The following is a 72,089-nucleotide window of genomic DNA, read 5'->3' as shown; positions in this document are numbered from 1 at the left end:
TATATATATATATATATATATATATATATATATATATATATATATATATATATATATGTGTGTGTGTGTGTGTGTTTTGTGACATATCAGGACACAAATTTGTATAATGACATGGGTATGACATAGATATTACAAGGAGAGGGTGACTTATAAGGACCTTACCACATAAATCATACAGAATGAGTTTTTTTTTTGAGAAAGTAATGGGTATTTTTCAGTGTAGGGTTGGTGTAGAGCAATAGAAAATATGGTTTGTATAGTATAAAAACCATTACACCTATGGAATGTCCCCACAATTCACAAAAACAAACGTGTGTGTGTGTGTTGAGATCACATGACCAGCCAAATACTACAAAATTTATATCAACACACACCTGTAAAAAAATAGAATGCAGAGATAAGATGCCTTCATTTATATAAATTAGACAGAATATATCTAAAAGCAGCACATAACATTTTATATTAGGTCATTTAATATAATACATTTTAAATAAAATACATAAAATAATAAAAATATAAATTTTATCTATTTTATCTACATACAGTAAATATGTGCAAAATATATATAAATGTATACAATATATTGAAATCAAATAAAATATATATATATATATATATATATATATATATATATATATATATATATAAATAATGTACATATAAATATATATAAATGTATATAATATATTGAAATCAAATAAATGATATATATATATATATATATATATATATATAGTGCATTGTATTCTAGTGTCTAGTGTTGTATCTATTTGCATGTGTTTTCTTCAGTTGGAACACATTTCTATATTTGGTTGTATTGTGAGTATTTGCAGCACATGTTGTCAAACCAATGAAGATGTTTTCTTAATTTGCTGATGTTTTTTTTTCTGTTTGCATGTGTTTTCTTCAGTTGCAACACTTTTCTATATTTGGTTGTATTCAAGTCAAGTCAAGTCACCTTTATTTATATAGCGCTTTTTACAATGTAGATTGTGTCAAAGCAGCTTTACATTGATAACTGGTAAATTATTTTGGCTGCACAGCAGCTCTTAAAGAATAGTGTCAATGCAGACAGATCAAAGCACTTTGTGAGCATTTGCAGCATGTTTCTGTATTTGGTTGCATTGTGAGGATTTGCAGCACGTTTCTGTATTTGGTTGTGTTGTGAATATTTACAGTGCGTTTCTGTATTTGCTTCCATTGTGAGGATTTGCAGCGCGTTTCTGTATTTGGTTGCGTTGTGAGTATTTGCAGCACGTTTCTGTATTTGGTTGCATTGTGAGGATTTGCAGCACGTTTCTGTATTTGGTTGCATTGTGAGTATCTGCAGCACGTTTCTTTATTTGGTTGCATTCTGAGTATTTACAGCTCGTTTCTGTATTTGGTTGCGTTGTGAGTATCTGCAGCGCGTTTCTGAATTTGGTTGCGTTGTGAGTATTTGCAGCACGTTTCTGTATTTGGTTGCATTGTGAGTATTTGCAGCGCGTTTCTGAATTTGGTTGCATTGTGAGAATTTGCAGTGCGTATCTGAATTTGGTTGCGTTGTGAGTATTTACAGCGCGTTTCTGAATTTGGTTGCATTGTGAGTATTTGCAGCACGTTTCTGTATTTGGTTGCATTCTGAGTATTTACAGCTTGTTTCTGTATTTGGTTGCGTTGTGAGTATTTGCAGCGCGTTTCTGAATTTGGTTGCGTTGTGAGTATTTGCAGCACGTTTCTGTATTTGGTTGCGTTGTGAGAATTTGCAGCACATTTCTGTTTGTGGTCGCACTGTGAGTATTTACAGCACACTTCTGTATTTGGTTGCATTGTGAGTATTTGCAGCAGGTTTCTGTATTTGGTTGCGTTGTAAGTATTTTCAACCCGTTTCTCTGTTTCGTTGCATGTGAGTATTTGCAGCATGTTTCTATTTGCATGTGTTTTCTTTAGATGCAGCGCGTTGAGCTCGCTCAGCCACCGTAAATATATCTAAAATCAGCACATTTAATTTTATATTAGCTGATATACACAGATGCTGCACAGTTTATGTAGAAGACACCACATTTAGTTCTTTTCCTTAGGCTGTAGGGGCCCATACTGCAAAATCTTTTATTTTACATTATGAAGAATGTACTGTGGCATTCTAACAGAATAACTGCTGTTATGATTAGCCAAGATGTGACAGTCTAACCAGAAGCATGGCTTGAATTGCAGCTAATCATCAAGAAATCAGAAAATAAAAAAAAGAGTGATTACTTGGTAAAGTGTCTTGCCTAGAGACACTAATTAGACAATAATTTCATTATTTAATTAAACTCAGAGCCTCCTTTCATCTCTTTTTTGGTGCTTATAGGCACACAGATGTACTCATTACTGCGCCATTTTTAATGATCATTTGTTGGACATGGGATCATCGATAAAAGGGTAGAGCACCATTTAAAGCAAAGTTACCAGACCAGAGCCAGAAAAAAAGCTGTAAAATCAGAGGACATATTTCTGATGTTTCTGTATTTGGTTGTATTTGGTTGTGAGTATTTGCAGCAAGTTTCTGTATTTGCTTGTGTTGTGAGTATTTACAGCACACTTTTGTATTTGGTTGCGTTGTGAGTATTTGCAGCACGTTTCTGTATTTAGTTGCATTGTGAGTATTTGCAGTGTGTTTCTGTATTTGGTTGCGTTGTGAATATTTGCAGCACATTACTGTATTTGGTTGCATTGTGAGTATTTGCAGCATGTTTCTGTATTTGGTTGCATTTTGAGTATTTGCAGCATGTTTCTGTATTTGGTTGCATTGTGAGTATCTGCAGCACATTTCTGTATTTAGTTGCATTGTGAGTATTTGCATCACATTTCTGTATTTGGTTGCATTGTGAGTATTTTCAGCACGTTTCTGTATTTGGTTGCGCTGTGAGTATTTGCAGCAAGTTACTGTATTTGGTTGCGTTGTGAGTATTTTCAGCGCGTTTCTCTATTTGGTTGCGCTGTGAGTATTTGCAGCAAGTTACTGTATTTGGTTGCGTTGTGAGTATTTTCAGCAAGTTTCTGTATTTGGTTGTGTTGTGAGTATTTTCAGCTTGTTTCTCTATTTGGTTGCATGTGAGTATTTGCAGCATGTTTATTTGCATGTGTTTTCTTTAGTTGCAGCACGTTGAGCTCTCTCAGCCACCGTAAATATATCTAAAATCAGCACATTTAATTTTATATTAGCTGATATACACAGATGCTGCACAGTTTATGTAGAAGAAGACACCACATTTAGTTCTTTTCCTTAGGCTGCAGGAGCCCATACTGCAAAATCTTTTATTTTAGATTACTAAGAATCTACTGTGGCATATAACAGAATAACTGCTGTTATGATTAGCCAAGATGTGACAGTCTAACCAGAAGCATGGCTTGAATTGGAGCTAATCATCAAGAAATCAGAAAATAAAAAAAGAGTGATTCCTTGGTAAAGTGTCATGCCTAAAGACAATTCATTATTTAATTAAACTCAGAGCCTCCTTCCATCTCTCCTTTGGTGCTTATAGGCACACAGATGTCCTCATTACTGCGTCATTTTTAATTATCATTTGTTGGACATGGGATCATCAATAAAATGCTAGAGCACCATTTAATGCAAGGTTACCAGACCAGAGCCAGGAAGAAGCTGTAAAATCAGAGGCCATAGTTCTGATGTTTCTGCTTTAATTACAGCCCGTTGAAATGCACAGAGTAAACAGGGAATGATGCGACACTATGAGTAAACAAGTAGACGTTTGTAACTTCAAAAGAGCTCTGATCATGCTGGATGCTCCAATCCTCATCGGCTTGCTTATGTTGTCAGAAGCCAAAATATGTTCAAGACAAAAGAAGATGAAAAAAGGAAACAATCCAAGACGCCAAATTCCAACCAGCAACAGATAAGCTAACAATATTATTCAGACAGGCTCATCAGATAAAATGTTTGCTTATTACATCTGTGCCAGAAGCATGGAGAGCATTTTAAAAAACACGTCAAAAATGAATGAGAGAATATAAGAACATTGTGGGTGTTATGAGAGCTTTAGCTTGGCCCCATTTAAAGATGTTTCTTTGCCATAGAAAACCACACAGCACAAGTTAAAATGATGCTCCACAACCTTGTTTAATGTGCCTTTTCCCTGTGTTGATTCATATGGGTGTGAGGGTGGATATAGATTCAGCAGCTTAAAAGAAGCAGACCCGCATGCAGGCATTTCCTCCTTCAGGGGTTACACTGTTTTAAGATGTGGCTGTCTTGGAAGTACTGAGTATGTACTACAATGTATGTTTAATAGGTTGAGATATCTACAGACGCCAGAGCAGAGAATGTACGAACATATGGTTGTTCACAAAAGGGATTTTGGATTATCTCTCTTTGGATGTGAGTACTCTAGTGCCGGTGAAATGACTTGCAAACAAAAAGGCACATAAATGCATTATGCCTTCTGGGCTGTCAGCCTTGAAAAGAGACAAATAGAGTTCTCATCAATGCAATCATTTGCTTGCTCTTACTGCTGTTTGAATGTAATTAAGGGGCAATAATGGAGACAAACTGTTCTGTGAGATGCCCATAGCTTTACTGACAGTCAAACTATTGTTTATGGGGATCTTTTATTCCAGATCCGTGGGGGCAAAGTCATTGCAGGTTAAAAGATTGTTGTCCATGCACACAATGCTGTTTATCAATTCAAAAGAAGTCTGACACAACATATGCTCAGGGTAAAGCTACTGAAGCAGAGAATTCATCATAGAAAGGGCACATCGCCTGTCTCCTCTCAGCAGCTAGTCTGGGATTTAGATAGACCGAATACACTTGGCTGGTGAGAAACAATAGAGTATGCTTGACACTGGTCATAGTTCAGACTTTAAGCGGATTCGAGCGCAGGACACCATGTGAATGCAAAAGCAGAGCGTGCCAAATGTCTGATATCTTCTGATGGAGTCTTGCAAATTTGGTCGGATGAGTTTCTGGGGCAGAACTGCCTTCTCTCTAATGAGCATTTGCTAAATGAAGGCTCATTAATCTCTCCTCAAACAACAATGTAATTTTTTTTGCTTCCTTACTAGAGTTAACTCGGAGTTAAGTTGGCAGATTCTTCTCAATCTTGGCTCTGCTCCTGATCTGTTGTTATTAATTGTTTATTTGGGATTCATGCCACTATTCAATAAGTCTTAAATCCCTCCCAGAGTCTTCACGGAGCACGCCTCTATAGCCAAAAGTAAACAAGATTAAGAGACAAATCCATTTTTTGAACATGACAGAATGCATTTGTATCCATAAGAAACTAAAAAAAGGAGAAAACTTTACATTTCCAATAGAGATTTTATTGTTATTTAAGGTCCCTTGGATATAAAAATAAACCAATTGATAATTTTTAAGGGCAAAGTGGTACTTCAAGCTTATGGAAGCACATGTGTAGCAATATTCAATTTAAAATGTAATATGCAAAATGGCAATGCAATATGTAAAATAGCAATGCATTTCTGTATTTAAATTTACATTTTCCATACTAAATGTGCAATGTTTGGAGCAAAATTATCATTCAAATTCAATACTACGTTTGCTGTTTCCTACACTAGTTTTAAAATATAATTTAAACATATATTTTAACACTTTATAAGTTGCAAAATTAAAATGAAAATGTATTACAGAAATGATTATATATGTTTAAAATGTTCAAGCAAAAATTGCAAAAAATCAAGCAAAAAAATACCATTTAATACCAAAAATACCATTCTGTATTACAGAAATTATTATATATGTTTAAAATGTTCAAGCAAAAATTGCAAAAAATCAAGCAAAAAATACCATTTAATAAATTTTATTTTTTTTAAATTGCAATTTGCACTCACAGTTAAAGGGTTAGTTCACCCAAAAAATGAAAAATATGTCATTAATGACTCACCCTCATGTCGTTCCAAACCCGTAAGACCTCCGTTCATCTTCTGAACACAGTTTAAGATATTTTAGATTTAGTCCGAGAGCTTTCTGTCCCTCCATTGAAAATGTATGTACGGTATACTGTCCATGTCCAGAAAGGTAATAAAAACATCATCAAAGTAGTCCATGTGACATCAGTGGGTTAGTTAGAATTTTTTGAAGCATCGAAAATACATTTTGGTCCAAAAATAACAAAAACTACGACTTTAATCAGCATTGTATTCTCTTCCGGAATCCTTTCCATTGAATTGATTCCATTGAATCCTTTCATCTGTCGGCGTTGGTAATGCACTTGTACGTCGCCGTGGTTGTTTTTGGCTATTAGGACATCCGCGACATGCACACTTACGCACCATAAAAAATATAACAATACCAAAATACAAACAATGTAGTTTGCTTGAATACAGCATGTGTCTCCCTCAGACTGTAAATGAAGCTCTGGAGCACCAGATAAAACGTCAGCAGCGTCTTACATCAGCAGCGTCACTGTGGAGTCGTGAACCACACTCCAGAGCAGAAGGGGGCGGTAATGCACCAATAAGCTGGATGCCAACCGCCGTAAAACAGGAAAGAAGAAGAAGAAGAAGCAGAGTCATGAACGCAGATTGACAACAGACTGACAAGAGAATACAATGCTGAATAAAGTCGTAGTTTTTGTTATTTTTGGACCAAAATGTATTTTCGATGCTTCAACAAATTCTAACTGACCCTCTGATGTCACATGGACTACTTTGATGATGTTTTTATTACCTTTCTGGACATGGACAGTATACATTTTCATTGGAGGGACAAAAAGCTCTCTGACTAAATCTAAAATATCTTAAACTGTGTTCCGAAGATGAACGGAGGTCTTACGGGTTTGGAATGACATGAGGGCGAGTCATTAATGACATAATTTTCATTTTTGGGTGAACTAACCCTTTAAGACACTTGCGAATGCATTTTCATTAAATGTCCCGCAATGAATGTAGCAAAATTCAAGGTGGATTTGAAAATGCATTCTGAGCCGATTATGTCTCCGCCCCGCCCTGTCAATCACTGCAAACATGGCGGCAGCAGAGCTAAGAAGAGCGAGGCATAAATTGGCAGATGAAGCTGAGCAAGAACGGAGAAATGTCAGTAATTATGCGCGTCCGTCAGTCATAGAACCAGTACGTTATTAGAAGCATAGATATTTATGGTTAGGACAACTTGTAGAGAACGCCTGGCGCTCGTGCACCTTATCGTGAGGTGAGCGCGCTCGCCTGTCTGTAACAGTGCTGAAACAGACGCGTCGAATGAGTGGTGCTTTACAACAGGTTACTTACTTCATAGAAATAATCTTTGACAAGATGTCCGAGATTATTGCTTGCTCTATCAGTATGGTTGTATATTTTTCTCTTTTTATCGTTCTGATTATTGTTTATGCATAATTTATAGGCCTATTCAACCCGATCTCATGGCAAATTCATACGTATTTTACGAGGTGGCTAATTCATATCGAATTCATACGATCTCACTCGTACGAATTCATACGTTTTTTTGCTAAATCGTACATATTTTATGAGTTGACAAATTCGTATGAATTCATACGAATGCCCTACCCCAAACCCCGCCCCTAAACCTACCTGTCACTGGGCTTTAGACAAATCGTTCGAATTCATACGAGTGAGGTCGTATGAATACATACGAATTGGTCGTGAGATGGCGTTGGCCTATTAATAAAACGATGTGTAGTCAATATGGATGCTAATGAGTGTTATTTATAGCCTAAAAATAGTAATAATAGTAATAATAATAATAATAGTAATATTAATAATTTTGTTCCCAAAAAATAACTCTGTCTAAACCCATCTTTCACATCTTAGAAAGCACTTTGGTCTGATGTGAACAGGTGCTGGTGGTGTGACGGTGTGGAGGATATTTTCTTGGCACACATTGGGCCCTTTAGTACCAATGGACCATATGCACAGAGCATTCTTGAGAACTTCCGCAATAATATAAACCAGCTGGAAAACTTCCTGTGAAATGTCACTTGTTGGTGTGTTGGTATCTTTAAGGTCCTGAGGTAGTTTTAACAACATCAATAGTGTAATACATTTAATGAAAATGTAATCGCAAGTGTCTTAACTGTGAGTGCAAATTGCAATTAAAAAAAATAACATTTAAATGGTCATTTTGCTACAATTTTTGCTTGAACATTTTAAACATATATAATAATTTCTGTAATACATTTTCATTTTAATTTTCAGTTTATGAATTTTTCATAAACTTATAAAGTGTTAAAATCTATGTTTAAATTATATTTTAAAACTAGTGTAGGAAACAGCAAATGTAAATTATATTATTGAATTTGAATTGATCATTTGGTTTGAATCAGATTCACTTAGACAAGGAATCGCTTAGAGTTCACAACTGACTCCTTCAATAAACAGTGAGTGAGTTTCCAGTTATGTTTAGTTCGAAATGAACAAGAAACCACCAGTGACTTTGATGCGTACCTTAGGTTTGTGAGACTTCTATGAGTTTATTTCCTCACTGTTTATTAATGTCACCACATTATTAAAAATACATATTTATATTTATAGTTTTGCTCAAATGTAAAGAGTGGCATGTTGGATTCATAACCAACAAAACCAGAGTGAAATTTATGACACAAATACAATCAGGATCACTAGAGTGACAACATTACATTGTAACAAAATTAGCCAAACACAGCTCAGGATATATTTTTATAATAGCACCTGTGTGGGAAATAAAGTTATTTTGGGAAGCTCAGTATGTACAACAAAACTGGGCTCTGACACTGACCTGCAGCTGTCTAAATATGTCAGATGCCCTTCTTTCTTTCTTTCTTTCTTTCTTTCTTTCTTTCTTTCTTTCTTTCTTTCTTTCTTTCTTTCTTTCTTTCTTTCTTTCTTTCTAATATCACTGTTTTGCTGGGTTGTGTTGTTGTGTATTTGCTAGTCCACATATTTCAGCTGCCCACCTCTCTGATGACACAGGTAGAAAAAGATTAGTTCCCATTTACTAAGTCCCTCCAATCTGACTTTGATGAATGACCAGTACTTACCCAATCCTTATTGGTTCAAATTGAATGTAATCAAGATGAATGTTTCTTGTGGGTCCAATTATGTTCATGGTCTCTTGCTGGTTAAAATCCTCTTGCTTTACCACAGAAAAAAAATCAATAAGTTATTTATTGTTTTTATACACTTTCCAGAAGATGTAAGGATCTACAGTACAGACGCCCCCTCAAAAATATCCCTTATTCAGGCCTCTGATCAAATCACGCCTCTGCATAATGATTCAGCATTCCACTTCATTAGGTACTGCTAAAAGCATAATGGCCTGGGAAAAAACCCAATCTCAAAATGGATGACTAAGCTCAAAATCACATATTAGACTGTAAAATCCTGTAAACATCTGGTAATATAGCACAATACTGTACATTTCAAAGCCTTTTTAATCTCTAATAGGCCCATAGATAGGCTTAAACTTCCCTTCCCTATTTATTTGTTTCTCCTTTTTATTCTTCCCATCTCATAGTACATACATCCAGAAACTGACATTTAATGGACAGAAATGAAATGAATCTCAACGATTTTTGCTATATGTTGGCAAACTCACTTGTCGCATTTATGCTGCAGGTCATTATTCCAGTCTTCAGTGTCACATGATCTTCAGAAATCATTCTAAATGCTGATCTGGTGCTCAAGAAACATTTCATATTATTATCAATGTTGAAAGCAGTTGTGGTGCTTTATATTTTTACATTTGATAAACTGAAAATTATGTCCGAAAAATAATAATGTCCGAAAATTTATTCCTAACCATGTCCCTACCTCTAAACCTAACCCTACCCTTAACTTATCCCTAAAATCAGATGGAAATGATAGGTAAATGACACTGATGTAGAAGCACCTAACTCTGGCTGTAAGCCTAAACTCTGTAAATTTGTCCCTCAAATCTGATTGGTTGATTGGAATGTTGTTCCTGGATCAACTTCTTTGTTGGTCCTGGAACAACTACATTGCACTTGTTGAAATCACATTTACCACGTCAAAGAGGCTCTCCATCAAACATTCATCCATCCGTTTACCTGAACCTGGCCGAACATCGCCACCACATTACGCAAGTACTGCAAATGCTCAGAGAACATCAGATATATCTGAACTTGGAGAAGTGTGAGTTCCATCTTGCCCCCATTCACTTCTTAATGTACATCATTGACGAATTAGGCATCCAGATGGACCAGAAGAAGGTCCAAGCTGTCAAGAATTGGCCATAACCCTCCTCGATCAAGGAACTCCAGTGCTTTCTCGGCTTTGCCATCTTCTATAGAAGATTCATTGCCAACTTCCGTAACACAGCCACACCATTAACCTTCTTACTCTGTCACCGGCCCAAGTCTCTGTCCTGGGAATCATCTGCCACAGACTCCATTTGCCACCGAAGCTTTCCACCAGCTTAAGGAACCCTTCTGTACCGCTCCAGTCCTCACCCATCCGAACCCCAACCTACCATTCACTGTGGAAGTTGACGCTTCCACCAGCAGAGTAGGAGCAGTACTATCTCAGCGGCAGGGTGAACCACCCAGACTCCATCCATGTGCCTTTTCTCCAAGAAACTTTCCCTGGTGGAGCAGAATTACGATATTGGTAATTGCAAGCTCTTGGCAATTAAGTTGGCTCTGAAAGAATGGAGACATTGGCTGGAGGGAGCAAAACATCCATTTGAAGTGATAACTGACCATCACAACCTCGAGTACCTTTGTGAAACTCGCTGACACAATCCCTGTCAGGCCCGCTGGGCCCTTTTCTTCACCCAGTTTGTTTTCACAGTCACCTATCGACCTGGAAACAAGAACCAGAAAGCTGATGCTCTTTCTCACATCCACTCTCCAGAAACATCTCCAAGTCACCCAGAACCCATACTCCCTCCAGCCATCATCTTAAGTCCCATCCAATGATCTTTAGACGATCAAATTAATCCACCCAAATTTAGCCCGCTGTGCCGGGAGGTCCTGAGGGACTCACATATGTACCATCCATCCTGTGTCTTTCCCTCATGGATTCAGTTCACATCTCTTTGGGATCTGGGCATCCAGGCAGCCAGCAAACCCTCTCGCTCCTCCGTAACCGCTATTGGTGGCCCAGTGTGACCCAGGACATCAACCGGTATGTCAAAGGCTGTTCCACCTGTGCCATCTCTAAATCACCATGACACCTACCTGAGGGAAATCTTCTGCCCTTGCCCATACCATGTAGACCCTGGTCCTATCTCGGAATTGATTTTGTCACCGATCCCCTCTATCAGATTCCTTTACCTGTATACACGTAGCTGTAGATCGATTCTCAAAGGCTTGTCGCTTAATCCCCATCAAGGGTCTTTCCTCGCTATGGTAACTGAAGAGGCTTTATTTTCAAATGTTTTTCGCAATTTTGGCCAACCAGAGGACATTGTCTCAGACCGAGGACCCCAATTTGTGGAGGGCTTTTTTTTTTGACTCCTGGAAATTTTTGTAAGCCTATCATCACCCACAGTCCACACCCACCAGCACAACTGGAACTGATAACTGATAAGTCTTACTGACCACACATTTTGGAAACTTAGAGGATATAAAGTGACTATTATTGTTGTTGTTGTTGTTGTGATTTCTATTAGTAGTAATTAATTGTATCAGTGAAACGGCTAGTCATGTGACCTCAACATGGTGAGTCGACCAACTCCATGTAAAATAAATTAAAATTATTATTTTTTTAATTAAACAGTTTTCTAGCAGACTGATATGATCTCATGTCAGTGTCATTTAATCATATTTCTCAAAAATGTTTTATTTATATAACTTTTCTGTTAACAGTGCACCTGTAAAGGATTAAATATTAGCCAGACCAAGAGATACATTTTTTATATAATCATATAAGGAGCTTAACAACCTCTGTGGGCAATGCAGCTGTATTTTGGGAGGCTTAGAGTAAATGTCAGGACAACAGACCTGGCCTCTGACACTGACCTGTGTTGTCAGTGAAGCATGTGACGTTATCTTGCTTTCACTTGTCTGTGTTTCAGTCCAGGGTGGCACTTGGTTGGGAACAGCGGCTTTGAATCAGGCACTCTGCCTCTGCATTCAAATGGAGAGCTTGTCACACACTGGATCCCTGGACTGTGCACGCGGGGACTAATATAACGCCGTGGGGCAGACTGCTGGTGGTGGTTGATAACCAGTCAGACAAATGGCTGATTGTGTCTGTGTGTTATATGCACAGTGAGGCAGGTGGGTGTTAGCAGCGTTCAATAGGCTTGCAATTTTACCCTCTAGCACAAACATTAGACAAGCACATACCCACAAGACATGGCTGGAATGTGGAGATATACACACAAATACACACAGAAACAGATGCATATGTGCACAGCTAGGGAACGTGTTACCTGACATCAAGAGAAAATGGCCATTAAAACTTGTGGGCATGCATTGTCAGCTGTATGGCTAAAGCGCCCGAGCGAGGTTTGGGGAGTGGACAACGTACTGTCATGAATGCTCCAGTCTCTCTCTGGCATGGTGTCAGCACCCATTCCAGGAGCAGTGATGTCTCACTGTCGTCGACAGACCTGCTGCTGCGCTGGGAGGGGGAGACGGGCCATTCAAGCAGGTAGCAGGTAATCAGGAAGACGAGGGTTGAATAGCTGCAGCCAGAGAGGACAGGACGAGAGGAGATAGAAAGCAGAGGAGAAATAATGAGCATCACTGGATTATTTCCTTTGTCATTCACGCAAACAGTCAAACAACATACAATCTACACTCTCTTCAAATGCTTCAGAGGACTTTGAGTGCTGATGGGACAGTAAGAAATGGAAAATGTCCAGTTTTTCCTTGATTTGACCCTTACAATTACTCTTGTTGTTACCAACAGTTATTTAATTATGGAATGAAATACTGCAGTATTTATTAGAAATCATTCATCCATCCATATCATTTAAAAATTCATGCGCCCTCATAATCTTAAATTAAAATAACCTCACAAATAATCTACGCCTATCTCAAGCTGCCTATCACAGCTTCTGTTTCATGCCGGCTTTAAGTAAATTTTTTGAAATTCAATGAAACATCAAACTGTTATTATTTTTAAGCAATCAGACTTACGATTTTTGCTTGGCAGAAGATAAAACGAGCAAAAAAGGAGTCATTTCAGAAGACCGGGATATCATAGGGACTTACACCCCTGACAGCAACATAGTGTCGGGCCAGATCCGGCCCACATCTGGTCCGCGTGTAATCCACATGTACCAGATGTGGGCTGGATTTGGGCCACACTATGTTGCTGTTTGGGACCATGTCTTCATTGGACGTGAGAGGTGCGACGTGACGAGACAAAAGACAATAGGACCCATTATAATCAGTGATGCTGTCCACACTAGATGTGGCACAACACAACAAATCCCCAAGAGTAAACTGATGCCTCTTTCTATTTATGATGTACTCCAAATGACACGATACTTCTGTCAAGGACAAATGGATTTGCAGCAGTTGATTTGTTGCGTCCAGTGTAGACAGTTTCTAGCTACTGCGGAGTGGCGAGATCAGATCATAATCACGATCTCTGGCTCAGATATTACACAGGTTATCAGTCATAGATACATAAACTAACAAACAAAAGAAATAAATAGAAATACAATGAAAGTAGAAGTAAACCAGACACCAAAATATATAGAGTAACATATGACCCTACTGCAGGAGAAAACGCTCACTAATTTACTTTACCATGGGTATAAAATATTTACACGCGTTGCCTGAGGTGTTACAGCAATATGTTGCTCAAAGGTTGACCTCAGGCTAATGTTTGTCACCTTAATTGCCAAGGATAGCTTAATGCACACAATCACACACTCACACAGTTTCTCTTTCTCACAGCATGGAAAAGAATTTCCTTATAGAAAGTACCTTGAATTATTTATATGCTGTTTGAATGCCTTTCTCTCATTGTTTTCGAAACATTGTGAATATCTATTATTAATAATGCTCCCATGTGAGTGATCTGTCTCACTGCAGTTCTGAATTAATGAAACATGAGATGGTCCACAGAATACGCCCACACTCCTTTCCTGTACTGTACTACTGTAGCGTCTCCATGAAAATCGCATACTATCAATAAAACGCTTGCTTGTAATTGATTTATATATATATATATATATTTTTTAAATACAATAAATTATTCTACCCTTTCATTTATTTATTCCAATTTTGATGCCTGATAACAAGACCTACTGGCTCCGATGTTTCTGTCTTCTTCATTTCAAATTCTCTTTCATTGAAACACAGCTCCCCATAGGACATAATTACTCACCAAACACCCAACACCTATTGCTCCAAATGAGCTTGTGCTCTCTCTATATATATGGCAGAATGTTATGATATTCTGATTTGAGAAACGGCTCAGTAACTAGACACATCATTATGAAACATAGTCTACACAACATCTTTTAAATTTCCGTTTGTGATAGAGTCACATAGCAGTATTATTAGATTAAGGACCGAAGGACACATACTGTAAAGTCTAACAAAATAGCAAATTAATTTGATGAGCATTAAATGAGCCAGAGATATATCCCAATGAAACATTTAATAAGTTCTTTCAAAGCCGGACAGAAATGGCACCTACAGTAAGTCTCACAGCGGAAAACGTCTGCGAACGGATACAGATCAAACCAAGTGAGATTAATATTCAAAGCTCCTGTGTTACCAGACAATACGTCTCTCTTTACTAAAATGCAACCTCACTTGGTTTAGAAGCAGGCCGAGGGACATAATCTGGCCTAGTTCCCCTGATTTATGATGAGGTGTCAAACAAACTTTGGTAGACTTCTCCCCAGCTGATTTAAGTATGCAGGACTCCTGTTCCTTATGGATAATTAGCATGGATCCGGGGTTGTCATGATGGTGTCACTGCGTACGAATGTGGGTGTTTCTTTGTATTTGTGTGTGAGTGTGTGTGTGAGTGTGAAATTAGTAATGACCCTGGAGAACGAGCCTCAAGGCCGTGTCAGGGGCAATGCGACTGTCACATCTGGGACAGAAGCCTCAGAGCCTTGAACCGTATCTGTACTGAATGCTTCCAGCCCAAGCACACATCACAAACGCAGGAAGCGTAGTTATCAAAGGAATAACAGTGTTGCAATTAATCATAAATGAAAAAACACATACAAGAGGGAGAACTTCAGTGCTTCTACATAGGCTTTAAACGGATACATAAAAAAGTGTGCTCTTAGCGTAGGTTTAAACTGCTCCCAGCTAAGGTTGAGAACTCTCAGATGCATTTTAGCCAGACTTTCAAACAATCGCACGCTCGTTTGGGAGAGGAAAGAGCCATTTAAAAATACGCCTCCCCTGGCTCCAAACCTATAAGTGATATTATAGAGATGGCAATCATGAAGCAGCTTTCGCTCCAAAGTCCCCAAAAGTGCTGTTACGAAGCGTGGAGGGTAACTCATAGGTCTGACTTTAATGTGAAGCACACTCTCTCTTTGATGGTGCACAGCATCTATTTCCCTGACCGCTCTTTTGGACACATTCAGCCATGCAGAGAGGCTTATAATAAGTTTCTACACTGTGGGCTGGTCAGCACACAAGCTTTGTGTAGTCTGTTGAATCTCTGGTTGGGGGGAACAGACAGAGCCCAGATCTCAGTTTGGTCTTTCAGTGGATCTGAGCTCTGGAAAACTCGGCCGAGGCCGCTGACAAGTCTACATCATTCACTGGATTAAAATGATGAGCCTCGGCTTGTGGGGATTAACAACAGAACATCTATGGGGTTCGAGTAGGTATACTTGGTGAGGACTTTGACCTGAAAATTAAGCAAATAATGCTGACAACTTTCAGGTAACATGCAGCTCAATGCAGCTTTTCCATAACAACATATAATGATTTTGTAAGTCAAAGCAGCAAGCTTTTTTGTGTTTGACTGAACCTAAATTGAGAAAATGGTTTGTGGTCGGTCCAGTGAGTCAAAAGTCCCATTAATTTTAATGGCAGTTGCTCAACCAGCAATAAACAAAGAAAAACAAGTATTGATCTGCAGTGCTCATAGTGCAGCTTCAGATTGCATCATTCATTGTTTTGCCTAAAAAGCAAGTACTGTCCAAACCCAGATTTATTCATAGATCCACTCAAAGATGTATTTAAGTCATTTCTGGTTTGAGGTCCCTTCCCTTTATTACTCACTAATCCTCCACTATTCCCAAGTCAAGGGTTGTACATATTTTGAAAACTAGAGCCTATCAATAATTTTAAGCATCATTTTTGTTCTCAGTGAACCAGAATTAGTAAAGGTTTACTATATTTATTTCAGGCCCTGTTTACACCTGTTATCAAGATGCATTTTGGTCGATCAGATCACAAGTAGAAGAGGGATACTTTTGTCCACTTTCAACCACTTCTGTACTGATTTCTTCGAGGAGAGGGTCTATGGGCGGGTAAATGTATTTTTTTTTAGATCTTTCGATCTAATGGACAAAATAAGCTTGCGCAATTTACACATGAACCCGACCGGAGATGACGGAAAAAATACGGAGAGCAGCAGCTTTCGTTTCTGCTCTGATAGCCGCAAGACCACGCTGAACTCTGTGAGTGTGTGTTAGAAATCAGGAATGGTGAGAGAACATTGTGCTTGGTACATTTTTCTTCTTCAAACCAAACTTGGGTCTTCAGTCAACAAAGTTTAAATACCATCTGGTTAGCGCGCTTCCCATAATGTTTACACATTAGGTCAGTAGGCGGAGAGTATACAGTCTTTTGTGGCTTTTCGAACGGATTCAACCACATGAGTGTCTACACCACGAACGCAATCCGGTTCGAATGCATTTTCGACTCCCTCTGGAAGTGGTCCAAAGTGGACCAGCTCAAAACCTTTTAGACCCCATTTACACCTGTATTTAGACTAGTTCTCTTGTGATCTGATTGACCAAAACGCATCTTAATACCAGGTGTAAACAGAGCCTCAAAAGCATTTGAAGACTTCAGATGCAAAAGCCTCTAAGTGCCATCTGAAATTTTCTTATAAAATGAGCATTTTTATCAAGCTCATATGTTTATGTTCAGTTATTTCACTTTAATGGCAATGAAAATGACCTATTAATTGCCATTAAAGTGAAATTACTGAACCTAAACATACAAGCTTGATAAAAATGCTCATTTTAGAAGAAAATTTCAGACAGCACTTAGAGGACTTTTGCATCTGAAGTCTTCATTTTGGCTGTAGACCAGTGTTATTGGAAATTATACAGATTATTGGAAATTTATACAGATTATTGATAAGACTGAACATCTGTATCTGGGATGAGGGTAAAACAATAAAATCACAATATAAAGTATCAAAAATGCAGGATGAAGGGATATAAAAATGTTTGTTGTTAATAAAATTTGATACTTGAGATGGCCAACACCTACACTCTCAAGAAGAAACAAATAGTGAAAATTGCCCGGAGACACACTGCACGATTTTTGGCTATCACAGATGAAAGATTGCCATTCGTGAAACAATTGTGGCGATTTCTGGTCCTATGTCGTACAGTGAGAGAGGTTCAAAGACAGCCATTTTCCCTGTCTTGCGACCAAAGATAGCCTACGATAGTTTTCTGACAGTGTCAGAAATTCAGCATGATCAACGCACAGTGTGTTTGCTTCTACAACCCATGTCTACTGACCAGCCAATAAAATTACGACTTGAAATCAAAGCGACATGCACACAGCTCTGCACAGCTTTGCTCCAACCCTAATCAAACACACCTGATCCATCTAATCAAGGTCTTCAGGATTACTAGAAACTTAAGCCGAGTTCAGACTGCACGATTTTCAAAGTAGTCGGGTCACTGTTCTTTTCACACTGCATGACTATCTTGGCCAGCATTCAGTCGCTGCTGTGTTCAAACTGCACGATGGATCGGTGACAGAGGGTTTCACACTGCATGACTTTACAATAGGAAGAATCGCCGACAACTCTGTCTGGCACGCAAACTACGTTTCACAACCAAACACGCGCGAGATGTGACAAGGAAACAACGCGATATCACGCGTGCAGGACCGGAGTTATTATTATTATTAAAAACGGTAGTCCGCAAGAAGCTTGCAATACGAGTTGCCTGTGCGCTGATTTGCAGCGAATATAAGAAAAAGAAAAGAAAAAATGGAGGAGGAAATGGTTGGGTAGACTGTGGATTGTGTGTTCTGCAACGAGAGTTGGAGGTAAATACATAACTTTTCAATGTGCTGCTGTTGTGGATGGCCAAGCAAATGTTTGTGTTTTGTTTCCGTTTGATAGAATTGTAATGTTTATGTGAATGAAGCCATGCTGGCTGATGTTGTGGTCTATAACTCCTCCCCGAACTCCCCGCTGCTCTGTATCTTGCTCTCTCATTGGCTGTCGGTCATCGCCGATGTAGTTTTCAGTCAGAACACTTTTCACACAGCAGGAGTTTGAATCGCCGACAGGTCCAGATATTTAGCATGCCAAATATCTCACGGACGTCGGCGACTCGTCGGCGATTCTCTCAGATCGCGTCTTTGCTCATTCACACTGCGTGATTGTCACTCGCGTGAACGAGCACCGATTTGGCTGTGATTTCGGGCATTTGTCGGCGATTTCTCAAAACCTGTCGGCGAGGCAAAATCGGGGCTAAAATCGTGCAGTCTGAACTTGGCTTTACAAGCAGGTGTGACTTGAAGCTAGTTGGAGCTAAACTGTGCAGAGCTGTGGCCCTCCAGGAATTGAGTTTGAGACTACTGTTTTAGGGGTAGAACAGCTTGTCACCCTTAAAGGAACAACTTTGTACTTTATTTGTCCCTAAAAGTCTATAGTACCTTAAACGAACGTATTGCAATTCTAAAGTGGTAATATACACATTTTAGGGGTAAACTTACAAAGTTGCCCAATGGGTACTGCCCTAGTGACAAGCTGTTAGGGCATATTGAAAAAGCCATTTAAACAATGCAAACTGTCATGTTCATCTTTTAAATTGTTAAGAACATCTCTCTCTTTTTCTTTACAGTTCTGACTCTTAACCTGCTTTTTTAAACACATTTCTTCTACTCCACAATATTGCACCATTATGAATGTGAGGAAGAGCATAATTTTTTGTACAAAAGCCTCTATAAGAACGAGAGTAAAACAGGAGTTAAAGTAAGCATTAGCTTAATGAGGCAGTGTGCTTCTCTGAGGAGCGGTACATCATAACACAACAGCTTTCGTATGGGTCTAAGTTCCTTTTTAACAAAGGCAAAAACCAGCACCCTCAGAGAGTGCGGATCTGTGTAAAATCATTAAAAGTGCATTGCGTAGGTATAATCAGTTCTCTATGACTGTCCGATATCCTTTCATCTGTGTGATACTACGCTAAGTTAATTCCTCACTAGTCGCTCATTTTACGGCACCCCATCCCACTCATATCACTCCATGCATTTCCCACCAAGGAAAAATAATCACTACAAGCCATCTCCCTGAAACATAAATCAGAGTAATGCGAAAATAATGCTGTCTAAAACGTAATGTTTAAGAGCGTCTGAGTTCAGCGATTGCACATTTGTAACAACACAGCCAGTGTTAAATTGCCATTTTAAACACTGATTAATCATACAGATTTGCTTTCGGAAATTTAATGTGTCCTTCATCTTGCAGAAAGGACAGGAAAACATTCTGTGGCCGCTCATGATGGGTGAATTAAGCCTCTCTCTGCAGGGCAAGGTGGCATGCCCAATGAACCATTACAAAGTCATTATTACATCTATAAATGATTGATCTTTAAAGACGCACTGCACAGAACACCTTAACAATTAACCCACCAGCTATTAAAATTTTGGCAGAGCTGTGAGTTTCCAAATAAATCACACGATTTTACATCTTCTGCATATTGGATGGGTGAAAACTGCCATGTTACAGCATATTGAATCTATTTCAGGCATGATGGCGGATCTTCCTTCAAATGTGTCATCTTCACGAGCAAATATAATATATGTGAGTCATATATAAAATATGACTCACATGCAGAGGCCGTTGTATGGTATTGTTTCCATTGTAGGAATTTTTCATTTAAGTTTCTACAGTATGGTGATTATTGTGAGTATTGTGCAAACATCATATAATATTTTCTTATATATAAATGTAATTATATATTTATTTTGATATGTTTAGATGCTTGCCCTTTCTCTAGTTCATTTTCCTGACACCTGTTCATTGTCTGGCGAAGTGAATGCGATCAACACTGCAGGTGAGCTTTTAGATTCTCATTGGCAATATGGGAAACCAACCATCCCAGACAGTTGCTCTGGTCGTTGGGTGATGCTCCTATGAGCACCCAAACAGTTCTACTCCATTGACTGGCACTGTGGTTTTAAGAGTTAGTTTAATTACAGTGGTCTAATTGAATTTTAATTGCATAGTTACTCAGGGTCTGCTTGAAAAATACAATCCCTGCATATGCTTAAAATACAAAAAGGAAGTGCACATCCACACGCACTGTTGATGAACGCACTTGAGCCTCATATTGTGATATTTTATTGCCACTTATTTTTTTCAGTTGCAAAGTGCTTAATATTGTACTTCAATGAACTGAACCTGGACGGAATACTTGGCAGATGTTTGAGATGTTTAATGAGTGAGTTCATTTTCCACCTCATTAGCCAGCAGTGGCTTTCCAGAAGAAAGTGAATGTTGTCTGTCTTGTACGGTAGAAGCTAAGAACATCGTTTAGCATGATGTTGGATATGTGATTTCAGTCAACCCCCCCAAAATTGTTTTGTTTTGGCCTAATCATGAAACAATATTGAAAAAGTCTAAAAAGACATTTTTGCTACATCTGCCAATGGGTAGCAAACTGTAAATCATGAATCAGACATGAATCTGTAACTGAATTGTTTAATTATAAAAATGTATAATGTTGTCAATACAAAACAATATTTTTAGCTGTTGCATATTAAGTGGCAAACAACACAGACCATTGCGTTCAGCTTTCAGCATGGTAAAGCCTGGTGCTAGCAACACAAAACTTAGTTGTGTCTGAAATGATGTACTACACACTATATACTATGTACTCAACCATCATGAGGTGTCCAACATCCCACATTTTTTTTTTTTTTTGGTTGAATAAGTGCACCATCCATGCATAAGTGAGCACATTGGGATGTATTGGGGATGTACACTAAAAATGCAAAAAGCATTCTTTACAAAATTTGAAGAAACCATGTGATTTTGTTTCTTATATTTTACTTTTGTTGGCTTAATGCAAACTCACAAAGGTTCTTTACTGCCACATGGTTCCATGAAGAACCTTTAATGCTCATGAAATCTTTCCATTGCACAAAAGGTTCTTTATAGTGGAAAAAAAAAAGTTCTTTAGATTATTAAAATATTTTTTCACATCAAGAAAAAAGGTTCTTTTAAGAACTGTTCTCTGGTTATTGGGGGAACACAAAATAGTTAATCTATGGCATTACTGCAAAAAAAAAAAAAAAAACAAAAAACAAAAACAAAACAAAAACCTTTTAGAACCTTTTTTTTTTTAAAAGAGTGAATCAGCATTTTTTAAGAGTGAATCAGCATTCTCACTTCATGTAACATAACCAATGCATGTAATCGCACATCCTGATTTTGCTGAGTTAGACATGTTCCTGGGTCAACATATTTTGTTGATTCTGGAACAACATTCCTTGCCTGAAAATTTAGTCCTAACTATTTAACTTCCCCTAAACCGAACTGGTAACCCTGACAGCAACATAGTGTCGGGCCATATCCGGCCCACATCTGGTATGCATATAATCCACATGTACCAGATATAGGCCGAATCTGGGCCACACGATGTTGCTGTCTGGGACTGGTAGTACCGGTACATTTGACAACCCTATACCTGCCAATGTGTTTTTTTTAATTTTTTCCTTATTTATCTCTGATTTTTGTCTTTCTTTGAGTTTGTCCTAAACCGCTTACCTGTTGTGTTTGGTTATATCATATAAAGGGACATTGGCATTCTGCCTTGTGTTTATCAATTTGCTCGTTTTACTCATGTTAACAGAACTACACTTGTCAAGTAAAGCTGAAAGACACGTTTCTAATTTATGGTCATGTGATTACTTAATTTCACAAAGTGCAACATGTTCCTGGATCATCATTTCTGTTGATCCTGGACCAACATTCCAACCAACCAATAAGATTAGAATTTATGTCACGTTTAGGCTTACAAGCAGGGTTAGGTGCTTCTACATCAGTGCTATTCACCTATCATTTCCCTCTGATTTTAGGGATATGGATTATGGGTAGGGTTACACCTTAAATAACAAGGAAATTTATAATAATGTTAATATTAATAAGAAAATCTCTGCATTTATTTTCTCAGATGGCTCAGTTATGCAGAGCATGCGACTACATGGACCACATGGCGTTGTGCAAGGCAGTAGCTCTGCTGGTGATTATGAATTCCCATGGAAGATGCAGCTTTTTCACAGCCTAGAAAGAATAGAAATGCATCATTCTTACAGTTTGACTTAACCCTTATTATGTTGTTCTCAGTAAATCGATCATTCACTGCCCTGTTACTCACATTTGATGCTTGGCAAGTTTTAATATTTGGTTGCAGTTGTTCAGCTGCCTAATTCTACATGCACTTTATATTCCCCATTGTAGAAGCACTGATGTGTGACACTGTAAGGATGCCAGAAAAGCACTATGTCTGTCTTTTTGAATTAGGAATAAAGGAATGGATCTGAATTGACTCTAATGTGGTGGTTTGTCACTAAACAGTTTGGGAGTTGGAGAGCATGTGGGCCGTAGTCCCACTGCAATACATGAAGAGCATTACAGCACAAGCCTCAGCACTCTCTCATCCTATCCTGTATAATATGCTTCCTTTTCATAAATGTATGCATCTGAAAAATTGTTTCTGAAAAAAGGATTTTTTTCCCATACATGTCCTTTTTGGGCAAGTTAACAGAAATATAAAAACATTCTTGTAGCTCAAACAATGGAGCATAGTGCTAGCAAAGCCAAATTCATGGGTTTGATTCCCAGGGCATGCAAGAACAGTCAAAATGTATACCTTGAATTTAAGTCACTTTGGATAAAACCGTCTGGCGAATGCGTAAATGTAAAAGGCAGATTAAATGACGGTAAATTAATGACGGATTTCCAACTCACCACATACAATGTAAAATAACCTTTCAACAACATTTGAAATCTGTAATGGTGTTTACAGTCTCTCACTATACTTAAATTGACTAAAAATAAACTTATACCCTAAGATATTATTCACTGGAGGGAAAAAAGTGCCCCAGTCTCCCCTTACCTTAAAGCTGCAGTCCGTAAGTTTTGCCTCTTTGTCGCCATCTTCTGTTTGAAACCTGCAATTGCAGTTATTTGTGGAATTATCATCTTTACGTAGGTTGTGCATCGGCGTGGCTCCTCAACGCGGATGAATCTAATGTTTGCTGTCAGTCACCACATAGTTGTGGATACTGTACTTCGAAATCACAGATTCTCCGTCTTGGAAGTTTGACCAAAATAAGAATTTTCACCAGAAAATGTCATCTGAACAAATAACAAATCTGCCATTTTTGTTCTGACCAACTGAGGAAAAAAGCACAATAAATCATGCTGCCAATGGTGATTAAATCTAACGATCGTTTAGCTTGGATCATGTCAAATCGTGTAAATTATTATTATTGTTATACTTTATTCTCAAATTGTTAATGTTAACAACATCAGCATTGCATGACTGTGTATTTAGTGTGTATTAGTGTTACCTGTAGAGTTCAATTTCTGTAGCCACTTCGCAGTCCGAAGTCTTTTACTTTTGACCATGGGTGAATCTCCAGTTGTCACTGATGATTGTCATTTGGACCTTTCTGGATTACAATCCACCATCAAAATGATAAATTTAATTATTCCAGCTGCTGTGAGAAAAGGCTATAAATGATCCGCTACCTGCAGTATATTTCCCACGGAAACCCACCAGTACCAATTTTAGGGGTGTAGGGATTTATGATACGCAGTACGATATTTCGCGATGCAAAAATGTTACGATATGCATCGTAGAGTGATGGCGATGCTTTTACGATATGACGGCAGTCTAATCTTATTGGTTGAGCTGCCGACGTGACCTACTCTGCAAGGTAGTGGGAGTGAGAGAAACCGGTTGTCACCGCATATAAATGGTGTGTCTCAATCAGCTCTCTAGTTCAGCAAGTGTTTCAGGGACACATTGAATCTTGCAAGCAGGTTTAAACGTTTCTTGCCTCAGTCTCTTGCTTGGTTGCGTGAGAAAAGTCGTGGCTTTCTTTCACTGCAGTGCCACAGCAACAGCTGCTCACAGAAAAGCAAAAGATGCTTGCGATGCTTTGCTTTAAGAAGTTCCGCGGGGCCGTTCACATATTGCGCATTTTCCGCGTGCAAGTCGGTTATTTCAAATGTAGCCGCGCGGCAGGCGCGCTCATAATGGGATCAACGCGGTCGCGACGCGCATGCGGTGCGTTTTCCAGGCGCATCGAGATGAACAATTCTCAACTTTTCAGAATGCCACAAGCGCACCGCAGGTCATGTGACAAGAATCAACCGATCAGCTTCGGCCTTTCCGTAACAAAACATCAAAAGCTCAGCCAAACAGCTGATCATAGCTTGTACAGGGTGTTTTTTATATCTTATCTCCATAAATATATCTAGTAGTAAAGCTAATGCAAGGGCTACAAATCACTTATCCTTTGCAGAAACTTCCTGATCCTCTTCGAGAGCGCAGTTCATGGTTGCATAGCAACGACCGACGCGACGGGAGCGCAAGTGCTTTGGAAAGGAGAAGCGTATAGTAACTCTGTATAGAGATACGTACTGTATCGTGACCTGAGCGTATAGTTACACCCCTAACCAATTTTATCATAAAACATTATTACAAGGTAAGTTAATAGTTTTGAACACTAGCTGGTTATGTACTTGCTCAAAAATTGATTTTGGATAATTTTTAACCAAAAAAAGTTATGGACTGCAGCTTTAAAAGAAAAAAAAGAAGAAGCTAATTTTAGAGAATGTATTAGGCTATGTATTTGATCACTAACATTTATAACACTAACAATTATTTCACAAAAGTCCATTCTTATGAATATTGTGTTCTAATTTTTCATTCATATATGTGAATAACTAGGAAATCAGACCATTTGGTAAAATCACGTATCTTCTGTAGTTTTAATTAATAGTATTCTCATTTAGTGCATGAGATCTTGAATAATACAAGTACTTTAAAGACCTCTTTCAGACCTTTCAGAACATTATGGCATGTTTGTCTTATGAGAAACACTTTCTCGTAGAAAGTCATTAACTGAGCAAATATGCGTGACAAGGATTTTTTGAATTTCCTATGTACAAAACACCTAACCTTCCCTTCCAAAGAGCATAAACCCATACACCGACAATGACCTTTACCAAACCTGTAGGAAATGCAGGACTGTTAAGCACATGTACTACCCTGTTTATTTATGCAGAACTGTGCACTCCATCGCATTGTTATTTCAGAATGCCCGTCCATATTAGACAAAGAGTGATCTGGGGACACGAGCGGACCGAATTCACACATGGGCAAGAAAACAAGCGAGCTGTTAATGCACATATAATTAAACAGTCCTCCAAAGCAACTCAACACTCCGCCAAATAATTCTCTCAGGTTTGGAGGCTCAGTAGTGATGTCCAATTAATTGTTGCCAGCCACATCTCGCTAGCTGTCAATGCATCTCTATCTAATGAAGCTCATTTTAATGAACCCACAGAAAAGGACGGTTCAGATATAAGAAGCATGAACACAATTACCAACACACTTACTCATTAAATGCATGGAGAGGAACACTAATAAATTAGGTTTCATCAGTACACCGCGTGTGTTTACGCTGCCCCTAGGTACTTCATTTACAGTTCGTCATACGTGAAAGATAATGCAGGAAGTCACACTGCCAGCGGCCCACTTAAATTGCAGCCAAGCACACTCTGTTTATTCATCAGCAGAGGGCAGTGAGAGAGTAACTTTAAGACAAACAAGAAGTTGAAGAGACTACGGTGAAGTTGTTTTGCTTGCCTTGTTGTGTTTTAGATGTGGTTTACTGAATATGACCTCTGAGACATTTTAAATGTGGTGAGGATGCTCTGTTCACTGAATGAGCTTTCAGTTTTAAGATATATAGCTGCAAGCAGCAATTAGCAGGATCCAGTGCATGTAGGAAGCTATTGAAAAATCAATCCAAACTTTTTTCTGACATCTCAATAAACAACAATTCTGTATGGAAGAGAATTAGGGCCAAGCAATAATAAAAAATAAAACCATCTTGAGATTAATGTTGTTAAATTTCGAGAAAAAAGTTGAGATAAAATGTTGAGAATAAACTCGTTAAATTACGAGAAAAAACTCGTTAAATTTCGAGAAAAAAGTCAAGATAAAATGTTGAGAATAAACTCGTTAAATTATGAGAAAAAACTTGTTAAATTTCGAGAAAAAAGTCAAGATAAAATGTTGAGAATAAACTCGTTAAATTACGAGAAAAAAACTTGTTAAATTTCGAGAAAAAAGTCGAGATAAAATGTTGACAATAAACTCGTTAAATTATGAGAAAAAACTCGTTAAATTTCGAGAAAAAAGTCAAGATAAAATGTTGAGAATAAACTCGTTAAATTACGAGAAAAAACTCATTAAATTTCGAGAAAAAAGTCGAGATAAAATGTTGAGAATAAACTCATTAAATTACGAGAAAAAAACTCGTTAAATTTCGAGAAAAAAGTTGAGATAAAATGTTGAGAATAAACTCGTTAAATTACGAGAAAAAAACTCGTTAAATTTCGAGAAAAAAGTCGAGATAAAATGTTGAGAATAAAGTCATTAAATTATGAGAAAAAAGTCGTTAAATTACGAGAACAAATTCGTTAAATTATGAGAAAAATGACGTTAAATTTCGAGAAAAAAGTCGAGATAAAATGTTGAGAATAAAGTCATTAAATTATGAGAAAAAAGTTGTTACATTACGAGAACAAATTCGTTAAATTACGAATTTGTTCTCATAATTTAACAACTTTTTTCTCGTAATTTAATGACTTTATTCTCATAATTTGATGAGTTTATTCTCAACATTTTATCTCGACTTTTTTCTCGTAATTTAATGACATTTTTCTCATAATTTAATGAATTTGTTCTCGTAATTTCACGACTTTTTTCTCGTAATTTAATTACTTTATTCTCAACGTTTTATCTCGACTTTTTTCTCGAAATTTAATGAGTTTTTTCTCGTAATTTAATGAGTTTATTCTCAACATTTTATTTCGACTTTTTTCTCGAAATTCAACAAGTTTTTTCTCGAAATTTAACAACTTTAATCTCGAGATGGTTTTATTTTTTATTATTGCTTGGCCCTAATCCTCTTCCGTAATTCTGACTCCTTTATAGTTGGTTGAATTTTGATCTATAATTTTGCTGCTCAACATTGACACTTCTCATAATTCATATACTCTATGTTTTTAAAAGGGAGTCCATAAAGTTGCACCCACACTCTTGCAATTTACTTTCTTGATAGAAATAGAAACTCAACAAATTTCTACCAGAAAGACTTGGGAGGCAAGATAACATAACAATAACATTTATTAAAAAAAACAGCAAATGAAAGCAAAATATTGAAAGATAAAGTTCTATGGCATAGGCCCCATCCATAGCTCACATCCTGAGGGTTGTGGACTCTGCATTTCCTGCCTGAAGATGAAGGCAAGGCTGTAGCCGACCCCCCGGGAGGTACCGTCCTGGTGGTGGTGGGGAGGATGGGGGTGAAAGTTGGCGTCATCATCTGCAAACTCAAACGTGCAAGTACCAATCTTTTATACTCCAAATGTTAGATAGTGATTGGTTAGATCTAAACGTAATAAGTGACGTAACATTCGAGTCTTCCTGGCAGAACTTACGCTAGAGCTTTCATTTCCTTGGGTGATGTTAAAAAAATCAGATCCACTGTAAAAGTTGTTCATAAAGGCCAATTTACACTGCACCGACTGAAGCCAACCAATGCCAGCTATCACCAGGTTACAGTACTTCACTTCTCAGACATTCCTTGACCCTTCAAACGCCTATTGAACATGTTGAAAACAAGTACTGGCCAGTGCCAACAGGGTTAACACACTGATTCGACAAAACTCAACAAAGTCTGGCGGTGCAGTGTGGATTGGCCTTAAGAATGATTCTTTTTCAAAAACTACCTAAAATGTGGGGGGAAAGGAACTTGGATCATAAGGAAAATTTGTTCTGCATGAGGAGAGGTGCTCTCATGTGAAATTTAACTCTTTAGCCAGAACAGAATAGTAGGGCTGGTGTTTTGAATATTGAAAATTTAACCAGTAGTTGCCGGGCAACCATACATCTATCCCAAAATCACACAATATGCAATTAGCCTTCAGAGCTTTCATGCATGCAAAGTTCGGTCAGTTTTTTTTGTCACTGTTCAATTTGAAAGATAATAATAGGCTAAAGCAGAAGCAACTCTTATAAATAATTTATTAAAATCACTATTTGAAACTGAAGAAATCTCATATTATAAGGTTGGGTAATGTGTGAAGCAAGTCCGACTGTTGTTGTGTTCCAACTGTCACTTCACTGCCTCTGTGTCACACTCTCACTCTCTCAAATCTGTTTCTCTCCTCATTTTTACAGCATTCTCTTTCAGTTGCCTCCACCTTATGTGCACACACATGTACTCACACACACATAGATACCCCTCGCATTCACCAGACAACAGAAGAGCTGAATGACAATGACTTAGAAGCAAAGTCGAGGTGTCCACTGATGCAGTATGCATTATGGAGGATGGCTCTGTACAGAGAATGTGAGAGGTAAGGCAGGGGCTGAAACACACAGCAAATGGAGAAAGATCCTGTGCACCCCCTTTAAGTTTTGGCCTCATTTCATCTCAATGTGCTGTCACGCCAGCCTGCCAGCTCCTCCGATTCATTATCAGTTCCTCTGACAAGCATGTGGAATAATCATGTACAGTAATCCATTATTCCACAGCTATATCTACTGACTGAGAAAGGTTGGTTCAGTAGAGCTCTTGGAAATGGGAACATGCAAATATCTTTAAAGCATTCATTTACTCATAAAGGGCATAAGAATCTTTTTTGTCTCTGTAACTGATTTGAATTGATTAAAATGTTTTATAATGAGAGCTATATATGCCTAAATGTTGAAGGGAAACCCAGCTGCATGGTATAAACTAGATTTGGATCTCCTGAAGGAAATATCAGCGCTCACAAGGCAGCAAAAGAAGTTTTAGGTAGAATTTAGGTTTTAGGCTTTGGTTCTGTAGTTACACAAATGAGTACATTTATTTGTATAATATAATCTGAAATCAAACATCATTCAGTATGCATATATGATGAATGTGATTTCACCAAGTACAACATGTTCCTGGATCACCATTGTTGTTGAACCTGGAACAACATTACAGTAAACCAAATCTATAGATTTGAGGGAAATTTAAGAGAAAAGTTTACAGTTACCATGATGATGACAACAAACTTTTTTTTTTTTTTGAAAAAAAAAAAAAAAAAAAAAAAAAAGATATATATATATATATATATATATATATATATGTAGTGCATATGATGTTCTACTCCAACCTTTTGCATGTACATGAAACTTGTTTTTACATGTTTGGATATGCAGTTCACTCAAATATTTAGGCTATATGAAATGCTTTTTTTTTTTTTTTTTTTTTTTTAGCATGTTAGAATATTCACTGGACATATGCTATCATATGCTAGATTTATCCTTGATCTATTAAATAATTTCAATCAATAATGATTTGATTTAAAAAAAAAAATTAAAAGTATGAGAAACATCATAAAATGCCCCGATTATGCTTTTTAGAATATTAACTTTCATGCAGTGTATAATATAGCTGTTTGTAAATGTAAAAGGTCTGTAAAGTTTTAAAGATAAAAGAGCAAATGCCTAGTTCTGTCATGAAACTCTAGATGGTGCAGGCTGATGGGTCCTTAACACAAGCTGATGATATTTACAGCGTTCACTACTTGGCACAAGCTGATTGGTTCATGTCACGTCTACAGCCAGTGAGCTTGCTGCTCACAACATTTAAATGGCTTGTTACCATTCACTATAGCAGTTTGCAGCGTGCTTTTAGAGTTTGTGTAAAACCCTTCATCTTCACCAGCTCTTGTATGTGAAACCGGGGGTAAATTATGTTTTATTAACAAAGTTCGGGAGGAGCAGGTTCAGATATTTACCTAATCAGCATTCAGTTAATCAACTCAACCAGTGACAAGAGGTATAAATACAGCAGATTTACCTCTGGTCGTCTGACAGTTTATCAGCAACCCCCCTCCACCCCATCTCCACACTTCAGTTCTATCTACTTTTACCACAACCGGGAGGAGTACTCTGGGTTCGGGCCAAAATCCCAAGCTCAGAGCCCTCCCCCTGGACAGCACTCCAAATACGCATTACTTTTCTGTATTTAATTATATGTAAATGTGAACTCGTTAACATTGTCATATCCATTACCATGCTAAAAATCTTCAGAGAGTTGTCATAATAAAAACAAAGTTATTGTCTCCTAAAAGAAAGAATTGATTCTGAACTGCTGAAATTAGTCGTTAGCAATTCCAGTCTCACTACCTACATAATAATGTAAAAAGTTTGCATTATACCAGCTGATGGCCTTCATTGGCTACCCTCAAACAATGTCTACTTTGACCTGCCCTCAAACACTGTAGTTGTATCTGAGGCCTGGAAGAGTTTGGTTTGTGTTATCGACATATCGAGAAGACGCTGTTTTCAGGGCTGCGAATCCAGATATCGTAATAAGCATTTTGTTTCCAACATGCGTTGTAATTGGTAGAACAGACCGAGCCGTCTGACCAATCAGAGTAGAATAGGCTTGTGGAAAGGAGGGGTTTAGAGAGACCAAATCCTTTAACAAACTGTTTGAGACACTATGAGAAAAGAAGTGATGCTGCAATGTATATTATGAGAAAGTTAAAGTGTTTTTGATCTTGGATGCATGTAAACCTCCAAAACAATATTAGGAACATTATACTAGGTTCACTTTAAAGATCAGATGCTTAGGATGTTGTAGGATTTTTCATACAAATATCAAGAGATGAGTCACAGTCCAACTCCTGCTCCATTTAGCTCAGTAGGATAATAAATCAACTCTCAGGAACAGCCTGAGAGAAACCACAAACACGCCACAGTCCTTTCTGATTTTATAGGATTGGTAATGGAGGACATAGCGAGAGGTTAATTTGATGGCAGATAAATTCTAAATGAAATGCCACTCAACCCTTTCCAGTCTTTTCCCTTTTAACAACTGCTTTGTCAAGTCTCAGTAATGACATTGCAATTGTTTATTTGCAAATTTGATGTCTGTGTAGATGCCACTTCATGTTATTTAAAGAAAACATACTTTAATAACATAAAGTGTTTAATGGACAGCTAAATGTGTGTGACATTAAAATGCATTTACAAAATACTGAATAAGCATCGGTAGCCTTAATAACACTCCAAGGCTAATGGCTTTAAACTGAACAACACACAAATTGCCACTTTTCAGTTTTCAAATCAATACTTCCTTTGAGCCGGTAGAAGCTATAGAAGAGCTGTACTCATTCAGTCACTTAATAATAATTTAATTAATCTAACTGTAGATTCATTGTGCATTACTGAGAGCTGAGTGTTAGGCTTGTTTATCCACTGCCTAAAGTGCATGGAATATTGCGATACAGTAAAACTCTATGGCTTTTGAATATTTTCATTCACAAAGAAAAACAAAAGAAGGAACTTAACCCCAAGTTTCTGACTACTTCACCCCAAGTTACATTCATTTTCAAATAAGTCTCCTGATGTGAATGGCCCTGAACATTAAATTTTGAAAACACGTGAGCTCTTCTTCTGCTTGCTAATTAACGTTAGCCAGATAGTCTAAACTACTGCATTGTAGGAAGATACCCATCACCGACTGCCCTCATTTTCTGAAGATGTGACATTTTTGCTCATATGAGGACCTCAGTAATGAGTGAGAATCAAAAAACCAGAGCGTGGCCAATCATGGGCCCTCTCCTTGGGGCGGTCAAGGCTATGTCAGTGTCCACAAGCCCACAGCCTCCTGCTTAAGCCAGATCAGAGAAACTCTCTCTACAGGAGGCAGCCAATGGGGCTTAGACAGCTCTGATGAGAGGAAGGGCAGTGGGGAGTCTTACTCTGATAAGACAAAAGAAAAAGCGCATGAAAAGTGCAAAGGAAAAAAAATAAAAGAGAATCTGGCCAAGAGCAGTGGAAACAGACAAAAGGCTGCAGCCTTTTCTGGGATCACTCCTGTGGCCTGTTTTGATCTTAATGTTTATTTCAGATTTAGTTCACTGAGAGGTTGGCTTTCTCGAGTAACAACGATCACTTGATGTATATCTTATTCGGTTGGTTTGAAGGATGCTGAATGTTCTCAGTGGTTTCTTGGAGTATAAAGTAAATGACAATTTTTTTTTTTTTCTTTACTGTGTGCATATGCAGAATTGCTCCAAGACATAATTAAAACATTTTAATTAAAGGGCTTATGGCTACAGTTTCCTCTGAACTCACACATAATCCAAACCCTATTTAAAATGGTTAGGTCATCAATTATGAACAACATATAGGAACCTTTCCAAAACTTTCTCATTTTTAAAACATCAGATATATTGCAAGATTGCTATTCTGTCAGTTGTGAAATCAAGCTTTTCAAAAGTGATAGATTCGGTAACACTTTATTTTATGGTCTTTTAAGTAGTTGCTTATTTGCATGCATATTACTAGATGCATATTACATGCATGCATATTACTAGATGCATATTACTTGGCTGTTTATTAGTACTTATTAAGCACATATTAATGCCTTATTCTGAATGACCTTATTCTACATTCTTATTCCTACCCAATACCTAAACGTAACAACAAAATTACTAATTATTAATCAGCAGTAAATTAGGAGTTTATTGAACTCCTGGAAAAGTCGTAGTTAATAGTGAATATGTGTTCCCTATACTAAAGTGTAACCATAGTTTCTTGTAACTTTAAAATATGACAACATTCAGTAGCAATCATCAGTCATTTCAGTATAAAAAGAAGAGGAAATAAACCTGAAATATTGACTGTTTCTAATTTTCATTTGCAAGCCGTGGCTCATTTTGGTGGAAAAGGTCAAATAGACATCGGTTTCTTTGTATCTCTCATTAATGCTGGCACTTGTGAAGCTATAAACTATAAATACCCATAAAAACTTCTCTGTTAAGTGCAATCTGAGTAGAAGGAACAAGTTGGCTCAGACAGTACAGACTGTTTTGTAATAAACACATCTTTGGAAACAACACTGCTTCTGACAGTAATCTCTAACCAGGCTCCAACAGACGGAACAATAGATCCCCAATTTACAACTCAGATTGCATGTCCAGGAACGGTATTTGTTTGGCACTGAATTGCGAGGCATCTGTGAATTCAATTGTTTTAGAGGGTACTTGCTAATTTCCAATATTATCTGTCACACCTCTCTCACCACACATAAACAGTTTCTAATATCACTCCGTTTCAAAAGTGTGGTTACTCAGAATGTTTCCTGACCTTGATGATGAACAAATGCTGATTTGTTTTGTGTGTGAGCATCAAAAATACTTTTTTTTCTAAGGTTAAGGTTATATTGCCTTCACATTTCAATGCTATGTTATCAAAATATATCAATGCTGTCAGTGTAACAACATCTGATTTATACATATATTTATGTACAGATTTTTTTTTAGGATCAGGTTTTCTCTTTACGGGTGTGGAACGACTGATTCGAAACAAAAGATTCAACGAAGCTTCATGAAGCATTGTTTTGAAATTGCCCTTCACTAGATATTATTAAATAAATTCATTATTATTATTATTATTATTATTATTTTTGGTGCACAAAAAGTATTCTTCATAACATTAAGATTGAACCACTGTAGTCACATGAACTGCTTTAAATATATCTTTAGTACCTTTCTGGGCATTTGAAAGTCTAAATTAACTTGCTGTCAATGGAGGCCTATCGGATTTTATCAAAAATTTCTTAATTTGTGTTCCGAAGATGAACGAAGGTCTTACGGGTGTGGAACGACATGAGGGTGAGTAATTAATGACAGAATTTTCATTTTTGGGTGAACTAACCCTTTAAGCACACTGATTCATTCAGTTACATAAGAAATGAATGAGTCATTGAATCATTCACACAAGCAAACACTCTTATTCATTTAGAATACAACTAGTACTTTGTGTTGCAATGGCCACGTGTACACTGTAAAGTTTCAAGAGTGACAACTGCATGTAAAGGTGGGAAAGAGTCACCTAAATTATCGTTCCATGTGTGTACGGAACACGACTCACTTCTGAAACTGTGATAAACACTGTGGTACCATAGCAACATTTTGGTATCTCGCATGTTTGGTATCCGCTATTCTGACCAAAAAAATATTACAGACACAAAACACTTATGTTCAGCAATTTTAAAGGTGCTGAAGAACATGTTTTCAAAAGATGTAATATAAGTCTTAAGTGTCCCCTGAATGTGTCTGTGAAGTTTTAGCTCAAAATACCCCATAGTTTTTTTTTTATTAATTTTTTTAACTGCCTATCATTATAAATGCGCCGATTCAGGGTACGCAGCCCCTTTAAATCTTGTGCTCCACGCCCCAAGAGCTCGCGCTTGCCTTAAACACCATAAACAAAGTTCACACAGCTAATATAACCCTCAAAATGGATCTTTACAAAGTGTTCGTCATGCAACATGTCTAATCGCGTAAGTATAGTATTTATTTGGATGTTTACATTTGATTCTGAATGGGTTTGATGGTGCTCCGTGGCTAAAGCTAACATTACACACTATTGGAGAGATTTATAAAGAATGAAGTTGTGTTTATGCATTACACAGACTGCAAGTGTTTAAAAAATGAAAATAACGCCAGTCTTGTCTCTGTGAATACAGTAAGAAACGATGGTAACTTTAACCACATTTAACAGTACATTAGCAACAAGCTAACGGAACATTTAGAAAGACAATTTACAAACATCACTAAAAATATCATGATATCAATGATCATGTCAGTTATTATTGCTCCATCTGCCATTTTTCGCTATTGTCCTTGCTTGCTTACCTAGTCTGTTGATTCAGCTATGCACATCCAGACGTTAATACTGGCTGCCCTTGTGTAATGCATTGAACATGGGCTGGCATATGCAAATATTGGGGGCGTACACCCCGACTGTTACGTAACAGTTGGTGTTATGTTGAGATTCGCCTGTTCCTCGGAGGTCGTTTAAACAAATGAGATTTATATAAGAAGGAGGAAACAATGGAGTTTGAGACTCACTGTATGTCATTTCCATGTACTGAACTCCTGTTATTCTACTATGCTGAGGTAAATTCAGTTTTTGAATCTAGGGCACCTTTAACTAAAGCACTGTCTATGGAGGCATCATGTTTTGCTTATGCTTGGAAAGGGGGCTTGTTTATGCTTGGCTCATAAAGCGATCAAGTTTACTGAGTTATTAAAGTGAGCAGGTGCGGGTTTTCTTATTTTGAGCATAAAGCATTTGGATTTATTTCAGTTTATTGTGGGCATGTTCTTGTTCGCTGTTTTGCTAGCAAGATCTGGCACGAATGAGTCAAGGCTCGTACCACTTTTCCTGTGATTTCTTGCACCGCATATAAAGCAGAGAGAAAAATGTCTGATGCATGTTCAAGGGTAGGTACAGTAACACACTCAGTTTCCGCCAATCTCATGTTAATCTTGAGAGTAGTATTGCATCGTTCATATCTCCAAAAAGTATTTAGTTTTATCATATTTATAAAAGATAGATACGCTGTACTAAGTCTTTCCGAGTCTGCCGTCAGTGCCGTGGGCAGAGCTAAAGAGTCACAAGCGCGTGCAGCTTTTGCATAGAGATTGTCTGCAAGCTGCGACATCATTATAAATAAAAGGGGAACAAAAATGTTCATGTTGTTTTCACATTTTATGCACTTGTGCGCCGATTGCCAACAAAACACAGACATTTGATGCAGTTTTACTCACCACCCGCGATCTGCAAATCCAGCAGCGAACTGGGACAATACAAAGCATTGAAATTCCGGGAACAAACATACACGCACAACTCCGTTGCTGCCCCGGAAAAACAAACTTCATCCACTGTTCCCTTAAAGCTGGGTTCTTTGGGATGCTGTAAAAGGTAATCTTTCCCTTTACAAACAAAAACACACTCCTTTGGTGACAGGAGCTGCATCGCATTTCAGAGGCTGCGTCCTCTGGAGGTCGCATTTGAAGGCTGCATATGTCATCAAGATTTCTTATTTAAGAAAAGTAACCATAGCAAAATTGACTGATATTCATTGTGAGGTGTAAAATGCTGTAATTTCTTTCTTACTTTGCAATCTAACGGTTATTTTTCTTAAAGGGGGGGGGGGGGGGGGGGGCACTTAAGTACCTATAGAGTAGAATAGCATCCTTCATATCGCCAAAAAGTCTTTAGTTTTATCATATTTATAAAAGATACACACGCTGTACACTCAAAAAAATGATTCTTGCCACTATTTGAAATTAAGCAAAAAAATCTAATAAAACATATTTAAAAACTAATAAAAATACCTATTATTACTCCAAATTACTTTAATACAACATGAATGAAATGGATCCAAGACCAACCTGATCAAATTACATAAACTATACTTAATTCGTTGCCATAAGGCGCAAATGCAAGTGTTGCGCATGCTCACTGAAGCCTGAGTTCCAAAAACAACAACTGAAGGCGCAATGGCGATCTACTGTCTGACTCGGCGAAAAGGAGGATTTGGATGAATAGATGTGGATGTTTAACAAGGTAAGATATGTTTATTAAAACTTAAACAATAACCATTTTTATGTTTATTCTATAGTTTTTCTTAGTTTTAGCATGAAGGCGCATTTTTGCTAAAGCGAATTGACCGTTATTAACTTTTATTTTAGGTCTTCTCATCTGTAAAAGGAGTAATATATGTAACTGTGATCATTTTAAGATAACGTTATGCTGTTGACTTGACGGTGCACCGTGCATCATATTCGCATTTAGATAGCGTTATTGTTATAACGTAATTATTTTTTAAATAACAGCTTCGTCATTTTAGCGTTCTTTGCTAACGTTATAACGTTACGCTTTGCAAATAAGCCAAAACGTTGCTCAAACACACTTCAATTAATGTATAAGTTATCTACGTTAATGAATACGTTACCTATACTATTGACTTAAAAGTATTTGTAAATTTGATCATTTTGATATATGTATTCAACTGACTGTGTATATATACACTGTGTATATACACTGTGTGTATATATATATATATATATATATATATATATATATACCTGCTTTGTCATCTCTATGTGCCTTTTACTTTGCTTGAAATATAGTTTTGAAATATACCAAAACATTGACAGAGTGTGTTTGTCCTTCAACTGTATATAAACTAAAAAAAAAATAATCCTGTTAAAAGTCGTGTCCATGAAAGGGAACATGCATTATTTTCAAGTCGTACTTTCATTAAAAATGTATAAATAATCAAGTGTATGTCATCTTTACTATTTCAGAAACCTCTTCAGTGGGACAATAACTCAATTATGGTATGTGAAATATTTTTTCATATTTCTTGTATTAAAACTAAAATTTACTCGTTTCATTTCTTTGTAAATTTGTTGATGTCGATTTTCTGTTTTTTGACTTCAGATATGTGAGTTTTGTGGCAACGTAAAGTGTGTGAGAAGCATCACAGAAGTATCCAGTATGTTTAAGTAATTGAAACATTCTAAGATTAAACTTGGACATTTTGAGGAGAGATTCAGTCAACATGTTCACAGTAAATTAAGTAAGTGTTTTTGTTATTTACATTTTTTTGTAAATTACAATAGTATCCTCCACAGTAGGCCTTCATCTCTTCCTTCTTCCTTTTTTCCTCTCAGATAAAAGCAGAATTAATGCGGATAACGACTGAGCCACTTCTGTCAACGTTCATAGCAGCTGGACAGATACACTAATCAAATTAAAGTTTTCAGCAGCAAAGGAGCTTCTGGACAAAAGATATCACACACGTTGCAGTGGCAGACAAGGTGTGGTGAATTGCGTTACAGTTCTTTGGAACTAATTACAAAGATTGAACTATAACCAATCACTGTTTTTAATATTGTGTCATATTTTTCAGTGCGAAGATATACACTTCAAATGAGACTGTGTTATAAAGAGTCTGTGTGGTGACATTACAACACTTCCAGTTTTCCAGAATTATTCCAGAATTCCAGGTTTGTACAGTATATATATTTTTGTAATGACCTGCACATATAGTATATTGCTGTGTGCTGCCAATATTTCAGTGAAACTAAACAAGGTGTTAATTATTTATTCATTCGTTCATTTACTTGCTTAGGACTGCAGTCCTGAAGGAACTGAGGGAGGAATTTCTGAGACCACTCTGGGCCCTTTTGTGACCCTTAAAGAAAGCGCTGAGGATGAGCCAGTGGATGTTGGCGTAGCAACAGAGGATTTAAAACTACTACAACACTTAGGAGTTTTTCCTTTGGATGCTGTTTGCTGTTTGGATTGGATCTACGCAATCAAGCTATGCTCCGAGTCTCAAATTCACTTTTGAATTCTTCCAAAAGGTACTGATAAATTTAGATTTTAGGACATCACATAGATGTTTCGATCCACTGGAAGGACTTAGAAACTTTGAAAACTAAAACATTGAATTGAAGACCGTATGATCGATGACACTATGAACCAATGACACTTACTCAAATCAAGAGACTACACCTAATGCACCTTCTGGCTTCCTCTAACTCTGATATTTTTAAAGGGTTAGTTCACCTAAAAATGAAATTTCTGTCATTAATTACTCACCCTCATGTCGTTCCACACCCGTAAGACCGTTGCTCATCTTTGGAACACAAATTAGGTTATTTTTGATGAAATCCGTGAGCTATCTGACCTCAGATAGACTGCAACACAACTACCACATTCAAGGCCCAGAAAGGTAGTAAAGACATTGCTAAAATAGTCAACGTGACTGTAGTGGTTCAACCTTAATGTTATGAAGTGACAAAAATACTTTTTGTGTGCAAAAAAACAAAACAAATATAACGACTTTATACAAAATTTTCTTCCCTTTTATGTCAGTCTCCTATGCAGTTGACGTTGTACACACATAATATCTTAATTTGTGTTCTGAAGATTAATGAAGGTCTTAGGGGTTTGGAGCAAAATTAGGGTGGGTAATTAATGAAAGAAATTTAATTTTTGGGTGAACTAACCCTTTTAACAGAGATGTTAGCCCTTGTGCTATTCCTTGTCCAGGAAGTTAACTTGTGAGTAGGACACTTGGGCTACTGAATGTCTAAATGCTGAAATGTGACAGACAACAGAAAACCTGTTATATGTAAAGTCAAATATAATCCTTTAGATTGCTTTTCTTTTTTTCCCCAAGTGTCCTGATTGTTTGACTATCATACTATGCAGAGAGATCCCAATGTTACCTTGAATATATGAAAATAATGCTTGATGTTGATATTTGGTTCCTTGTTGATCTATGAACTTTTTGGCACACAGACTTAAAACTAAAAAGTCAAACAAGGAGCCATAACCATTGTGTTAGTTTGGGAGAAGGCACAAAATTGCTGTAAACAGTTGTGAAATACTGCATTGTGTTCTATTTTTTTGTCAGATTGGATGTTTCTTATTATTCCTGCAGCAATTGAGACAATAAATTTTTATGAATATAACATGTGTTTGACCATTTATTTAAATTAATGTAAGGTAGTTATATAAAGCAAGTAAGAATAAGTTATATTAAAAGAGTAAATTTTATGTAATACACAAGCTTAAATTGCAGTTTATCAGTTAACATAACCTTTATTTAATTCATTCAAGTGAACTGAACATGATGGGGAAGCTTAAGTAAAAGTTAACTTTTTTACGCTGGATTTATGTAATTAAAATGGATGGAAATTTTTATATGCAATTGAATTACATAAGTTTTAACTTTTGGGGTTAAATATTTTTTTGAGTGTACCAAGTCTTTCCGAAAACAGCCGAGCGCCTGGTGGCGTGTCAAGTGAGCGGAGATAGAGTGACGAGCTGTCACAAGCAAGAGCAGCTTTTGTGTAGAGATCATCTGCAAGACATTTGAAGCAGAAATTTGAAGCAGTTTTACTCACCACCTGCGGTTCCAACTCATAACCGGGATCATTATTGCTGTGACCGCTCCATCTTCCAGTTTCAAATGGTCTGTAGATCCAGCGTAGAACTGGGCCTTGTTTATGAAGCCATAAGCGCCGATCCTGAGGGCTCGAGCAGCCACGGAAAAAACACAAGGTATTCTCCATTCATTTTAACCAGTAAAAAAGTGATTGAAACTATCAGTTTCTATGGTTATTTTAATAACAAATATTGAGAGCGCATCAATGTAATGCTTGAGCACAAATCTCTCAGCTCCACTGGGATCTTTGGGAGTTATCTTTCCCTCACAACCAAAAACACACTTCTTTGGTGACATTGTTGATTTCGTGGTCTAAAAACAAAGTGACAAATCTTTCTCGAGCACATCCTGTGCAGTGCTGCTGATGACTTCCGTAAAGCCGAACAAAGCGCGTTGATGGACGTGCTCTTGCTCTCTCGCTCTGGTTGACGTGTGCGTGCACGCCCTTCTGGGAGAAGTGGCCATACAAGGAATTCCGACCCCGTTGATGTCGCACAGGCCCATACTCGAAAAAAAGACCCCAAAGTTTGTGAGGATTTGGATTTTTGGCACAGAAATGCTCCGTCATACGTCCAACTCGTGTTTTGAAACTTTGGCCATATTTAGCATGAGAATCCAACTCTTTAACAGTGTAAATAAGTCAGAATGCAGAAATAGCATTATATATATATTTACAACACAATTGGACTCCAGGCAGCCAAACGTGGATTTGCTGTTTTAATTTTGTCAATATGTTGAATTTTGAATTTATATATTATACTGATAACTCATCAGTTAAATATTTACCATCTATTATTCTGCATATTATACAGTTTTTGTCAGTGTTTATTAAAAAACATCCACCTTTTAGGGCTGGATGATATGATGATACATATAACATTGATATAAGTGATCACTCTGATTTAGACCTACCTATATTGTATTTATATAAAGCATTCACAGGCAAACTTGCTTTATGTATTTCTCCGGCATCAAAATCAGGCACATTCATAATAAACATTTGCTAATTTTGTTTCCTATAAATTGTCACTAACTAAGCATCCATCTCATCCAGAGCTCTTTTTTATTTTCTGTCATATAAAGTGTCCTGTTGTTATTTCAGTGTGAGAAACTGCTTCAAACGAATTTGTGCGTGAGTAAACCATTCCTGAATCATGAACAATACAGGACACACTGTCACACTTGCATTCATTCGGTTGATTTGGAACAACAGTGCTCTTGCTCCTGTGATGTGATGTAACTTAAATACTACATGTAGTATGCTACTGGAATGTAAATATAATGCTAGTTAATGTAAAGTGTTATTGCTCAAACATCATCCGATTGGAAGATGGGACTGACCATGTGGTGCCTCTTGATGCTGCTAAATAGAGCACTAATTTAGGAGCTGGCTGCTCTGAACACCCTTTGCCTGGAAATGCAGACGCTAAAAAACGGTGTTGGTGTCCTCTGGCCCTCTTTAAAGGGCAATCCATAATTGCTACAACTGACAGGCCGTTAGTGGCACAACAATTGAAAATGGCTTTATACAATAGCATGCTTACATAACGCTCTGCAGAGACCACGGATATTGCAAATGCATAGACTGTAAAAGATTTTCTCCATTTGTGCATATTCCATTGACATCTGCATTCTCAGCTCTTCTTTAGTAACAATAATCCCTGCTCATAATGTTTTTGACAGCCCTGTTGCAAATCGACCCAGTTCTGGATGGATACCAACTGTGTGTCCTTGCCTTGGTTTGACAAATTTCAGTCAGAAGAGGAGGGAAAAAAACTTCATCCTAGATGCTTCTGATACTACGTCAAACATAGTATTATATACTGTATATATGTTGTATATTATAATATTGTAGGTATGTGATTAAGATTAAAGATAGAAATGCTTTGCAACATGCCACAATTTGCAACTATAGGCTAAAGTTTGTGAACAAACTTTGATGCTAGCTTGAGAAGCCTGAAACTTGGGCCGAGATTCAAACTCCTTTCGCTTTGTTCACAGCTGCAGTATATGTCAGAGCGCTGCCCACAAGACTATTGCTCCTACATAACAGCTTATTTTTATCAGTTATTTTGTCTGTGGGTCGTTATATTTCTTACAGATTTCTGCTTGTTCTATATCAGATACAGTCAAGTAGCACAGTAAGATTACATTTATTCGAATGCATTAGTGAGAGAGCTATGGCGTATGTGGATTAATCCTGTCAGTGCAGTGTCTCTCCACTAATAGCGTAGTGATGCTGTGGGTTTTAGTTACTTTAGAAAACAGAAAGAAATATATGCTAGAACTCTTAGTTTTTAAGTTGTTTTAATTGGATTAATCACAGGACAGCATTGACAGTAATTTTCTGCGCTCCTGAATGTTTCTGTGTACACGCGATCTGCACGTGATGTGCGAGCTACTGTCTAATGTGCATATTAATGTAGCAGCAGCACATTAGTTTAGAATAGCGATTAACTTACCTGGCAAATAAACTGTTTAAAACATACATCTCTGATGCTGTTTTTATTGGAGTGATAGCAATAGCGGCAGCAATAGCAAACACAACAATCCAACGATTCCAATTCAATTCCTGATGGACAAAATCAAGTCCCACCATACATTTTTTTCTTGTTCGACAAACCGTTTCACTTAGATATACTTCACTATAGGGAAGAAAAGACTATTACTTCAGTTTCATGCCAACTTTAAATTCTGCTACACTGTAAAAAATGAATGTGATTTTAACAGTAAAATATTGTAAAAATGCTAAGGAAAAAAATTGTAAATAGGGTAACAATAAGTTCCCGTACTATATACACTGTAAAAGCTCTTACCAGAAATTTTATGTAATTTTCACAGTAAAATGCTGTAAATTTTACAATTTTTAGAAGTAAAAATAGTATAATGTACAGTCAAAAACTGTAAACTGATATTCCCACAATTCCCTGTGTGACACTCCACATTTGAAAGTATTTTGTTTAAATAATCGTTTCTTAATAGTTTTTGTTATCAGTTATGTACATTTGGGTTTTATGTTACATCTTCTGTTGTTTAATGAATGTTTATTGCATTATGTAAGTGTTGTGGGTTACCATGATGGTGTTTTGTTCATAACCTGGGTCTTCAGTTTATGACAAGCTGATTAAGCTCACCTCACCTCTTGTCTGACAAGTCTTCGGGTTTAAGTCATTCCTTAATAACGTGACAGGCAGTCCCATGCTAAACCAATGCATTCCGAGCCGCAAAGAGAATTGATTAGTTCATTTCATGAGTCTTTCGGGTTTTTGAGTCGTTCCTTAAACACGTGACAGACCCATACACTAAGCCAATGCATTCTGAGCCGGAAAGAGAATTGATTAGTTCTCTTCATGAGTCTTTCGGGTTTTGAGTCGTTCCTTAATCACGTAACAGACCCATACGCTATTTCTGACATTTCTGTCACTGTTTTTGTTACTGTTTCTTGAGGATCTGTGGTGTGTTATTATAAATAAATAAAGCTCTGTTATAAATAAAATATTGATTAATTTATCTTTTTGACTGTCTATCTGTAAATAAACACTAGGCTATATAATAATATAATAATCCAAGCCTACAATACAAAGTATTTATAGCCTAGTTTGTTCATTTTTACTCCAATTTTGAGTTTGCTGTTATAATAATTGCTTTTCCTAGGCAGACTTGACATATTGGTCTAATATATGTATAAGAAGATTGCTCAAAAAGGACATAATGACATAAATTAAAAGCAAATAACATTTTGAATTTGAATTATTAATGTTAGTTTAAAACATCAAGGTTATGATAACTTCAGCTTTAACAGTTGTAACACAAACTCAAACAAAACTGGAGAGTTAACGTTATTTACTAATAAATATAATGTGCTTGGGTCACACAGCAAAGTGTATGGGTATGTCACGTGATTAAGGAACGACTCAAAAACCCGAAAGATTCATAAAAAGAACTAATCAATTCTCTTTCCGGCTCAGAATGCATTGGTAGCGTATGGGTCTGTCACGTGATTAAGGAACGACTCAAAACCCGAAAGACTCATGAAATGAACTAATCAATTGAATCATCAGGTGAACTACTACTAGCAGTACAGAACCTGTAGAATATTGCACATGCGCGACTGAACGAATCACCCCCCGAGACGACTCGTTCTTCCCGAGTCACATTAAAGATTCGTTCAAAATGAACGAATCGTTCAAGAACGACACATCACTACTTTATATTAGTATATATTTCAGCTTGTGGAAAAGCTACTTGTGATGAACTCTGATTCTTCATGTGGCTTTCTCTTTTAAAGGTGAAAAGGTAAAAAAGGAGTAAAAACACTCCATTGCTTTCTCCTTCTTATGTAAATCTCTTTTGTTTAAAAGACCTCCGGAAAACAGGCGAATTTCAACATAAAACCGACTGATATGTAACAGTCGGGATCATTATTATGTACGCCCCCAAAATTTGCATATGCCAGCCCATGTTCAAGGCATTACACAAGGGCAGCCAGTATTAACGTCTGGATCTGTGCACAGCTAGGTATCATTACACAATCATCAGACTAGGTAAGTAAGCAAGCAAGGACAATAGCGAAAAATGGCAGATGGAGCGATAATAACTGACATGATCCATGATTACATGATATTTTTAGTGATATTTGTAAATTGTCTTTCTGAATGTTTCGTTAGCATGTTGCTAATGTACTGTTAAATGTGGTTAAAGTTACCATTGTTTATTACTGTATTCATGGAGACAAGAGCCGTCACTATTTTCATTTTTAAACACTTGCAGTCTGTATAATTCATAAACACAACTTCATTCTTTATAAATGTTAGCTTTATCCACGGAGCATACTATCAAACTCATTCAGAATCAAATGTAAACATCCAAATAAATACTATACTTACATGATCCTGAAGCATGCATGCAGCATGCATGACGAACATCTTGTAAAGATCCATTTGAGGGTTATATTAGCAGTATGAACTTTGTTTATGCACTGTATTATAGTCGAGAGCTTGGGGGGCAGGGAGCGCGAGATTTAAAGGGGCCGCAGCCTTGAATCGGTGCATAGTTAATGATGCCCCAAAATAGGCAGTTAAAAAAATTTAATTAAAAAAAATCTGTGGGGTATTTTGAGCTGAAACCTCACAGACACATTAAGGGGACACCTTAGACTTATATTACATCTTGTGAAAGAACGTTCTAGGGAACCTTTAACACCTGCATTATAATGTGGTTGTCAAGTATATGTTAAAGGTACAAAACAGATTTTAGTAGTGTGCATTGTTGAATTTACTGGTTTACTTTGAAAATTTTCTTGTTTGTAAATGACAGTTTTATACTATAAAATTTACAGTTTGTTCTTTAAATGTGTTTACAGTTTTTCTGTATTTTTTACAAAATTATTCTGGCAACCACAGCTGCCAAAATTATTTTGTAAAAACTATGGATTTTTTTTTTTTTTTTTTTTTTTTTTTACAGTGTATACTAATTACAGTATATAATATTTTTACATGCATGTGTCCTTTTGGAGAGCACAGGTTATCAGCAGCACCAGTAGACGTCAACACGTCTTATCTGTTGACTCTTCCAAATCCCCCCCCCGGGTTTTGGTATTAGAAGTGCGCTCAGGACTACTTTTCATTCTTGTTTACACAAAGTCTCTGCCCACAGCCCTGGAGATTGTGGGCTTGCTTGTTTTCTGTGGTATCACACCTGCCTCCTTGCCAGATAAGCTAATGACTGCTGCTCACTACAGTGATAGCACAGCAGAGCTGGAGCTCTGACATCATTTGATCAGATGCGCTGTAAGCAAAAGAGTGTTCATTCCTCACCTTTTCATGTGTGATTAGGCATAATGCATCTTTCGTTTCATAGTTTCACAGAATTTCCTTTTCTAAAATCATCCCATTACCATTGTTATGAACGACTGCTCCTTCCCAAAACTATTTTGTTCTTTTGTGGGCTTGTTCAAACACTGTCCATCAGCAGATTTAAACTTAAACATAATACAAGAAGATCATGTGGCAGAATTTATTTTGATTTATGCATTAGAAAGATAATATTATTAACTGGGGATGTTTATGTGGATGCTTCAAGCAACTGTTCACCTCTGGATTTCTGGTGCTCAGGAGAAAATGGCAGTTTGATGGATGGAGTTCATAATTGACTTCATCCACTAAGAGCGCTTCTAATTTTTTTCACAACCAGAACAGATGGGGATGCATGATGAATTAAATATCCTTTTTCATTGTAGCGAGGTCTTCTTATGAAATCAGCTTTATATGCAGTTAGACAATTTAACTATGATACATTCAAATATTTTCTCTTATTTATAAAAAATACTTTTGCAAATTAATTACAAAAATAATTGTAAAAATTACATGAATTATTCCTTTCATACTAAGGTGCTTTAAGGTCAATTGGAAAATTGATGTGGAGATTCTGTAAACTGCTGGGATAACATCCTGGGATAACTGCACATGCTTATATTTCAGCTTAGGATTTAAGTGGTCCACTTATGCTCCTCAATTTTCGGTCATTAGGGCCTTAATCAGCATTGCATTAGAGACATTGTATCACTCCCACTGTGCAAAACGATATCCTTTGAAATAGACAACAAGCACTTTGAGAGCAAATGTGTCATGTCATGGAAAAACATGGAGAAATAACCCTGAATTCTGCTATTTAAGTTAGGGAATGTACTTATCCAGGTTGAAAAGTATATAGTATAAGCATCTAATCATTGGCTTGAATTCAAAGGAAGGGTCTTAGCCCTTAAAGCTTAAAGGCCACTTACTGAATAATAACCAACCATTAAGTGTAGATGTGGGTATTCTGTCCCTGTGGCATCATTTACTCGATTCAGTTATCAATGAAATTAGACTTATGCTGTATACTTCTCTAGATTACTGAGTATTATTTCAATTGAAGACAATCATATCATGTTACCCCCTGTACACATTCAGAAATTCAACCATGCACATGGTATACACCGATGAGCCATTCCAATAGGGGCTTTCACACCGGAGGAACCTTTGCAACCAGGAACATGGCCCAGGGGAGAAATTAGTTCTCAGGGAACTATCCTAGTGGCTAGTTCCTATAACTGAGTTCCTAGAAATATTCGTTATGAAAGCCCCTATTATGACCACCTATCTAATAACATGTAGGACCTCCTTTAACCCGCAAAACAGCAGCCACGCGGCGAGGCATTGATTCGACGAGGATGGCAATAGGTCTTCCTGGGGTATCTGGTACCACAATGTCAAGAGCAGGTCCTCCAGTTCCCATACATTGTGGAGTGGTGGTGATTTAGCACGACCCTGCTTTTACAAGTCGAACCACAAATGTTCTATTGGGTTCATGTCAGGCCAAGACATTAACAGAAATTCACCATCATGTTCCTCAAATCACTCCTTGACAATTCTGGCAGTGTGGCATGGCGCATTATCCTGTTGGTAATGGCCATCACCGGCAGGGAAAACAGTTGCCATGAATGGGTACACTTGGTCTGCAACAATGTTCAGATACCTGACAGCTGTCAAGGATTGTACTATTGGGATAATGAAAAGAAAACTGTTGCCAGCCTATGTTTGCCCAACAGTGCATCCAAGTGCCATAGCCTCTGTTGGTAATCAGCGTATCCACGCTTGGCCTTCGACGTGATGCACCAGGAATCTTGATTCGTCAGACCAAACCACTTTCCTCCAATCATCCACGGTCCAATCTTGATGATCTTGAGCCCATTTCATGCATTGTTGGCGATAGCATGCAGTTAGCATGGGGACCCGGCTGGGTCATTGGCTACGCAGGCCCATATGCAGAAGGCTGCGATGAACTGTGAGCTGTGACACATTGCCCTGGTCACTGCTGTTGTAGCTGCTGGTGATTTGTTGCACTGTGGCCCTGCGTCACTGTGAACAATGCACGACAGTTTACGCTATGACATCAATGAGCTGTGGACGACATACCGCTGAATGATGGTTTGTCGCACCACTTTTGATACTCGGGTGTTTTATATACTGCTCTGTTGCTGTTCGGTTGCCAGGCACGCTCATTGCTCTAGGCTCATCAGTGTAACTGCAGTACTATAAATATATATGGTCACACAAATTAGAAGAGGCATGTCCACCTGTCACCATGTGAATAATACCTACAAAATGACTAAAACATCACTACATACCACATTCAGCAATGAACATTATCCCCACCTACAGCACCGTTCAGTGCTACCCAAAATATCACTGCAATTTTCCTACTGTGTCTGCTAGGGATGTGCCTGAAGCTGAATACTATGTTTGGAAAGGAAATGACACAGTCTATGGAACCCCCAATAGGAAATGGTGATGCAAAAAAAAAAAAAAAAGGGTAATTATTTTGTATATAATTTGCGGGCATCAGGGTGCTGCTATCAATATGCAGGGTACTGAAATTGCTTTTGAATGCAAGTTCACTTGTCACTTTCACTTTCCAATTCACTATCACTCATACTCTGTTCATAGAGAGTGGCGGTACTGAGCACACATTTTAAGATGTTTTTCAATGACGCTCAGGATCTGTTACGCACCAAATCCTCCGACATCATCCTGTCATGTCATCTATCCTTACTATCTTCACGTGATAAGTGAAATCAGATGTACTGTAATATAACCGACTACTGCAGCAAGCCTAACCATGTCACTTAAGGGGCTCCGTAGAATGTGTTATTTGTTTTCTGTGCCTTTCTGAATTTGGATTTTGGCTTTAGGCTCATCCCTAGAGTAAAAATGGTGACCTGAGAAGCTAGAAGTCATTTCTAAAGTGCTACAGGGATGCTTTATTTTTGTGGGCCAAAATGTGGAAAGATTTAGCATTTTAGCACTTCTGGTTTCATCATCCTAAAGTCAATGGGCTTTTTGAATGGATTTTTGATTAAGTTATGTGATTAACATAAGTGCAAGATATGTTCATGTTTTATTGTATGACAAAATACATCAGTAATACCCCCTTGAGATTTTTAAAAAGTATTTAGGCCTACTTGTCTTGAAAAAGCGGTTGTTAACAAGTGGCTAAATGAGACTGTCAGGGACATTAAACATCATCAGCTGAACAGGTAAACTCATCTACTCACTTGTCCACCGTAAACAGCTTCGTTGGATTTATAACTGCACTCTTAAAAACTATTCTAACTCAAACTTTCAGGTATTTTTTTTTAAAGACTGAAATGATGGTGATGTTGAAAGTCATGAGTCCCTGGTGTAGTTCACTTATAGCCTGCGTTTAGCTTTTTACTTTTGGCGATTTTATATAGGCTTTAAAAATCATAAAAGTTATGTTTATTTGTGAAGGTTATTTTGATGAACAAAACATGTACGTATCATACACTTGTTGATCACAGAACTTATTTTCTGCAATAATCTAAAAGCCAATGGAAAAATCCTGCTTTGGGTTTTTGTCGAGGGATCCAGGGTGAACTTTTGGGTTGGCCTACAAAAATACGTCATCACTGCAGTGCTCTATTGTAAGTGGTTGATCATGATACTTAGCAAACTGACAACAGTTAACTGTTGCACTTTACAACCCGAATTCCGGAAATGTTGGGACGTTTTTTTTTTTAAAATTTGAATAAAATAAAAACTAAATGACTTTCAAATCACATGAGCCAGTATTATATTCACAATAGAACATAGATAACATAACAAATGTTTAAACTGAGAAATTTTCAAATTTGATGCCTGCTACAAGGTATCAAAATAGTTGGGACAGGGGAATGTTTACCATGGTGTAGCATCTCCTCTTCTTTTCAAAACAGTTTGAAGACGTCTGGTTATCGAGGTTATGAGTTTCTGGAGTTTTGGTGTTGGAATTTGGTCCCATTCTTGCCTGATATAGGTTTCCAGCTGCTGAAGAGTTTGTGGTCGTCTTTGACGTATTTTTCGTTTAATGATGCACCAAATGTTCTCTATAAGTGAAAGATCTGGACTGCAGGCAGGCCAAATCTTAATGAATTAAATGTACAGTTTTCACCCGGACTCTTCTACAACAAAGCCATTCTGTTGTAATAGCTGCAGTATGTGGTTTTGTTGTCCTGCTGAAATACACAAGGCCTTCATTAAAATGCACAAGAAAAACCCAAGAAACACTATACACAATCACAAACAATTACAACACTTTAACATTTAGAAAGAGTCAGGTCAGTGAGGCTTATATGCACTATAATTTTCTCCATCACATACAAAACCTTACCATCACAATATATTTTCAGATAAAATCATTCTGTATAAGATGATAAATAAGATCAACATTTCATAAAGAAAAGAAAAGATTCAAAACTTTGCCTTCTATTAGTTAACAAAACATGAACAAGAAAAATACTGCATTTATAAATCCTAGTTAATATACCATTATTAAAATCAAAAGTTTATGCTCTTAACATGCTAACTATACATTTTATTAACCATTTTTACTAATGTTAACAAATATTGATAAATACTGTAAAAAAAGTCAATCATAGTTAGATAAGTTATCTAATATATTAAGATGCTGGCTTTTGAACTGAATGCTGCAACCCTTATAGCACAAACATTAAACAGGACAAAAAGGTTTCTTCATCTTACTGCTGGAAGGTAATTTTGAAAAGAAAAAACAAAACAAACAAAAAAACAATGAATTCCAAAGGCACAAAAACAAGAAAACCAAAATTCCATCACCACCTTTTTTTAAGTTGTATGAAAAAGTGCTGTTTATGTCAATGTCCCAGAAGCTCTTCATCGGCAGAAAACCTTAAATGTCCATGAAGCTGCGAACCACCTCTACACAGTATGCATAAATGAACATGTTCCAAAGAGGCAAGAAAGTAAAAAAAATAAATACCTGGAGGAAAAAAAAACAAAAAAGAAGTAAGAGTCAGTCCATTATTATAATTGGTTCAATCGAATGAAATCAATAGATATAGATATATATACAGAACTCCAAAGTTTATATCCACCTTTGTAGGTTTGAAAATAATAAAAACCCATTTGGTATTCCCTAAAGGCAAAGAGTTGCTGATAGTGATTGAAGCCTGTGGCCAAGATGTTTACTGTGTACTGATAATTTCCTCCACTTTAATACCAGTTACAGTGTGAAATAAATATGAATGAACATCTGAAGGTATGTTACAACATACAGTACAACTGACCCATAAGTTGTCACATTTAATCGCTCAATCAGTGTTTCAACGCGTGGAAAGACGTCAATGAAACAGCTTGTAAACAATGTCACGTAACATCACATTTACTTCAGAAAAATCATATTCAGCATAAACTCATTAGTCAGCTATAGAGAGGAGCATTCTGCTAATTATATGCACCACGTTACATATTCATTATAATTTTATTTTAAATATTTTTTTTTATAATTAATTTATGTATTTAATGTTTGAATACATAATTTATGACAGCTACAATTTAAATGTTTATATTTCAAAAAACAATTTAGAGTAGAAATATGATTATGTAATTCTAAAGTTTACATAATCATAACTTTATTATAAAACAAACAAATCATACAAATTAGCATTGTATTTGTTTCTTTATTTAGTACTTCCCTGATGAAGCAGTTTATTCTGCAAGGTGTAAGTAAACTTTTGACCGCAACTGCATCACCCAAGATGAATTACCTCAGTCATCAGGACAACACTGTTGTAGAATCCTGGGAGAAGCTCCTTCACATTTCCCACAAACACCAGGATTCCAGTGACCACACCATCTTCACTGACACTGGCCTTTCAAAATAGAGAACATTTTTATAAACATTTTTATTCCTACTTTACAAGGAATTAAACATAACTTTATCAATTACACAAATATAGATAAATAACCCAAGGCCCAAGCAAATTGAGGGGTTTTGCTTTGAAAATAATTATATAATAATATCATTATATGTAAATATAAATATATAATGATTAGATGGGGATTTGTAAGTGCACAGGTGAGAATTTATTACTTGCAAACAGAAAAGATTCAAAGCATTTAAAAGCTATAAGGACAGTTGATGGCAGTGTTTTAGCTTGTAGTGTGTGATCAGGGTGGCTGAATTAATGGAAAAACATGGAACATCACCTCATCAATACATACAGGTCTTTGATTCCACACAGCTTGCACTGTATCTCCAATAACAAATCTGTACTGATCCTACAAAATGAATATATAAAACAACAGATAAGCACAAACATATTACATATTACAAACACAAACAGTAATTGAACAACTAACTTTTCAAATGCAAAAAGAAAAATAGATTATAAGCATTACTGGTGGTTATAATAGCGATTAAATGTATATAATTGTCTTTAAATGTTACAAGATCAGATCTTTGAATTTAGTTCTGCAAATTTAACTTAAAGTCATTTAAAATGATTTAAAAAGTCAGAGTTCAATTAAAATATATTTTCAGCAGCCAAATTCTTTGAACACGCCCACACACGCGACCACGTTCATATTGTATAAGAAATTATTATAATGCAATCATAAATAAATTACAGGAAACATGATTAATTCACCTCCATATTGCGATTAAACTAAATAAGTTACACTCATAAGAACTGCTATGTTCCGGTGAAAAAATAAAAATGAAGAGAGCATATATCAATATAAAGATACTTACTTATTTGTAATACATAACGTCTCATCTGTAGTCATCCAAACGTGCGCTCCTTTGTTTTCTTCTTTGATCAGCAAAGTTGCCTCGCGCATCGCGATCACAGAAAGATGGCTGAAGGTGCATTTTTCAAACTCTGGTGAAGTAATGCGCCGTCATGACGTAGTATTGTGGCGCATGCGCATGATTAAATTTGTTCAAGTTGGAAGTTTTTCTAATTCATTGTTGTAGTTAGACTGTAAGTTTACAGAACTTGACTCATTCACCTAACTGAAATTCAATTATTTTATAGTTTAGTCTGATTAAAATTAAATGTATTTTAACTGAATATGAATTCAAATTATTTTTTAGATCTGTTAAACTTTTGCTTGCAATTAAATAGGTTTAATCAACTTAGAACAACAATGATATTATAAGTATTATACAGATATGTAAAGTACAGCACTGTTGCATTAAGTATCACAAATACAGCACTCCGTAAAAAAAAAAAAAAAACATTTTATGTCAAATATTATGTAGAAAACTGACACTAGTCGAGTTTAGAGCAGGAGCTGGTGATAAAAATTTCAACAATAAGTTGTACAGGATTATACACTGTATAAGCAAGTGTTTTGAAATTCAGAAAAATAAATTTCAAGTGTATTAATGCACACAGTATTTATTAAAGACTAAGCACATTTAAAATACATTAACAAATGTCATCTTGGACAACACACTTAAGTTGAAATTAAAATAAATTATTTTTCATGTGCTTTAATATATAAGTCAATACATCAGAATAAGTTTACTTATTTAAAACACTATAAAGTCATAATTAGGTAAAAATTAAGTGCATTTTTAAAAAGTGCTCTTAAGCATGTTTAGAAATATTGTCATGAAAGTGTACTTTCTTCAAGTACAACTTAATAAGTCATTATTACAAAGTGCATTTTTAAAAAAGTGTCAATAAATATTGTCATTTAAGTCTACTTTCTTTAAGTACAACTTAATAAGTCATTATTACAAAGTGCATTTTTAAAAACTGCACTTAAGCGTGTTAATAAATATTGCTATTAAAGTGTACTTTTTTAAGTACAACTTAATAAGTCATTATTACAAAGTGCATTTTTAAAAAGTGCACTCAAGTGTGTTAATAAATATTGTCATTAAAGTTTACTTTCTGTAAGTACAATTAATAAGTCATTATTACAAAGTGTATTTTTAAAAAGTGCACTCAAGCGTGTTAGTAAATATTGTCATTTAAGTGTACTTTCTTTAAGTACAGCTTAATTTGACATTATTACAAAGTGCATTTTTAAAAAGTGCACTTAAGCATGATAATAAATATTGTCATTAAAGTGTACTTTATTTAAGTACAACTTAATTGACATTATTACAAAGTGTATTTTTAAAAATTCAAGCATAAGTACAACTTAATTAGTAAATACATTATTACTTTAAGTACAACTTAATTTGCATTCAAGTGCATTTAGTAAATATTGTCATGCACTTAAGCATGTATAATAACAATTAATTTGACATTATTACAAAGTCATTTAAAAAGTGCAGTATAAGCATGATAATAAATATTGTCATTAAGTATTCTACTTAAGTGGCTTAAGTGGCCTTTAATTTTATTTATATTGTATTATCTGCAAGTGCAATTTTTAAAAAGTATACTAAGTACACACAAAGTACACTTTCAATACAATTAAGTGCACTTCTTTTTCACAAGGGTATGTTCTATTGTGAATAAAATTTTGGCTCATGTAATTTGAAAGTCTTTTCGTTTATATTTTATTCAAATGTAAAAAAATGTCCCAACATTTCCGGAATTCGGGAGTGTATGTATGTGCACTTACGTGTACTTACAGTGTACTTACCTAAGAAAGTACTGAGTAATATATAGTAACTACATGGGTTAATGTTAGGTTTGTAGGGTAGGTTCATGGTTAGTACCTAGTTATTACCCAGCTATTTGTAATATCTATAATAAGAACATAGTATGTGCATGGGGAACAGGACTGCAAAATAAAAAATGCACTTGTTAACTGATGATTCTGTCAAACAATCTACTTAATTTCTCTCAAAATGACAATAACATAATGCGAGAGAGAGACATAAAAAGAACAGAACCATTCTGGCAAATGAAATTTAACCCACATACTCTTTAGATGGCTCTTGGGAGATGTGCGCAGCCACATGAATCATACCGCTTTGTCTGAACATGGACATTTTAGTGAGTAACATTCTGGAACATGAACATGAACATGTTGAAAACACTGACATGCATTCTTATAGGACAAGAGGGTGGCCCTATTTCTTAACAATAGGCCAGATTTAAGTTCACTCTGAAATGAAAATAATTGATTTAGGTTAACACAGGGCTGCTGGGAGATCCATTGTCACACCTTTTATAGTTTAATGTGCTCATCTGGTGTCTTGATGTGATGCATGATGTCCTTACCTACACAGTTGAGGAGATATGGTCGACAGAGCAATAGCGCGCCTTGCCCGTAGGACAGCTATATCAATTTCCTGCAATTGAGTCAAATGCTTGTGTTTGCGCTCCCATCAGCACAAATAAGGAGCTATTGGGGGATGGTCGAGGAGTTTCGATTTCCTGCGGCTGCCGACCGCCCGGGCGTTTGTCACTGTTTCTGCTGCTGGCGAGGAGAGTTGCTGTGCTGATGCGTAGGGAGGGTAACAGATGGGGTTTCTAATGTCATGAAGCAGCTGCTTGTTGGCCAAAGTTAATGATGATGGGCATGTGCATCTGTAGCAAATGCTGAGCTAGCTTACAAGTGAACATTGCACTTTCACAAGGAAATGAGACGGAGGGAGGCAACTGTTACCTGCTACAAACATGCTGGCTGTGGTCATTAGCTAATCTGCTTCTGCTACGTGAGGATATTGTGGAGAAATTGAAGGTCAAATTAGAGTATGTATTGCTGCCATATGGTAGAAACTCCTTGAAACTTTGAAGGAGTCCAGGTCAGCACCTCTGACTAACCTAATTGCCAATGATGATTGAATGAAAGATTGGGGTCAGTATTTTTTTTTTTTTTTTTTTGAAAATTAATACCTTTATTCTGCAAGGACGCATTAAATTTGTCAAAAGTGATAGTAAAGACATATTGCTACAAAAAATATTTCAAATAAATTCTGTTTTTTCAAGCCTATACATCAAAGAATCCTAAAAAAAAAAAAACATATCACGGTTTCTGCAAAAATATTAAGCAGTACAACTGTTTTCAATATTGATAATAATAAGAAATGTTTCTTGTGCAGTAAATCAGCATATTAGAATGATTTCTGAAGGATCATGTGACACTGAAGACTGGAGTAATGATGCTGAAAATTCAGCTTTGCCATCACAGGTAGAAATTATCTTTTGAAAAAAAAAATGAAAAGTTGTAATTGTAAAATTAAAATGTAATTTAAATTGTAATATTATGTAATGGTTATGTTCTGTTAGTTTCATTTTCTACTTTTAGGGGCTGTTTTTACGGCATCATTTTCAACTAAAAACGGAAAACTTTTTATGCGTTTTGGCTGTTCATTTACACAACAACGGCATTCTGGGGGCCTGAAAATGCAAACTTTTGAAAACTGGTTTCAAAGTTCTAGCTTTTGAAAACAATACAGTTTACATCTCCATGTAAACTACAAAAACGCGAATCTGTGAAAACAGTGCCAGCATGGACATGCATATTTCCTGTGTATAGCAATGCTCTGTAAAATAATGCATATGTATGCAGGCATGTAGTCTTTACAAAGTGACATCGCTAACTACTGAGCTTTTTTCACGGATCCTGCGAGCAGGGATTATTTTTGATAACGTTGTCATCTGTACAAAAAAAAAAAAAACTCCCACTTTTAGAACATCATTGTCGTGTAACGTTTGTTTGTATTCATAATTTCCTGTTGTCTTTGTTCACGTTTCCACCATGGATGCCATAGATATGCTTTACGAAGCTTTACGAAGCTTTTGTTTCGAATCAGTGGTTCAGAGCATGTATCAAACTGCCAAAGTCACGTGAACTATTGAAATTTCGAAACACTTATGATGTAACGAAGCCTTGTTTACTGAAATCACTTGACTTTGGCAGTTTGATACACGCTCCGAACCACTATATAGCAGTGTTTTGAAATCGCCCATCACTAGATATTGGTGAATAAAGTGTTTTTGTTTTTTTTTGGCGCACAAAAATTATTTTCGTCACTTCATAGCATTAAGGTTGAACCACTGTAGTCACATGAACTGTTTTAAATAGGTCTTTAGTACCTTTCTGGGTGTTTGAACGTTTAAATGAACTTGCTGTTAATGGAGCCCTCGCTGAGCCATCGGATTTTATCAAAAATATCTTAATTTGTGTTCCGAAGATGAACAAAGGTCTTGCGGGTTTGGAAAGACATGAGGGTGAGTAATTAACAGAATTTTCATTTTTGGGTGAACTAACCCTTTAAGCTTGACATCGACTAGTCGCTGGTCCTATAGAGGGCACGACACCTTAAGAAATCTTTGAAGTCCACATTTACCCTCTGTTTCCAAAATGACAAATAATACTCTGACAGCGCTCCACAAGACATGTGTGATTATACCATCTGGATGCTCGAAATTGAACGGAAGAATGCACATTTTAAACAGCTTATTGTACAGGTAAGTTAATCGCCATTTTAAACTAATGTGTGGTGCATTACGCATTATATACATTGCATTATATGCATATATATATATATATATATATATATATATATATATATATATATATATATATAATTTCAAAATTTCATGCAAAATAGGCTATGAAGTTTTGTTTAACTACTAAATGCAAGACAAGAACTGAGTTCACTAGAGTACTTCAGAATAAATACACTTTTCAGGAACCATTATTTCCTCTATCAAGTATCCACTGCTGTAAATGTTAGTTCAGCTTTATCCATGTTTGTCTTAATTGGTCTTTGCTTTGCATTTAATATTGGCTTCCAAGTGATCAGGGCTAATGAGCTGATAATGTAAACTCTAAAGATGTCAGTAATGTAAACAGTGTGCAGCTCTGCATAAAAGGAAGTTATGTTTGTTCTAATTACCCACAAGGTAGCTTAGTTAACAAAGAGGTTGAGCACTGTACAGTGAACAGCTGCTAATTGTTTTGGTTCAGCATTAGCATTCGTGAGTAGGCCCGCAACAACAGCATTCCATTTGACAGTCTTAGAAAAGCACTGTTGAAATTATATCTTTGTAGTCTCTGTGAATAAAGTGTTAAATTACAACAAATCAGTCTGACTTCAAAGTCATGTTAACAGGGTCCATAGGGGAGCTGAACAGCTTTGTGATTTCATTTTTGTTTGATACAAGAAGGAAAAAGTATTCATCGCCTTATTATCTGAGATTCTGTCATTAACTAGTCTGGACTGACATGGAAATTGTGAATGTTTCTACTGTTGCCCTCTGGCAGTCCCTGTCATGTATGATGTTCAAACACATATTGCTGTATGTAAGATCATAAAAACATATGTTGCAACCACAATAGAAGACTATATATCTGAGGCAATGCTCTGATGGACTGGAAACCCAACAAAAGAAAGCTAAAAAACGTGTTGAAGCTTTAGTGCTCCAGGGAATGTAGATCCCATTACCCCTCTATCTCCCACTATTTTCTCCTATTTCTTCACTTTTCTATCCATTAAAGGTATATAATTGCATCACAAGGTGCACCCTTAAGAGGTTTTAGTGATCAGAAAATAAAATTATTTGAAAGTAAAACATAATAAAGGGAACCTATTTATTATAATACAAAATTCACTTTTACATGGTGTTTGAACATAAATGTGTGCTGGCAGTGTGTGTACACAACTACCCTATAATGATAAAAATCCACCCACTCCTTTTTTCTTTTTTTTTAATCCCCATAAATCACAAGCAGTGTCTCAGAACAAGCTGTTCACAGATTCTGTACAAAGTGATGTCACTTTGTACAGGCCCCGCCCACAACTGCTGATAAACTGAGCGAGTTGTATACTCTCCGGCATTTTTCCAGGCCAGAGCAACTGTAGTGATAAGAATGTCTCGTTAACAACTCAGGTGTTTTGTTCTTGGAAGTAAGAGTAACATAAGTCTTCTACTCCTGACACCAGAGCCGCTGAAGACGCAGTGGATTTGTTTAATTTTTGAAGGGAATGCGCCCCCATATACCTAAATTCATTTATGTCTGCTTGAATCATTTTTCACCAGACTGCTTTGTGAACGAGGTTCAAAAAAAGGGACAATACAAAACACAGGTTTTGCTAAAAAGTTATTATTCAAGGATGGATCAGTACCAACTGTTCATGATCCAGCTTATAGTCTCAGGAGCGATACATGTTATGGCAGTAATGAAGTTGAGAGCATGCACTTTAATACAGTTCACCAGAGTTGTTTTATGGATATAAAGTTTACCAGTTTATGAAGCACCCCCCGAAAAGGCATATGGTTTGTATATATTTGTTTACTGTTAGTTGTAACGAGTTGTTTTTGTGTAATTCGCTGTGTATGTTGATGATAATGCAAAGGAGAGAGAGAGTTTATGACTTTACCATGCACTTCTTGTACTTTTATTATTCAGCTCTCATGGTGATTTTATGGAATGAAAACAGATGCTTCATCTTTTGTGTGATGTACAATAAACTTCATAAACCTCATCAGTAAAGTTTTGGCCATCATTCGGACGGGGTCCGCTACAACAGGCTTGTACTAATAGTAGAAAAAAGCAACATGACAACATAAGTTATAATGTAATTAATTAATTAATGTAATTAAACTAAACTATACCTGTTCTATCTCCATGATGCATATATTCTCTGGCTCTGTGTAGGCATCATTGTCCGCCTCTTGTTCGAACATATGAGTCTGAACACCACTACTGACAGTTTCTGACATTTTCAGTGTGTGAGATTGTCCTGTTTTGTTGTTGTCGGTATGCCGGTATGAGCTCTTAAAGCTCCGCCCTCTTCTTGAAAGGGGGTCGGGAGCAAGAGCTCATTTGCACTTAAAGGGACACACAAAAATGACGCGTTTTTGCTCACCCCCATAAAGTGGCAGTTTTAACATGCTATAAAAATGATCTGTGGGTATTTTGAGCTAAAACATCATATTCACACTCTGGGGACATCAGAGACTTATTTTACATATTGTAAAAAGGGGCATAATAGGTCCCCTTTAGGCATTTAATTCAACCCCCAAAAATATGATTATCGTCTATGAAATAATAGGGATGTACAAAAAGGAGTATATTTAGTCTTGGCAAGCAGTGAGCTTTTTACAGAGGTCAATCCACAGTGAATTACATTTCCTTCTCTCCTGATGTCAGACTGTTTCTTTCTATTACAATGTCTGTCTGGGAGCAGCATGATTTAATAAACAGTCATTTTATTTCATCTCTCTGTCTAGCAATCTCCTGATGAGAAGCCTCAAGGAGTACATTAAGTCTCCTGGATCCATTTAAATGATTTGCATGAAAGATGTGTTGAAAACTGATTCGGGCGTCCTAATCAAGCAAGCTTACCCATGAGACTATCTGTCTACTGTATATAATGCTCTTCATCCTATTGTGCTTCTCAGGAAAAATGATGGATGTTATTATTATTCCCATAGTCATTTTATTTGAAGTCTGAGAGAAACTCGAAGCGTATGAACACGTCCTGTCTACGGCTTACAAAGATTCGTCTAATTCACGAGAAAACGAAAATGTCAGCAGCGAGTCTTCTAAAAAAATTGCTGAGCTGAAACTTTTATTTTGTCAGAAGCTCAGATGTTGAATACACATTGATTAGCTGCGTCTTTCCAAATGCAGAATTGATGTGCAACGAACTGAAAGGATCCAGACACAATGAGGAAAAGGAATTTTAGCAACAAGTTTTTCTCATTGGTGCCTTCATCAAAACTGAAAATGGATATGTGCTTCTCCTCTTTAACGCTTGCCACATCTCATAACCAGCCAGGGTCTCTTTTTTCTTCACACTTCAATATTTTTACTTCATAGTCAATTTTTTTTTTTCAGTTCCTTCCGGCTCATTGTCACTTCTGAGACAGACTGACAGCAGAGGGGGTCCGCTACAAAGAGAAGCAATCTTCCATGAGGACAGGTCCACGGTTGGACTATAAGGAACAGCTTATCTTTCCTGACTGACCATGAGAGCTTAAAATGGTGAGAGAAATACCATCCTTTTATTAAAAAGTAGATGTGGGAGCAGGACTGTTTAGGAGAAAGACAAACATGCTTTAAGCAGCTATTGAAATAGGTATCATGCTCCACTCTCAAATAATCAAATAAGCCTCCAGCAGAAAAACTAATAACATCAGGGCTAGTTGTCACACCTTTCACTGCAGTGAATATTTCTCCAGGGAGTTTTGTTTTGTCCAGGGAGTCAATATCTGCATATGCACATAACTTAAAGTCTTGGCTACAAAAACAAACTTTGAACAATCATTGTTGTCCATGAAAAAAAGATATCTACTGAATGCATGTTGACATTTTTGTGCCCCAATAGAACTACACAATATGGGGTAAGTTGTCACAGTGGAACCTGTCATTAAGCAAACATGACTGACATTTTTAGTTTTAAAGTTTAGTTTGAAGGATATAAGTTACAGTGTTTTTTTGCTAGAGAAATGATTCGGCTGCGCCTGTGTTCTTTTCATTGCACGTCATCAGTAACCTAGATCACGTGCAAAACTTTCCACTCTTATGAAAAAGTTTATTCAAGTGTTCTATTAGTATACTTCTTTTAAACTAAAAATAAGAAAGTATACTTTGTCTACTTTTTATGTACTTCTCAGAAATATACTTAAAATTGCACTTAAAGGGTTAGTTCACCCAAAAATGAAAATGATGTCATTAATGACTCACCCTCATGTCGTTCCAAACCCGTAAGACCTCCGTTCATCTTCGGAACACAGTTTAAGATATTTTAGATTTAGTCCGAGAGCTTTTTGTACCTCCATTGAAAGTGTATGTACGGTATACTGTCCATGTCCAGAAAGGTAATAAAAACATCATCAAAGTAGTCCATGTGACATCAGTGGGTTAGATAGAATTTGTTGAAGTATCGGAAATACATTTTGGTCCAAAAATAACAAAAACTACGAATTTATTCAGCATTGTCTTCTCTTCCGGAATCCTTTCCATTGAATTGATTCCATTGAATCCTTTCATCTGTCGCCGTTGGTAATGCACTTTTACGTCGCCATGGTTATTTTTGGCGATTAGGACATCCGCGACATTTTGAAGCATTGAAAATACATTTTGGTCCAAAAATAACAAAAACTACGACTTTATTCAGCATTGTCCTCTCTTCCAGGTCTGTTGTCAATTCGCGTTCACGACTCCGCTTCTTCTTCTTCTTTCCTGTTTTACGGCGGTTGGCATCCAGCTTATTGGTGCATTACCGCCCCCTTCTGCTCTGGAGTGTGGTTCACGACTCCGCAGTGACGCTGCTGATGTAAGAGCCTGCTGACGTGTTATCTGGTGCTCCAGAGCTTCGTTTACAGTCTGAGGGAGACGCATGCTGTATTCAAGCTATTCTACATTGTTTGTATTTTGGTATTGCTATTTTTTTTAAAATGGTGCGTAAGTGTGCATGTCGCGGATATCCTAATCGCCAAAAGCAACCACGGTGACGTACAAGTGCATTACCAACGCCGACAGATGAAAGGATTCAATGGAATCAATTCAATGGAATCAATTCAATGAAAAGGATTCTGGAAGAGAATACAATGCTGAATAAAGTTGTAGTTTTTGTTATTTTTGGACCAAAGTGTGTTTTCGATGCTTCAAAAAATTCTAACTAACCCACTGATGTCACATGGACTACTTTGATGATGTTTTTATTACCTTTCTGGAAATGGACAGTATAAATTTTCAATGGATGGACAGAAAGCTCTTGGACTAAATCTAAAATATCTTAAAACTGTGTTCTGAAGATGAACGGAGGTCTTACGGGTTTGGAACGACATGAGGGTGAGTCATTAATGACATAATTTTCATTTTTGGGTGAACTAACCCTTTAAGTATACTTGACTTATACTGACAGAAAAGTCTAAGTATATTTGGCCTATAACTATCTTTTCTCTATCTTTTGATCAAGATATACTTAAAAGCTTAATGAAATATTTAAAGTGTCTTGTCTTGTAGTTATTTTTAATCTTTTGATTAAGTAGCCTATTAAATATACTACTTTCTTTTACATAGTTCTTATAAACTTACATTGTTTGAAAATATTGACTTATAAAGAAAACAGATATGTTCCTAATTCTTAGTATCTGAATTGAATTGTGTAGGCTAGTCTACTAGTAGTGTACATAAGAATTTACTTAAAATCTTTCCCCGCCACTGACTGAATGTTTCTAGCTATTCATGTTTTCACTGTCATACGGTAGGGGGCACTTTTATGCATCTTATAGTACAGAATCTCCAGATCAAAACACAGGAGCTGAAACAGCTCACGCAAATGTAAAATAACATGATCATCAAACATTAAATAAAGAAGCATATAAATCACAACTGCCTACTGTTACTGAATGAAGTTCTGAATCTGATCCAGGCTTTGACAAACTTTGTTAAAAATGTTGCTTTTCTTTATGAAACTTATCCACATTCAGGTGTTGAAAAAAAAATGCATGAAGCTATAATAAAGTGTTTTAGTACATTTAAAGGTATATTTCAAGTATAAAAAATTAATACCTAAATTGAAACATAGCAGTATACTGAAAGTGCAAAAAATAATATATAAATAGTAAACTATAAGTATGATGTTATGATTACTTAAAGAAAACTTACAAGTATACTTTCAGAATAAAACTACTAAACTAGTAGTTTACTGAGAGTGCAAAGTACTTTCATAAACTAAAAAATATAATACTAGTATTAAAATAGTAAACTACTTATATACTAGCATACTAGTTCACTTGTAGTACAGATGCAGTACAATTGCGAAACATAGTTGTGAACTAGTTGAGCACTTAAAGTTTTATACTGTTACACTTATAGTACAATTAAACGTATATTTTATATACTAAAAGTGGGCCAATTTAGTCCTAAGCAGTATTGAAATAGTACACTTACAAGTTTACTACTAGTACACATTGATATTAGTATACTTGCTACATAAAGTATACTTAAAATATACTTGAATTTACTTCAGTATACTTCATAAAATTAACTTGAAGTATACTTATTTTTCAACAATTTTCATGTTTAGCAAATCTGGCCTCAAATTGTCTAGCCACAGTCTCCCTTTTATGTACAATCTATACAATATATAAATCATGTGATATTGGTCAGCGTTTTTCCTGCTGCATGAAAAAAAAAGCTCCAATATTCTGTCTACCATATTCTCTAAGGGATTTGATAAGCGTTAGAAGCTTCACAATTACAGGCCAAAACACAAAAGATGGGAATTCTTACTGTGAACATTTCATATTAGCAATACAATTATATTCAATTACCCCCTTTTTTCAATGAAAAAAACTTTGTTTCATATCCATAACACTTTTTCCATGACTGACACTTCTATGATGGATCACAAGGAGCACTGTTCATATATTCATTATTGCACATCTCCGAGCTATAATTCAATCCATGAACAAATACACAAAGCACACTGACAGTGGAAAATAAACGACTTTTCCCAAATGATCTAATTTCATTCTTCCATTATTACAGCGCGAGTGCAGGAGGAGCCGAGCGCGGAAAGCCATGCCAGAGTCGTTGGAAAAATCGGTAGTAAGACTGTCAAGCTGTTGTGACAGAGTAAGACGTGCAGAAGGGCCTGTGCAATCACAGGACCATCCACCCGTGCAATTTCCTCCAGAGCTCTGTCAGAGCTCAGAAATCACACAGCCGAGCCGGGTCTACGCTCCACGCTGGGTTACTGAACACTCACAAATAAGCCACCGCTTCACGCCACGGAGTCAGTCCTTCCTATTCATCTCCATATTTGAGCCACTGCGACCAGCCCTGCAATCGAATGCCTATCAGCTGATCTGGTGCAGGGTTTGAATCTAAAATTTACAGCGTGGGGCTGCTATGTGCACACACTCTGTGTACATATGAGTTCATCAAACTGAAATATATTTTTTGACATAGCCAATATCCAGAGTCTCTAAGTTAAACATGTTTTTTTTTTTTTTTTTTAACCAGAATCTAATCCTTATCTTTGATGCAGGTGTTGATTTTGTCATGTTATGGGAGGTTTGCAGGCATTACTGGCAAACTTTACTTTGATTTAAGTCTAATAATGATTTCACAAGAAAGTATGTTGCAAGCAGCACATATATTGCAAATACTACTATTATAGTAATAGTAGATGTTTCACCAGTGCCCCACATTTTTAGAGGGCTCTTAAAAAGCATAAAAATAAGTCACGTCCCAAATGACGCACTATACACTATGCACTTATACACTATGTACTTTAAACTATGTACTCATCCATGTAGTGCATGAATTGTATTGTATTGTGTTATTTTGTCATTTAACATCGGAGTCTGACAGCCCCTTCCCCTCCACTACGTAATTAAAGCTGCGAAAGTTGAGTGCATGAAGTGTCCAACATTCGACACTTCATTTTTTTCTGTTAATTTAGTGCATCATCCAGGTATTTAAAGTGTACTTTTTCTTTTTTGATTTCTCGCACTACTCGCACTTTTTATACTTAAAAACGTCATAGAATAGTGCATAAGTACGCGAATTGGGACGCACCTATAGTCTTTTGTTTTGAATCAGTGGTTTGGAGCATGGATTAAACTGCCAAAGTCACGTGATTTCAGTAAACAAGGCTTCGTTACACCATAAATGTTTTGAAATTTCAATGGTTCACCACTGGGGGTGTGACTTTGGCAGTTTGATACATTTTGGATGTTTGATATTGTTTAATACCACTGATTTGAAACAAAAGATTTCGTAAAGCTTTAAAGCTTCATGAAGCAGTGTTTTGAAATCACCCATCACTAGATATTGTTGATTAAAGTTGTTATTTTATTATTTTTTTTTTTGTACACAAAAAGCATTAATTATCTTGCTGTGATTGGAGACCTCACTGAGCCATCGGATTTTATCAAAAATATCTTAATTTGAGTTCCGAAGATGAACGAAGGTCTTACGGGATGTGGAATGACATGAGGGTGAGTAATTAATGACAGAATTTTCATTTTTTTTTAGTGAACTAACCCGTTAATATTTCTTGCATTTGATAGATGGACAGACAGATGAATGACCCTGAGCTTGAGTGTTCCTTTAGGACATCTTTTTATTTTCAATACCATTTTTTTTTTTTTAGCTTGACCAGTGTGCAATAAAAGAGGCTGAATTGTCAGAGCTTGAGTTAAGTTTGTCTGAAGGTTGCTTTAATAACTCGGTTGAGTTAGTTGACACAGCTGGACATATGATTTCAACAAAGCGGCCACCGTGCAGGCAACCTGTCTTATGTTGAACAAAATAGTCTTTTCTAGGCCACTGATATGACTGGAGTCTTCAATGTGTGCGAGTTTACATCATTTCAAATTGATTTGTCAAAAGAAGTATTCATTTCGTTAGGTATTAAACTTCAAATCAACAAAAAATTGCACCTTCATAATGACTGAATGTCTATATCCCCCTTTTCATTCAAAATGAAACCTTTTTTTTGTCTTTCTGTGGTGTACTGAACACAAATTCTATGAATAATAAAAACACTTTTGGATAGTGGCAAGGTTATTTGGAGACTATGGCTTGAGTTATACAGGGGAATAAAAGCAGGCCGATTTAAATGTTCTGTTAACCACTATCCCAATGGGACATGTTGTTCCACAGTTCCCGCCTTGCTTGAGTGGGTTCACATAAGGGCCAGAATAGGAAATGTAAGTGTCTGAGCAAGAATGGATTAAAAATGGTCCTCCAGAACAAAAGAGAAGATGTTCAAATGCATTACCAATCTACGATATCCTGAGAGAGAACACTTCTGCAAACACCAAAAATGTAAATAAAGAGGCTCACCAGCTGTGCCTTCTTTCTCTTTTTTTTTTACAGTGTAATTTTTCACAGTGGTGTCATTCAAACGGGTGTCTTCAATTTAGCCAGGCCATGAGAAACGCTGAAAATTTCCTACATGGAGCAATGCGTTACATTTTAATAGAGCAACACCTGCGAGGGCAGGGGAATAATGGCCCTCTTGAAATAAATTAGAGGGGCTTTATTGAGACCTGTCATGGGCCAGACAATGGCTCCCTGTGCCCAGAGAGCTCTTGTGTGCTTGCCGGAGAATTCATTTAAAAAGCTTGGAAACCCGATTCCTTCACTTGCTCAATTTCTTTCTTGTGACAGTCTTGCTACTTCCATCCCGGACTTAATTACCTTTTCATTTTTCATTTGCCTCCAGAATTGCCTCAAGCCTCAATTTGCTCTCTTTGGAAGAAATGTGGAGGAAAAATAGAACACCTAAAGTGAATGTTTAATAGTCTTATGTAATATTACTTTGCGCATGGCATATTGCATAGGCTAGTGGGGTGCACACATAATCGTAGATGAGCTATACCTAATGTTGATAAGTATATTTCCTTCAATATGGCAATATGTGTTGCAAATTTAGAATTCTGCTCAGATTTTTTGTGAAGAAAGGAAATAGTTATCATGCATTCATCATCATGTCGTTCCAAACCATATGACATTTTAACAGAACAAAAAGACGGAACAGTTTTCAGTACTCTTTCAATTACAATGAACAGTGGCTGAAGCTTTCTAGCTGTAAAAAGCCTGAAAAAAGTATTCTTATTCACACAGTATCTTTAAGTGAGAAATAGACAGAAATTTGAGCATATGGGTTTCCTAAAATATTAAGAAAAAGAAAACGAAGAACATTTTGCCTAAGAACAGACTGTACCTGCCAGACTATGGGATGTGATCCAAATTTAGTTTTACCAGCCTCAATGCAAATCTGTTATTTGGACTTATCTAAATATTCACACACACACACACACACACATATATATTGTTTTATAATTTGTGGTATTTGGAACAGTACTGCATTTTTATGTCATATTCAGTTTACCCTTTAAAAATCCCATTTTACTTAAAAGATAACCTCACAAACATGTACATTTGAGAAAACAACAATACACAGTGCCATTAATCATTTGATAGGAGTTAATCGAGCTACTTGGATTTAAAGGTGCCGTAGAACGTGTTTTCAAAAGATGTAATATAAGTATAAGGTGTCCCCTGAATGTGTCTGTGAAGTTTCAGCTCAAAATACCCCATAGATTTTTTTTTTTTTTTTTTTTTTTAAGTGCCTATTTTGGGGCATCATTAAATATGCGCCGATTCAGGCTGCGGCCCCTTTAAATTCTTGTACTTCCTACCCCCCGAGGTTGCGACTGCCTTAAACAGCATAAACAAAGTTAACACAGCTAATATAACCCTCAAAATGGATCTTTACAAAGTGTTCATCATGCAACATGTCTAATCACGTAAGTATAGTATTTATTTGGATGTTTACATTTGATTCTGAATGAGTTTGATGGTGCTCTGTGGCTAAAGCTAATATTACACACTGTTGGAGAGATTTATAAAGAATGAAGTTGTGTTTATGAATTATACAGACTGCAAGTGTTTAAAAAATGAAAATAACGACAGTCTTGTCTCCGTGAATACAGTAAGAAACGATGGTAACTTTAACGACGACATTTAACAGTACATTAGCAACATGCTAACGAAACATTTAGAAAGACAATTTACAAATATCACTAAAAATATCATGGATTATGTCAGTTATTATTGCTCCATCTGCCATTTTTCGCTATTGTCCTTGCTTGCTTACCTAGTCTGATGATTCGGCTGTGCACAGATCCAGACGTTAATACTGCCTGCCCTTGTCTAATGCCTTGAACATGAGCTGGCATATGCAAATATTAGGGGCGTACATATTAATGATCCTGACTGTTACGCAGTCGGTGTTATGTTGAGATTCGCCTGTTCTTCGGAGGTCTTTTAAACAAATGAGATTTATATAACATGGAGGAAACAATGGTGTTTGAGACTCACTGTATGTCATTTCCATGTACTGAACTCTTGCTATTCAATTATGCCAAGGTAAATTAAATTTTTAATTCTAGGGCACCTTTAATGTTATTTGAGACAATTAGATTCCTCTGCTTTCTAAGCCCAGGATGATCGGATACTAGCCAGACTTTGTCGAGGGAACGAATAACAGAGTTTGTGCTATTATTAGAATAATGCCCCAGACCCACAGGTATTTCACAAATATCTCTCTCATCAAGGATCTTAAGCAGTTAATCAAAAGCCACCAATGGTTTCCCCAATGCATTCAGCTGGATTTAGCACTTCTGAAATTATTCTCACACCTAGAGACAAGAACATACATGCAGGGATGATCTGGTCGTCATGTTAAGCTCTCCAGAGAGAGGATGATTTTAAACACTTTTAAATGTAATGATAGTAATTCAGGTGAATATTTGTACTGTGAAGCTTAGATTTGTCAATCAGCGCTTCAAGAGGCATGCAAAGCCTGATGCTGTGTAGCAAATAAAAGAATTTGCATGTTCCATCTTGAACAAAACAATGAGTTAATTAAATTGCTCACTTCATACTGTCAGTCGGCAGCATAACAAATTAAAATTGTCCAGTGTGATTAAATGGGGTGATTGTCTTGTAATTATCATTTATAATTAGTACTGCAGAGTTAAAGCATATTACAATGTCAAAGGACATGATGGTTGAATCAGAATGAAAATTAAAATTAGAGACAGTAAAAGTCCATTTTTAAAACAACGCTGAACATAATGTCCATAACACACTGTAAAATCCATCCATCCTGTCTATCTTTGCACACAATCTTAACACCGTAAAAATAAAAAAAAAGTCACCCATGACGCACAACAGACTGAGGGTCTTTGTAATAGGGAATCAGCCTGTCATTTGGGACATGGCCTCAACATCTCTAAATGAGATGATTTACCCAGATTGTCCCAGCAATCCCCCATGGAATGGACACATCCAGCTCCTGAGTTCCTCCCTTTGGAAGCCATCTTGTCTTCTCAATGAAATAATAGAGCCCTATGAGATGTGTGTTATTTCTGGAGAGCAGATCTTTGTAAATGATTCTGGGGGTCTGTATTCGATGTCCGTATTGGCCTGAAATCTTCCCGACAATTTAGAGTGGAAGGGAAAGGAGAGCTGATGAATTGGCTGGGGGTGCAGAGATTTGAGTCAGAGCCCAGGGGCCGGGCAATGCCCTCAGGATTGACACTTTCGGAGACGTCCATGTCGCCTTTGCGGAAATGAGACTCTTTCCACAGCTTAAATTTATTTCTCTCTGAAAAGTTGAAAATCGTGCAAGTCAATAGACACTCATACACATTCACACCACACCATGTTCGCAGTGCCAAAAGTGTACTTTTAATTCCTAAAAGCATCAAACCATAACTTACTTCAGTTTGATCTACAGCTGCGCTGACAAGTATATATACCAGCCCAGAAGCATATGCAACTGAATTACTAACCTTTGTCACATATTTTCCTTTTCTCAAAGTCAGTAAATAAGTCTATGGAAAGAAAAGCAAGAGGGTGAACTCATTATAAATCTTGACAGGCTGATTTCTTAAAATGGAGAGATTTTAATCAAGGCAGTTCAATGCCTGTGCAGCTCTTGGTTATTAAAATCTGATGTGGCAGGAGGGTTTTTTTTTTTAGGTGCATGCTGATAATTAGATTGAGAAAATCAGACAGAGGTCTACTCAGCAAAGATTGTCCATTTCCTCTCAGTTGTGGCATAATTTAAACATGAGATAGATGAACTGATTTGAGGGGTCAGATCAATGACCGTACACAGCCACTAAGAATCTCCTTCTTCGTGATATTTACCACAAAACGACAAGATCAATTTATACTCACTTTAACACAGTAGATAAGAGCGATCAATCACAAACCGTAGGCCTCTGTTACTAATTTCATATCTGGGGGACAGATTTGGCAGACGCTTCTTGGGATTCCATGAACATTCACATAATATTAGTTGATTTGAATGCAGTTCAGGTACTCGCAACGCTGCATAATTCACTTTGAATTGAGTTCTCTGAAAAAGATCAGTTGGGCAGAATTGTAATGATTCTTTAGAGAGGTGTTTAAACAGGAATCAATGAAGGTGTCTCGGTGCTGGTTTGAGTGTGATAACCCCTTTTCCCTTTTCTTATTCTTGCAAAGACAAGCGAAATGCCTCTGGTCCTTTAGGTCTGTGAGAAGACGGTCATAATTTCATGTAGTGCATGTTCATTTGAGATAGGGTGTATTGGATTTGAGTGTATTGGATTGGAAGTTCTATTGAATTATTAACCAAACAGTGTGCCTTTTGTCCAGCATGGCTCATAGTATGGCTCCTAATGATCTGTCTAATTTTAGGAAACTGTGGGGTGTTGGAGAACAAGAGAATTGCAAGGTCAAATCCCTGTAGAGAACCAACATCTCATCCCACGGAGCGTACTGAAATCTCCCAATATTGTTCTGACACTATATTCAGGAATAGACTGGTAAAGGCAACATGAAAGATTTGAACAACTCAAGTTTGGCTCACCCACGCAAGACAACTTCAACAATCCATTATAGCCAGATTTATTGCATTTACTGAAGATGTGAGTGGCGTTTTTACATGCAAAGCTCACTAACACAATAGTAAGGTCTTGTGAGTGGTTGCCGGGGTGTTGATGTGCAACAACTCACCCTTTGTTGGGAGTTTGATTGACAGGATTGACCAATCATAACACAGAATCCGCCATTTTATTAAACAAACCAGACTGGAGAGTTAGTAGATTAACATTGGTGAACTTGAACATGAAAAAATGTGTTTATTGATGTTTTTTTTGTTTTTTTTTTATGGCTGAAACAACATACCTTCTGATGTTCATTCATATTTATTTTGTGCTATATCTAGTAGTAAAGAGGAAGAGATAATCGGTTCATATGCCACTTGAACTGAGTACGCTACAGAGATCTGTCACGACACATTAAAGAGCCACAAAATGTTATTTATTGTTTGAATTTCTTAAAAAGTGACAAAAATTGAAAGCTGAAACTTTCGTTTCATACCAAAAGTAATCTGCTCTGTCTTGTCTGTCGATGTGTTGTCAGTGTGCTCTTTGCTCTGCAATGTATTTTTCACTGCATGAGAACATACAGTGGGTACGGAAAGTATTCAGACCCCCTTAAATTTTTCACTCTTTGTTATATTGCAGCCATTTGCTAAAATCAATCAAGTTCATTT

General features: G+C 36.7%; 3 long non-coding RNA genes across 3 annotated transcripts; 2 read left to right on the top strand and 1 right to left on the bottom strand.

The window, feature by feature from the left end:
- The first annotated feature begins 20,032 nt into the window (after window positions 1–20,032).
- On the top strand, window positions 20,033–23,173 carry LOC125268208. Its single transcript, XR_007184832.1, has 3 exons — window positions 20,033–20,155; window positions 20,465–20,542; window positions 22,277–23,173. It is a non-coding gene; the product is annotated as an uncharacterized LOC125268208 (long non-coding RNA).
- Window positions 23,174–36,502: 13,329 nt separating this feature from the next.
- Window positions 36,503–39,107, top strand: LOC125268207. Its single transcript, XR_007184831.1, has 6 exons — window positions 36,503–36,820; window positions 37,564–37,596; window positions 37,700–37,838; window positions 37,933–38,079; window positions 38,172–38,268; window positions 38,394–39,107. It is a non-coding gene; the product is annotated as an uncharacterized LOC125268207 (long non-coding RNA).
- An 11,864-nt stretch (window positions 39,108–50,971) lies between these two features.
- LOC125268537 lies at window positions 50,972–53,550 on the bottom strand. Its single transcript, XR_007184925.1, has 4 exons — window positions 52,830–53,550; window positions 52,286–52,357; window positions 51,844–51,948; window positions 50,972–51,056 (listed from the first exon to the last, which is right to left on the bottom strand). It is a non-coding gene; the product is annotated as an uncharacterized LOC125268537 (long non-coding RNA).
- Between the last annotated feature and the right edge of the window lie 18,539 nt (window positions 53,551–72,089).

The sequence above is a fragment of the Megalobrama amblycephala genome, linkage group LG5 (assembly GCF_018812025.1).
Source record: "Megalobrama amblycephala isolate DHTTF-2021 linkage group LG5, ASM1881202v1, whole genome shotgun sequence".
In the NCBI taxonomy this organism is placed as follows: domain Eukaryota; kingdom Metazoa; phylum Chordata; class Actinopteri; order Cypriniformes; family Xenocyprididae; genus Megalobrama; species Megalobrama amblycephala.
This window is presented reverse-complemented; position numbering and strand designations above follow the sequence as displayed.